Genomic DNA, 72,089 nt, shown 5'->3' on the forward strand with positions numbered 1-72,089 from the left:
AGAAAATTGCAACCAGAAAATTATATGATGTGTATTCGTGATATTAATAATGACGAGGAAATTGACTTAAATCATATCGGTGTACTTTGAGATGAAACACTACATTTAGTAAGGAATTATAAGACGAATAAAATAAAGACATCTGCCCTGAAGATGAGGATAGTGCTGACAGATCAACTTCCAGTTCATTGCGCGCTGCGACGTTCCCCCCCCCCCACACACACACATGCAGAGCAGCGTGAAATTGATAAACAGATTTCCGAATGGTTAGAAAAACAAAGGATATGCCTTTATCCATTTTTTGCAGCAATTCCACTTTTTGTTTAATGGACTTCGAAACATACTTTCGCTTTGTAGATCCTTTACATATTAGTAAATATATATCAGAAATTCTATTTGACATAATCGAAAGTTCAAGCTTACTTTTATAAAATTGCTCTAACAGTCTGTAAAAAATAATAAGCCAGATCCAATTAGAAGATTAAAGAATCAAAGCAATCTACAACATTAACTGAGACAGATAATTAGATAATTTTAACCTAGCTTATACCGTCCGTTATATATTAAACGTGCATGCATAAATGCATAATGTGTTTACACATGTGCAGAAAGTTTGTAGCTTTGAAGTCCGGATTATAGATCATTCCGGATTGTGGACGTCCGGATTAAAGACTTTATACTGTATTATGTTCTTGGCGCTTACGCTATCAAAAATTCGATTTAGCAGTAAAATCAAAAAGTATTTAAAACCTGCATATCTCTACAATTTACAGCAGAGAGTTTCGCAAGATAGATATAAAAATGTTTTATTACGTACAGTTTTGGTTCTGCTCACTTTGAAATCGTTCAGTTTGTTAATAAGAAAAATTCATTAAAGTTATAAAAAATGTGAAATAGATAACAAAACCACTTCCAAAATCAAAGTTCGGGCTTCCACGTACCCACATTTGGGTGGAGGACTACGTTATTCAAAATTTCTTTGGTGTGGGGCCTATTATTTTTTCATATTGCCAGAAACATGCTTACATTTATGCAGATTCTACATTATTTAACTACTTTAAATATAATACAGGGTGATAAAATTTGGTGGCAATGATTTTGAAAGTGATATGCCATTTATTGTGATTCAATGCAATATGCCATTTCGAGACTATCATCCATTTGGGTCTGACTTCCCTTTTTGGCAAATAATTATTAGAAGAAAAAAGTCTGAAGACACTTATGAGGAATATGTCATTGCTGTTTCGCAGCAACATCATATTCCTCATTTAAGTATGTTTCTTTTGATGATGTCAATGATACAGCAAGTCACACATAGCTTTCCAAACGGACGTCATTTAGCATCACTCAGTCGTTGCTTTTAATTATTTTCATTACTGATAGTAATGATATAGTAATATTTCAGACAAAATAATTAGAAAGAAAAGTATTTAATTCATTGCAAAATTGATAGAAAAATATACAAATAAAAAAATATACATCAGATTTTACCACATTAATTTGAGATTACACAAGATGCAATCATATGGGATGATTGCATTACTTTAAAGTACTTTAACTTAGGAAAAAAAAATGGATAATGCCAAAAAATTAAAAAAAAAAAAAAAAAAAAAAACTTTTTTGCTCTTCTTGGATACAAAGTCCTTTCCCATTCAGTATGTGATCGAATAGTTAAATATACCTGATTGTTAAGGCAAAATTAAAGTCAAGAAATTATCCAAATAAGTATAAATATTTTTAATCATTTTTTTAAAATTTGGAACTCCTAGGTATCACAATATATTAGAGTTTGGCGCTGAAATCCTGTGACACTGGATAATTACAATTAAAATGTATTAACCGTTTGACTGCTATGTGGTGCAAAAGCGCTGCATTCATTTGTGTCGAAAACCGCAACGCAGCGCAGGTGCGCTGCGAGTTTCAGTGTGTCTTTGTTGCTCCATGGATGTGAACATAGTCTGACCTCACGCATACTTTGTAACACAAGTGCATTCTAAAATAACTAACTGTGTCGCGGTTTTCAAGACAAATGAAGGCAGCGCTTTTGTGCCGCATAGCAGTCAAACGGTTAAGTTTCACTGCAAAATGTGAAAAATGCAGTTCAAGTACATTTAGTGAAATTACAGAGGAAATGGAATGGAAGTTAAGCTATGGATTTTTAATCAAATTAAAAACAATTAGAATAAGCAAAAGGAATACAAGCCAAATAAGCATATGTAATAAATACTAATGAATATCATTTTAAATATGGCCAGAAATCTATGTAATTAAATGTAAAAATACTTTTTTATTTCTATAAGTACTTAAATTCAAAATGAAATTATATTGGATATCTCAATTCATATATCACATCTTTGTATTGCTTTCATTAAATATATTGCATAAACAACATTCTCTGTATACTTATATAAATATATATATTACATAGCATTAATTATGGCCTAGTAAACTGATATTTTTACATACAACCATCAGTCTAAAAGACAGGCTCAATTTACATAAAACATTTTTTTATCTCTGCAGCAAATTACAAATAACAAGTAAAGGAATATTGCTTTTAGTTTGAGAAATTTTTAGTTTTTTATCATATAAAATAGCATATAAGTACACTTTTGGAACATTTAAAATCTAATGTTGAATTTTGTACCATATTGCACAGCATGCAATGTCAACAAAATACCTCCTGATAACATGCACGACTCTATCTGAACAAATCTTCATATCACAAAGTTTTACATTTTCCATGTTTATATCAGTCCGGCCAAATAAACATTCAAAAGCAGTTGTTCACATTACATTAATGGAGTCATCAAGTTATACATGTTCCAGCTCAGGCTGAGAATCAATTTACCTGTTCAGTTTCAGGTTTTGTCCATTCTCAGACTCAGAATTTTGCCAGTGCAAACAAGTGTTTAAAACTTTAGCGTACGTTAAGTATCACCTTCAGATGAATGCTGAAAGAAAAAAAAAAAAAAAATCATTCTAATGAATTATATGCAGAATTCTTTTGCTATATAAAAATTCTAGGTAATAACTTTTTACAGTATAATGATAAATTATAATGTGCAGTTCAGAAGTATAACTAAGTTTATTATAACTTAAATTATAATAAACTTAACATATTTATGAACAAAGTAAACAAAAAAAAAAAGGTAGGTTTCAAACAGATTTGTATATCAATTTGGCAGATGTGTCTCCATTAATTTTATTAACATAATTACTTACAATAAATATCTAAAAATATTTCTCATAAGTACTTTACCCAAAGTTTCTGAAAATATTTTAAGAAGCCACATAAATTTCAATTTTTTCAAAGTATTCAGAAAGCAAGTGCCTCTGAAGTTTAAATTTAGTTTCTGTACGTAGTGGTTAATTTCTTTCTACTAACTGATTTGCTTGTAAATGGGCACTCATGGGGCAACAATAGAGAAGGGCTTCAGGAAAATGTGGATATCTTAATGGTCTGTACGGTTCTGAAGATAACTGCATGTGGGAAGGCAGACTGAATAGTGATGACCTGCAAGCTGAAGAAGACATCACAGAGGAAAATACCAGCAGTATTATACGTTTTGAGATTTAGAAACAGTATAGAACAACAATGAGAGTCAGGATTCAGATAAAAAATAATGATGAGATTATATTAGATAAAATATAATACCAATATTAGTATTTATTCTAACTCAACTACAGGTTTTTTTTTTTTTTTTTTTTTTTTTCTGAGAGTTATTGATAATGTTTCCATGTATCTGTTTCATTTGTTATGTTCTTACTTCAATGGCATCTTTAAATTATTACAGAGTTTTCAATAGAAGCAGTAAAAAAATACATGAGTAATATGGAAAACCTATCTATCTAGACAAAGCCAATTTAAAATATTTTCGTTTGAATGACCCTGGGAAAATGAAAACTATATTCCATGCATGATTGATTTCAAGTAACGAAAAAAAATTTAAATTCTGGAACCCTATATAAGCACTTGAGACTTTTCATTTACACAGAATTCTGTGTTTACTTACATAATTCTGTTATGAATTTAAGACAAATAATAACTAAACTAATAGTTTTAAGGTTGCTAACAGAATTTTTAAATTTTATTCCAATGTGCTAACATTCGTAGAACATTCTGATTCCACCCAATTGTTGTCCACTATTTTCCCCCAAACTTAAGATGCAAAAGACAATGGCCATTAATTGATATTAATAATTAATATTTATTAATTATTATTTAACTTGTAATTATTGTGGAATTAATTAACAATTTATTAACCATTTATTATTTATTAAAATAATTAAATATTAAAATTATTAAATAATTAAAATTAAATAAAATGTAAAGAGATAAATTAAAATTTAATAAGCGATTTTTTATATAATTTTATTGCTAAAAATAAAATTTTCTAGATCAAATTTGTACTAAAATAACTGTTGCGTTACATAAAAAAGTGCCGGAGCCTTCTCATTTAGCGCTCCGGCGCAATTTAAGCTCTGGAGATAATATAATAACTTAAATGATAATTCCAGAATGGATTAAGCATGATATAATTGGCCATAATAAAAGAAGAAGTTATGTTTGTTGTTGCGAAGCTTAGTGTCTCTAGATCCACTGTTCTGCTAAGTTTGCAAATATAAACAAATATGTCTGCTATAGTAAAAAAGCTAGGCTTAGCTACACTTAAACTTTTAAATTGTTGATAATTTTACAACTATAACATGCAGTTTAACCAAAGGCGTAAAAATCTTAACTGGAAGATAAGAACAACATAATTCAATCATTTTTAAAGCAAAAAATTCACAATTTACCAACATATAAGAATAAAAAACTGAGCACACAAAGCCAAGTAATAGGATGAATATACGAGGGCCATCCAGGAAGTAGATTACGTTTCCGTCTGTGTCCGCTAGGGGCGGGGCTAGCGCGGCCATCTTGGGGTCAGAGCGTTGCGCAGCTCAGTCTGCATCTAGCCGTGCTAGTGAGAGGTTCGTGCTGTGCTCCGTTCAGATACTGTGACGGTTTGAAATGTCTGCGTTAATTGAAAATCCCGCGAGCTGCGAGGTGCGCTCAGTAATAAGGTTTCTGACTGCAAAAAACTGTAAACCGATAGAAATCTATCGGCAGCTTCGTGAAGTGTATGGGGACAACATTATCACTGAAGGTGGAGTGCGTCAGTGGGTCATAAGATTTCAAAATGGCCGAACCAATGTTCACGACGAAGATCGAAGTGGGAGACCCAGCATAGTGACCGCCGAACTTCTCGAAAAAGTCGATGCTAAAGTCCGTGAAAATCGAAATTTCACAATAACGGAACTTTCTTTGAGTTTTCCACAAATTTCGCGAAGTTTGTTGCACGAAATCATCAGCGAAAAGCTTGGTTACCACAAGTTTTGTGCAAGATGGAAGGCAAGAAGAGGTAACGAAGTGGTTGAAGGCGCAGGCGGCCGAATTTTTCGACGAAGGAATTTCCAAGCTCGTACATCGCTACGATAAATGCCTTAATTTGTATGGTGACTATATAGAAAAGTAGTATTTGAGTGTGGCTTTCATCTGTATATAATAAAATTTGTTTCCTATACTTTGTTTATTTTTTTATTCCAAAACGTAATCTACTTTCTGGATAGCCCTCGTATATACAGTACAAAGTCTGTAATCCAGACTCGTCAGGACTTCGGCGATTCCGGATTAGGGTTTTTTCCGGATTATAGATCATCAATTTAAATCTGGTAAGATGGCATCCAGAAATTATACAATTAAAAATATGAAATCATAATTATTGAAATAAAGAGCAATTATGATCTAAAGGGTATCAAAATTTACAAAAAAAAAAAGATTAATATTTGTTTGTTTACTTTATTAAACATTTCTTTCAATGTAAGTTGTTGAAGTTGCTTCGTTTTATGTGATAATACTTTCTCTTTAATTCTATAAACAGACATAATTTCTTGTTCAGTTACAAAGTTCCGTTGTTCAAGTCCTGTAATTGCTGTATTGAAAATACCGACTAACTTGTCAATCGAAATTTTTTCGTTTAACCTCTCTGTCACTTTCGGTTAATCTTTGATTTATGGTAACTTGGCGATTTTTTGGCGACCAATCCTGCTACGGCAACCTGGTAGTTTCTTTTTGGACGCCATTTTGTTTTCACGAAGTAAAGGCTTTTTACTATCCCTCAGCCAATAGCAGAACATCAAAAACAAAACAGGCAAATAACTCCAATGGAGAATCAAATAAGTCGGGACAAGATGAAAAATTTAATTCAGCCGGATTCTTAGAGTTGTTTAAGGTTATTAAGGAATTAGAGTTCATCTTTGGCTTTAGGCAAACATCTAAACTCATAGCAATAATTAGCAAAAACCTCAGTCAGCTACGTGCTGCAGAAACACAAATGGAGACAGTATATATTCTGTTCCTAATAATGGAAGAACTTAATGAATAAACTGCCATTAGCTCATTATCTTAAGAATTTGTATGTGTTTTGCTAGTTCTTATTGTTGTAGTGAATAATTGATAAAATAGAATTAAATTTGCTTCAATGTATGTATGTCACATAATGGACATGTAGAATATACCTCTAAGTTCAGCAGGCTCTGATACCAAATTAACCCCTCCCTTCATTACTATTCTAATATTCATTACTATTCTAAATTTGTAAGGTCTGGAAAGAGTCTCTAGCTTCCCCCCCTTAGCACACAAACTTGAATCTTACCCAATTAGATTCTCTCTTGGCTCTAGCGAAGATTATCATCCAACCCTTGTTCCTGACTATTCACCCAGCTACGGCACCTCATCGCTGACGTCTACGCATCTTTCTTCACAGAGTCACTACAGCGTATAGCTCGCTTCAACACCTTTTACGGATTTATGAAGACGACTTTTAACTTCTATGAACTCTTTTCAGTTCACCTGCTACTACAGATTTGGTACCTCACCTACCAAATCTTCTTCCGACTTCAACTCTGCTATTTAGGACTTCTGTTATGCTATTTAATGTTCGAAAAGTTACCTACATGTTACATTGGGATAGGAAGTCTTCCCAGGTGCCCGAAAAAAAATGAACTTTCTGTTCACGAAGCGATATACTCAAAATGCCTAAGAACATAATTTTAAATGTTCTAATGTACAATACTGTACCTTTTGATATTTCTTGCATCCTAGTGTTTTCCTTTCTTTATGATTTACAACTTGACCACAAATGATCAGCATTCGAAGGAGTATCAACCTAAATGTGACCACATACAGCTTCTCAATGTCAAACGGAAGCATGACTCGACTGCCCAAAAATGGATGAAGACAGTCAAACAGCTTACTTTACGAGATGTTCAGCAAGCAATTACTTTCAACACTTGTAAGTGCTGTAAAATACACTATATAACATAGATGTAAAAGTGTTGCCTTTTCATTTTATTTAATTAAAACCTCTTTTCTTCAAAAATAGTTTTTTTCTCCCATTCTTCACATACAGTACATTCAGTAATTAATTCACGTGTCCATAGACCCTTTCTTAAGAAAAAATTCAATTATCCAAATGGGTTCCATCCCCAGTTGATTCGGATAATTAAAGTTCTACTGTACCTGGAATTTTCAAGTATCTCGAATTTAGCATTTCCTAATATTTTCATACAGTGAAGCTTTTACAGTATATCATTCAGTGACATAAATAAGGATGTGAATGGAATGCAGTCACATAGCGGCCCATGAATGTCCTGCTGAATTACATTTACATATTTAAACTTAAAACACGTATAAAAATCATGTATTCGAGTAGTTTAGTGTACCAAAGAGTTTTCTTAAAAGAAAGGGGGGAAAACTTTACCATACATATTTTCTATAAAAACTATGTTCAAATAGTTTTCTTTATGAAATTTTTGACAAATATGTTTGATATTTAACAAATGTATCATTTACATTATAAAAGTTCTTATTTATGGCTTGTATATTTTGCATGTCATGTTCGTAAGCTCAGTTGATCACAGAGCGCTATATATTAGTGTAATTTCCTTTTTGTACATTTACCTATCATGTTGTCTGTCAGTTTATAACATAACCTGTTATTTACTAGCTTGCTAAATTAAGTGAAAAAACTTGGATTGGTGCAGATTTTATATAGGAATTGGAAACATAGTTGCATGTAAAACCTACAAGATTTTATTTAAAAATATCTGCAAATCTAGACTTTCTTCCCCCCTTTTTTTAAGCACAGTAAATTTATTGGCGAGAGCAGGAAAATTTTTTGCACAGACGCCCAAGAGTTCTAGCTACGCCACTGATATCATAGCAATAAATATCTTGAAATTTCAAAATAACCATGCCAAAATTTAGTTTTAATTATGGTTATTAGAAAGTATTTTAAAAATAACATACTATGTAGTAATAATAAAAACATTTATTCAAGAAAAATATTTGATGGAATTTGGTACTGAGTTACCCTACTAGTGTATTGACAACAACTAAAATAGCTTGCTATTGGCTAAGAACAAATGCAGTTTGATAATTATTAAGGAATAGTTCATTTATGCAAATTTTCTTGAGGAACTGTCCCAGTCCTGTAGGCAAACAGTTAAATATTTTGTTAATTTTTTACTGCGATTTTTTTTGAGCTCATTCACGTACACTCGGGTACAGCAAAATGTCCTTTTTTAGGACACAAGGTGATTCTTCTGATCATGATATGGAGTCCAACCAGTCCATAATTTCCAGTAAATCAATGCAATTCCCACTCCGAAGAGAAGATTTTATTAAATCACCCAGGAGGAAAAGCAAGAAAAAGAAAGTGAATACTACGTCCGAGCCTGATGTTACTCAGAATATTTGATCCTTCTTATGGAAAAAACATTAAAGAACAGGTACTGAAGTTGAAACGTACCCACAGTATTGCAGAACTCATGGATCACATACATGGGAAGAACCCAACTTCAGCAGCAATGGAGACTAACTCAGCTGAAAATAGTCAACAGCGAGATGATGTGCAACCAAAGGAAAACGCATGGAAATCTCCAAAAAAGACTGCGAAGAAGTTACCAGAGCTTTCCCAGATGGAAATTATCCACGAAAACAGATTCGAGAAATTGGAAGAAATTCAGAAAGAACCTGAATGTGACTGCACAGATGAAATACCACCCCCTATCGCCTTCAAACAAGAGCTGATAGACTAGCTGATAGTTGAATGAGACCTAAGATAAATATGCACGGATGAAATCGAAGCAAGCATGAAAGTGAAATTAATTTACGTGAGCACAAAAAAGATGGAGGATTAAAAAATGCAATGAAATTTTTGAAGGCGAACGAAATACCTTTTCATACATATTTAATTGAAAAAGAAAAACAACTTAAAGTTATTCTGAAAAATCTCCCAGATAAAGTTACTGAAGAAGCAATCTATGATGATTTTGTAAGAAGAAAGTTTCCAGTCTTAAAGGTAAAACAGTTCTGCCAGAGTAAAAAGTACAACTCGGAAAAACTGCCAATCCGGCTTATTGAACTTAAGAGAAATGAGGAAGGATATGCAATCCATCAGCTGAACTGCATGTTTAGTGTGAACATCCGAACTGAGAAGTATAGCCTCAGGAAACGCCTGATACAGTGTTTTAGATGACAGGAGTGGGGGCACTCCCAACATTTATGCATAAAAGAAGTCAGATGTTGTAAATGTGGAGACAAGCACCGCAGCAATACCTGCCCCAAGAAGCAAGATGAAACTCCTACCTGTTTATTCAGCGGAAAAAAATATGTCTGCAGTTACCGTGGATGCGAAGAGTATAAGAGAAAATTTGATAGGAAACCAGCCCCACATAAGCCAAAGCAATTCGCTGCTAGAAATGAAGATTTCCCACAACTTACAAAAACTGCTGAAGGAAGCATTCCCCACGTCCGAAGGGCCGGTACAGTGAAAAGTTACCTTACAGGTAATGCAGTAATTCTACATTCTACTTTATTTTTCTTTACTTAATCTCACTTATTCTACTCATCAGTTAACCTGGTTTTTCGAGCAGCATCGCGCGATGTCAGTTTCTAGGAGGGTGACCTCTCACGTGACTGGCTCCAGCGTATGAGCAACTACAGTCTATCGACAGGACTTGTTACCACTATGCACAGGACTTTACTCATCAGCTCGACGGTTCATGCCTAACTTGCAGGCTATTAGCACGTTTACCATCTTTTATGCTAACTATGTGTAGTTCAGCTTCCCAGCACCAAAATTTTTAAGTAACTACTTATGCCATCTTATTATGATTTACGTTTTCTCACCATTTTTGCTCTAGAAACTGGTTACTTCTCTAACATCATTCGAAGCTACCAAATGTTCTACAAGGGGTAGAGCCTTCGACCCAGGTACCCGGGTGTTCCAAAGCACTGCTCTACCAGGAGGCAAATTTTCTTTTCACATCTTGTTTCTGTGACACTTTTTACTGATATTCTTACTTCCAGGATGCCATATTAGAAGGCAAGTGGCAAAAAGTATAACAGCAGTGAATGGAATGGAATGGCAAATTTTCATTCCTGATCACTGTAGCCACAGGACAATTTTAAAATTAAATTTAAAAGAAATTTTTTGTAACCACCAAAAATATCTGCAATGTGCATATATACATATATATTATTTAGCTTTAAAATATGTTGTAATCTGTGCAATTCCGCAAAATAATGATAATGCAAAATATTCAACAAATACATGCCATTTTGTTCAAGATCATAACTTATGATAAAAAATCCAACTCTTCCTTACCAGTTTTTAGGCATTTAATAAATATTAATAAGTTAATGTTTTGATTTTCAACTGCAAACTCTATAATACTGTTACTCAGATAACAATGCAACAATATGACTTAAAACACAGTTTTCATATGCACAATTTTTCCATTATAAAAGTAACAAAATATCTAGTCAAAAACTTCTCCACATTTGATCTTTTCAGTAAACTGGCTTGCAAATAGTAGGCATAAACGCGTGTTATACACACATCAAATGTTACTTCTTATATTCAGCACATATTCCTATCAATTCCTAAATGTAATTGTTAGGCATGATAAATAAATCACTTATATTATTGTCTTGTAAATTATAATAAGAAGATGTTCATATAAATATTTGCATTCATCTCTGTCATTTTATTGTTATTTAAGGACTTTACACAAATATTTTAACATAAGAAATTATTGGAACAGTGTTATAGACTGATAAAACTAACTTTGTGTACTACAGTCAAAAGTCGTTAATTCGGACACACATAATCCGGACCTCAAAGCTACAAACTTTCTGCGCATGTGTCACATTGACGCATGCGCATAGGCATTTACGCATGCGTGTAAGACCTTTACGTCTGCGAATATGTGTATGCGCATGCACGTTTTATGTATAACGGACGGTATAAGCTAAACTAAAGTTATGTAACTCAGTTAATGTTGCAGATTGCGTTGTTCCTTAATCTTCGAATTGGATCTGACTTATTATTTTTTTGCAGACTGTTAGAGCAATTTTATAAAAGTAAGCTTGAACTTTCGATTATCTCAAATAGAATTTCCGATATATATTTACTAATATGTAAAGGATCTACAAAGCGAAAGTGTGTTTCGAAATCCATTAAACAGAAAGTGGAATTGCTGCAAAAAATGGATAAAGCCATATCCTTTGATTATCTAATCATTCCGAAATATGTTTATCAATTTCACACTGCTCTACGGGGGGAGGGAAACGACATGGCGAGCAATGAATTGGAAGTTGATCTGTCAGCACTATCTTTATCTTCAGCGCAGATGTTTTTATTTTATTTGGCTTATAATTCCTCACTAAATGTAGTATTTCATCTCGATGTACTCTGTCTTTGATATAATTTAAATCAAGTTCCTCGTCATTATAATTTGCTTCCAATAGTGAAGAAAGTGACACAGAGGTTGTTGAAAATGAAAAAACTTCGATTGACAAATTAGTCGGTATTCTCGACACAGCAATTATAGGACTTGAACAGCGGAGCTTTGTAACTAAACAAGAAATTATGTCTGTTTAATAAGTATTATCACATGAAATGAAGCAGCTTAAACGACTTACATTGAAAGAAATTTTTAATAAAGTAAACAAATAAATATTAAGCTTTTTCTTTTTGTAAATTTTGATACCCTTTAGATCATAATTGTTCTTTATTTCATAAATTACGGTTTCATATTTTTAATTTTATAATTTCTGCATGCCATCTTACCAGATTTAAACTGATGATCTATAATCCGGAAAAATCGATAATCCAGAATCGCCGAAGTCTCGACGAGTCCGAATTAACGACTTTTGACTGTATATACTGTCACTCTATAAATGTATCTCATTGTTGCAGTTTTATTCCCATTTTCCCTTGTAATATATTCTCACATTCCCAGTGAAAATACTTTACCTGTTTCATTTGAGACACAAATTCAAGGTATTTTTCATCCATTAACATTATATTTGTAAATAAAAACAGGAAAATTCAATTCAAAGACAGGAACATTATCAAAGACAGAAGTTTTCAACAGTTATGATAATAGAGAAAAGGAGAAAATTGTACATTAAAATGCCTAGTTTAAAGAACAAAGTATAGTATAAATGGTATATCATGTATATTCATATACAATAAATTTTATTCTGTAGACAGCAGTACAAAATTAAATGATAATAATAGAATTGTTACATATCCTTTATTACACACATTTGTATTTATATTTAAAATTCGGACTTGTTTATTCATTTATGTTGTATTTTTTACTTTATTGTATTTCAGTAATTATGCTTATTTTATATAAATAGCAATATCTGCACATATTAAGGGATAATAAATTATAAAATCAGTATCAGAATAACCTAAAACCTTTAAATTATTTCCATCTTCTTATTTAAGGTATAAAAATAGACTTTTCCTTCCTTTAAATGACAGCATGACATTAATTTGTATATACAGTCATTTTATTAATCTAAGAAATAATCTGATATTAGTTTCTGTGTGGGTTAAGTACTAATCAAAATAATCAAATGCATAATTAAGCACGAGTTACTTTCTTTGTATGATTAATGTTATCTAAAATTGTTAAATGCTCTTGATAATATAAAAACTTTGCTTAGATGAAAGCAAGTATTGAGCTTGTTTCATTCAGGTAATATATTTATATCTGTGTTTTACTATATATTCAATCATTTCTGACTATACGCACAGGAAAGCCAAGAAAATGTGCTGATGAGGTAATGCAGCATGTCATCAAAAATTATTTATGTGGCAATTTAGATATGCATGTAGCATCAGCCCAAAATGGCTTTCTAACTCTGTGGAAAATTTTGCAACTCAGGCTATAAAAATTTCAGTCTTTTGCTAAACAATGACATCCAATTTTTTTTTTTTTTTTTTTTTTTTTTTTTTTAAACAGATTGCTTTGTACAGTGTACATAGCAAGTGCAATAGTACAAAATACCAAGTAGATAAGTATTACATGGAAAAAAAAAGAATATAATAAAACAGTAAGAGTTAAAGTAGCATTTAAATAGATATAATGATTTCTGAAATGATGTTTGTCTCCAAACTCAACAATGATTTTACGAAATCTCTTCAAATTCACCAACGAGTTCATAACATTTTAGTGGGGATGCAGATAATAAGAAAGTATCACATGAAAGAAATGTTTAATAAAGATATTAAGCTTTTTTAATAGATAAATATTAAGCTTTTTTTTTTTTTTTTTTTTTTTTTTTTTTTGTAAATTTTGATACTCTTTCGATAATAAACACTTCACTGTTTCATAAATCACGATTTAATATTTTTAATTTTATAATTTCTACATGCCATCTTACTAGATTTAAACTGATGATCTAATATAAGGAAAAATCCTAATTCTGAAATCGCCGAAATCCTGACGAGTCTGGATCTCAGACTTTCTACTGTATTTACAGCGGTGCTACTTTGGTAGACAGTTGCATGGATTTTTGGCGATTTACGTTGGCGCAATTGTTGGCGCGATTTTTACAATCATCAGCCATCTTGAAAAACGCTGTTTCTACGCATAGTAAAGTATTCGAAACTTAAAAAACAAAAAAATATCGTTAAAAGTAATGAATTAATTTTTTGTTGAAAATGTTGTTTTTTAAGATGGCAGGCAAGTGTAAATAAACGCATTTACTATGAGTATAAAATACTAAAGTAAGGCTATTATTATTTTCATGTAGCAAAAAAAAGAATAAAAACACCGCTATAAAAACATTGTGCCAACGTTTAATTAGATTAAAATATTACTGAAATTGAATATCGAATTAAAAACCATCCTACCAACATTTAAAAGAATTAGAATATTATTAAATTCAAATACTTTAAAATACGTTATATAAAATATAATTAACATTAAAACATATGTGACAATAATTATCTCAGCAATTTTTGAAAATAGTGTATTAATGTTTTTAACAAAAATTGAAGTATACAATTATAAAATAAAAGAAAAATATGTACTAACATTTTTTGAGTAATTTAACCTCTTGTTTATTGATAAGTACCACAAAAGAAAAAAAAACCGAAATCATAATTGAATTGGCTCTTTTAACCATCTTCATCTGTTATCCACATATCTCGCACTTCATTGAAGAAACAATTAGTGAGGTTTCCTCAAAAAATTTAAAATAAATTTCCTCTGACGCTATTAACAATTTATAAATAAATATTTGATTAGGAAAGACAGGTTGGCCAAAATAAGGTCTCAAAGGGCAATTTTTTTATTCCAATACCAATAATTCTTGGTAATTACCAATAACAACATTCATCTTCAAAACGAAGATATTCATTCCATTTGAAATCTGACGAATTCGAAGAGATGAATAATAAAATTTTAAAATGGCGCGGTAATGCACAAATATTCAGTAACCAATCAGGGAGCTGATTACATCACGCATAGAATTAAAATTATTTAAATAATCATTCATAATAAAATCATTTTTAAAACAAATGCAAAATTAAATTGTATTTTAATATTTAACAGCCATAAATAATGTTTAAAACATTAGATTAAATTTATAGATATTAATAAAACCAATTACTTTTTAAGTTGTTGATGATGTCATTGATAACATCATCAACAACTTAAAATTATATAAAATATTATAAACAAAAAAATTTTTATTTCAAATAAAAATGTAAAATTAAATTGATTTTTAATATTTAGAAGCCATAAATAATATTTAAAACACGGAAGTTATGCATAATAAAACGCATTATTTTTTTAATAAAATGACAACAAAGTATCGGTTACCATAAATAACTTATCCAGCAATGGGTTTACCATAAGTTGTATTACTCGCCAAACAATCGCCAAAATTCATGCAACCGTCTACCAAAGTAGCACCTTTACAGCAAGCATTAATTCCTTGCTGCTTGCTATAAATACAGTACAAAGTACTTTAATAGGATACTTTTGAAAAATGACAAACCAAACCTTCAAATAAATCTTGTCTGTATTTATAACTAAACAGTTGTATCTTAATTTATGCATATAAATTTGCACAAAATGCTGAACTAGTCTGTAGGTATATTACATTCAGTTATAGAGAATATCATGAAAAATATATTAAGTAAGAGCGACAATATACTTACATGGATAAATTTTAAAACTTACTGACTAAATATTAAAATATCTAAGCATGAGGTGTAATATTTAAAATAATCCTGAATTATTTAATTATCATAGTATTTGCAAAACTCCTCCCATACTTCCATTTAACACATATATTTACTAGAATTAAGGGGGTAAAAACATTTAAATTATAAAATTTGAGATATTTATAATCAAAAAATTCTAAAATTTTTAATATAAATATCTCAAATTTTAGAATTTTTTTATTTAATATCTTCATAAATTCTTTTTTATTACCTATTTCACACTTACGACAGTAAATAAATTATAAAAAAGCATTTATGGTTATAATTTAAAAAAAATAAGGTTTATTAAATAAAAGACACAGGTTGAAGTACAGCAAAGTTACTTCAATAAATTCCATGAAATAAAATTTCACCTGGCCAATTTCTATGAGTAAAATTGAATCTGGCAAATTTTTATGAAAATCCTGCAGTACAAACACCTGTTGTGGATTCTAAAAAACTGTGTTCCTTGGATTAAAACCATAAACATTGTGACCTAAGTGCCAAATATTGCTAATATCTTTTCAGTTCCATTATTAAGAAAACCATCTGAGATAATTTTTTTATGCTTCAGATACTTATAACGATAACATATAATGATGTTTGAATATTGTAAAAGTTGCAAGTGAAACTGAGACTTTCGTTTTTCTTTTGTACATAGATGTTCCGGCTTATAAAGTGTGTATTTTTGCAAATTAAAAATTAAATTTCTTTGAATACTGGATAAAACACTAAGAACAGTTTTTAAACAAATATCTACTATATTTCAGTTTTTTACCTGCTTGAAAATGATATTTCCGTAGTGACTCATTCCTTCAAATTTCTTCTTAGGTACTTCACTCTCATCAGTTTGCTTTATTTGGTCCTGGATTGACTGAATATATTTTTCTTTACCAGTATAATATGTTATACCACTATCCTGGCTTTGTGAATGTCACTTGACACATTTCATATTGAAGCTTGATAGTAATACTGAGAATAATATTTGCCAATAATACCTCTACTTAGCTAAAAAGGATGTTAAAAAAAAATGGAACTATGTAATTTAACTGCAGTTCTTTGGTATTTCATCACAATAAAACATATACGGGATTAAATATTTAGCCATGCTTCAGAATTCAGTATCAGAATTATATCAAAGTGGTTACAAGCATATGATTAACAAAATGCATTTTGGTAAGTCACAAATGTAACACTGAACACGAGTTATACAAAAACTGTGAAAATTAGAACCCAGCATCAAGCACTCAAATTTGGGAAAAGGTGAAAGAATTGCAAAACACATCAAGCAGATTCTAAATAAGAGCTGTTCAATCAAGTTTGGTATAAACAACTTTAGGCCCTTTAGGACAGGATAGTAGCAAATGTAGCTTCAAGTTAGTAGTTCTATAAGTAACCATCTACTCATAGAACTGTTACTCATCTGTTACGTAAAAAACACTCGATATATATCCTGCACAAATGAAGTTTTTTTTGTTTTGTTGTTGTTTAGAAAGAAATAAATGGTTTATTTCTTACTTGTATCAAATGACAATTTACAAACAGCACACAGGGTCAGCAGTACCTGTTATATCACATGTTCGAATACCTTTAAATCTAAAGTTCTACTACTGAACGCCTCTCTAAATTCCAAGAATTTTTCTACCACTAAATACTGACATCTGTTGAAACTCACTTGTCGTCAAAAAAAGAACTCTCTTTGCTGCTGGACAAATCATTATTACACTGATAATGAAAGTATGATAATAATTTAACATCTCCTCAAAAGGTAGAATGTTTCTCTTCTTGTGTGCTTTCTTATATGTCTTCAAATTATTCTACTATCCAAATGAATTGTTACATACATAATATGACATATTTCTCTCTTCTGTGGATATGCATATTTTACTCATCCTTTACTAAAAATGAATTTTTACATACTTCATACTTCTCTGCTCTGAGTTTTCTCTGCTCTGTGAGTATGCACATGCCTGTTAAATTTACCTTTCTGACTAAATGATTTCTTACATTCCTCACAAGGACATTTTACAGATGAGGACTTTCTCCTGTGTGAATAAGCATATGAGTATCTAAAAAACTCTTTTGAATAAATGACTTCTTACATACTTGACAAACATGAGGCTTCTCTCCTCTGTGAATACGCATATGACTATATAAATGAGCCTTTTGTCTACATGACTTCTTACATACTTCACATGTATAAGGTTTCTCTCCTGTGTGAATAAGAATGTGTCTATTTAAATAAAGCTTCTGACTAAATGACTTCTTACATACTTCACAGATATAAGGTTTCTCTCCTGTGTGACTAATAATATGTCTCTTTAAATAATGCTTGTGACTAAATGACTTCTTACATACTTCACACACATGAGGTTTCTCTCCTGTGTGAATAAACATATGCGTGGTTAAAGCCTCTTTACGACGAAATGATTTCTTACATACTTCACACACATGAGGTTTCTCAACTGAGTGAATAAGCATATGATCGTTTAAAATGTCCTTAACCCTAAATGACTTCTTACATATTTCACAGATATAAGGTCTCTCTCCTGTGTGAATACGCATATGATTCTTCAAAGCCTGCTTGTGTCTATATGATTTCTTACATACTTCACACATATGAGGTTTTTCTCTTGTGTGAGTTAGCATATGAATCCTTAAAGAACTCCTATGTCTAAATGACCTCTTACATACTTGACATAAATGACATTTTTCTCCTGTGTGAATAAGCATATGGCTGTTTAAAGACCGCTGCAGGCAAAATGACTTCTTACATACTTCACACACATGAGTTTTCTCTCCTGTGTGAATAAGGATATGATACTTCATATAATCCTTGAGGCTAAATGACTTATTACATACTTTACACACATGAGGTTTCTCTCTTGTGTGAACAAACATATGTCTATTTAACTCAAGCTTCAAAGTAAATGACTTCTGACAAACTTCACACACATGAGGCTTCTCTCCTGTGTGAAAAAGCATATGACTTTTCAAATAACCCTTCTTTCTAAAGGACTTCTTACATACGTCACACATATAAGGTTTTTCTCCTGTGTGAATAAGCATATGAGCATCTAAACGAGGCTTATGACTAAATGACTTCTTACATACCTCACAGACATGAGGTTTCTCTCCTGTGTGAATAAGCAAATGAGCATTTAACTTACCTTTGCTAATAAATGACTTCTTGCACACTTCACACACATGAGGTTTCCCTCTTGTGTGAACAAGCATATGTCTACTCAAATAAAGCTTCTGACTAAATGACAACATGCATACTTCACACACATGAGGTTGTCCTTTTGTGTGAATACGCATATGAGCAGATAAATTACCCTTATGACTAAATGACTTCTTACACACTTCACACACATGAGGTTTCTCTCCTGTGTGAGTAAGTATATGACTGGTTAAACTAGACTTAAGACGAAATGACTTCTTACATACTTCACATACATGAGGCTTGTCTCCTGTGTGAATAAGCATATGACTGTTTAATGTAAACTTGTGTTTAAATGACTTCCTACATACTTCACACATGTGAGGTTTCTCTCCTGTGTGAATAAGCATATGAGTGATCAAAGAACCCTTCTGACTAAATGACATCTTGCATACTTCACATGTATGAGGTTTCTTCCCTGAGTGAATAAGTATATGAGTGTCTAAATTACCCTTCTGACTAAATGACTTCTTACATACTTCACACATATGAGACTTCTCTCCGGTGTGAGTAAACATATGCTGCTTTAAATTATACTTTCGAGTATATGACTTCTGACATACTTCACACACATATGAAGGCATGTCTCCTCTGTTAATTAGCATATGCTTGCTTAAATTGGTGGTTTGTCTGTGAAAAAGAAAATGCTAGTCTAACTTAATAATTTAACTAAATGTCTTCTTACGCACTAAACTCACATCAGGCTTCTCTCCAATGCGAATTAGCATATGCTTGTTTAAATTACGTTTTCTGTTAAATAAACTCTTAAATTTCACACACGAGGTTTGTGTTCCGTAAGGATCTGCATGTGCTCTTAAAAATGATTTATACACATCTCCCAGAACATGTAAGTCTGCACTAAATTAGTAACTTTTTTTGAGTCGAAATCCATCTTCGTTTAATATACAATTTATTTCACTTTACGAACACATACAGACAAACGCACAATGATCAGGTGATCCGTACATCTTTAATGACGGAAAAACATTCAGTATTTCAGTAACCTAACTTGACTGCTACTCACTTAAGATGCAAGAAAGAAACTACAGAATGCCATTAATTACATTTCACCCTGGTTTAAAGGATGGAAAATTAAAATTAACCCCGAAAAATCAAAAGTGATTTACTTTAAAAAAGAAATATCCCTCAAGACTTAGAAGAAATTACAATGGACGGACAAATCGTGTCACGTGACCACCAAGTAAAATATCTAGGTGTTTATCTCGACCAGAAATTAACTTTCAAATTTCATGTTAATTATATCAGAGACAAAGCACAACGTGCCTTAATGAGCATATACCCTCTGATGTGCAAATATTCGAAGTTAAATATCAACGCTAAAAGAACACTTTATCTACAGGCAATCCGACCCATAATTCTATATGCCGCTCCGGCGTGGGCAGCTACTGCACGTTCAAACCGAGCAAGGCTTCAAAGTTTTCAGAGTAAAACTCTCAGATTCCTCTCGAACTCTCCGTGGTTCGTTAGGAACACTGTCATCCATAATTCTTTAAAGATTTTACCATTAGATGCTGAATTACTAAAGATTACATTTAAATTCTACGAAAAATGTGATTCTTCCACTCACGAAGTTATTAAAAACATAGGGGAGTACGACTATCTAATCGAACAGCCGCATAAACGGCCCAGAACTATACATCATAATGTTAGATGGTAGTTCTTGTATATATTTTATTATTTTCAACTATTTAATCTAGATTTTGTTTCATGTATCATCCTTTTCATCTTACTAATGTACGATACTGTAAATATACGATAATGTGTAAAAGATATGCCAAAATTTAGTTGCTATTATAGCTTATCCAACGAAGACTTCATCTGTGGCCGATATAAGTCGCCACCCCTGATCAACTTCTTCACTACTGAAGACTTTGCACTTTTATTACAAGTGCACAGGACTTTTCCAGTTTATGGAATTTAACGAACTTTTACAGGTCCTTAGGGGATTGATAAACATATAGTGGTAAATGCCCTCGGGTCGAACACCACTTAACGAATGATGATCTCCGATCTCCGATTGTTCGAGTAGAATCTGTCTGATATCTGAGACCCGACGAAGGAGGCTTACCCGGATATTTACCGGCCTCAAGGCAAATACTCTCGACACACGAGTGGTATTGACGAATGAAGGGTTATTGTAATTGGCTATTTATCGCCGTACTGGTTATTTTTTGTTATCATACTTTTACGTATGTTGTAATTGCTATGTGAATGAGTTTGGGGAAGTTTTTACAAAATATTTACGACTCTTCTCTTTAGTGTTATAGTATAGTAGCAAGAACTTAAGATTATCATTATACATACGCGTGCATTAAAACTAATCAGTCTACTCAAAAAATGCATTAGATATATGATTTTACTCATGCATTATTTCTTCGTACATACACAAATAGAAATATATATTTCTGGCATATATGTATATAATATTTGGAGTGTGCAGTAGTTTTTAAAATGCATGAAATTTATGAAATCAGATTGAAATCTGTGTTATATTTTATTATCTATTTAATGGAGAGATACTTATTACTTATTTATTACTGAATTAATGGAGAGATTCGTTTTATTATATTACGGTTTTATTGTCAAGTGGAGTAATCTTTGAAATATTATAAAAACTGTATAATGGATTGTTTTGCTAAGCAAGTTTTTTCCGAACATTACGCTCTGTTAACTCTTTGTTGAATATGTCCACTGTATTATGAAAAGAAACCTGCATTGTATTAAAAACATATTTCCCTAAAAGATTTAAGGAAGACAATTATTATTCATTTTCTCAAATACTTGTTTTTATATATTATGTAATGAATGTGGAATTTTTATGATTGCAACCTTTGAAATCAATCAAAAATAAATATTTAGGTCAAAAGAATTGTGTATGTAAAAAAACTTGTTCACATATATATTTTCATGTTAACAGAATTTGTTTTTATATATAATGAACAATTATGTCAGAGTTCATCAATGCAGAGATTCCGTGTTGATTTCTACGATATTTGTCCTTACAATCAATCATAAAACTGCATATTTGCAAAAAGTATAGATATATTTTCTTTGAAAATAAAAGTAAGACTGTTAAGTAGTGTCTTAGATATCAATTGTTTTATCTTTATTTACAAATTAGGGCGTAATCGGCAGATTACTGAGAAAATTTAGATGACTAAAAACTAAGGAATTTTGAATGCGAGAATGTTAGATAATTTTAGATACAGATTTTATTGCTTATTACTATATTTAACTACACTTATTATTGCAGCTTATGTAAAATTTACTGTTTCTGTTTAAAAAGTTGTTCTTTTTTACATCTTTTCACTTTTATGAAGAAAGTTGGAAAGCAGAATTATGGTGCAACATTTATTTCATATAATGCCTGCAGAAAAGTAGGACCAATTATGATGTAACAGGAAAAACAAGGAAACCAACAATTTTAAGGAAGTATCTGCAGATATCAATTTTAACAGCTAGGTATATTATCCTAAACATTAGTCAAGGTGTAACAAATTTTTAACTTTTTGACCCATTTGGGCACCTAAATTATAGACATAGTGATCTTATAGATTCAAATAATTAGATATTAATAAGTGGTCTTCAACCTGTCTCCTATATCTTGCACAACCAGATATTTCACAACTCACTTTACATTTTCACTGCCATCTCCTTTACAGTTTCCAATGGACTCATTTTTTTACACTGAATATATATGTACTTCTATCTACATAATCTATGTAGTCATCATATGATTGTTTCTTTTATTTATGTTTTATTTCTTAAGAAATTGATATGATTTTAAAAAAGGACAACATTTATATTATAAGAAAATGATTTAATGAAGGTGACCCTTTTCTTTTTACAATGAAAAAGAGGACAAAAAGCGAACAAAGCAGGACATTTGCGTCTTCACAAAACTTTTTTAAAGCAGTCACACGAACTGTAAAACGACTAAAATACAAATAAATTGTTGTTATTATTACTTCTACATCAATTGGCATGGCAGATGATGCCATGTTTATTGCATTTGACAAAATATGTGTATTACAACGTATGCCTAGTGTTTTCTTTTAGAGTAAATCTGGTAATTTTTCATAGACATTATTTACTCCTTTTGCATCTTTTCCCCCCAAAATTTGTATTTATATTATCTGCTGTTAGTGCAACAACTTTATATTTCAAATTGTTTTCATTTATTACTCTGTATAGATGGTTCACCAAAATTTCTTCGCCCTCAATAGACTTTAAATTAAAAATTTTTATGTGAGTGCTCTTGTTAACATTATAATATCTTACTAGTATTGGATACAATTTTGTTTCATTATGATTCGATGCCTCAGATAAAACTGTTATAAATACTGCATTTTTCAAGTCTTCTGCAAGTATATTGTCACAATTATTATACTCAGAGTATAATAATTATACAGTGAAAGGAAATTTGTATTTGCATCAGATGTAAATGTGAACTATAATATTATAGACACATTAAAATAAACAAAGTAAAGTGCGCAAAAGTGTGAGGATGCATGACAAGTGTGGCTGCGTGATGTTTTGATATGCCCAGAATGTGCTGTCTGTGCATTTTATAATCATGTTTTTTCGAACTGCACTATCACCTGACCATTGACATGTAACATTTCGAAGCAGCATCTTTAACTAATACAGAGATAAACAGATTAGTTGTAAAATATTGAAAAGGAAGACAGTTGGGAGGACACTTCTTGAAGAAGGACAGAGTCTACCAAAGGAGGACAATTGGCCTCCTTGCATGGTGGTTCGCATGTAACATTCTTTTCATTGTTACCTCCTGGGGCATAGCTAGAGGGGAGTGAGGGTAGACATATGTCCCTTGGCTCCCCCCCCCAAGGGGAGCCAAACTGATGTTACTAAATTTTAAAATTAAATATTTTCCGTTCTTAGCAAACAAAAAGGGGTGCGAAAACTTCAGCTGGGCACTGAAAACCTTACCTATGACTTTGGTTACATTATCAGCTTTAAGATTTTCCCCAGGCAGATTATTATAATTCTCATACTGTCTTCGGACTAGTTGTAAGACATTTTAGCTCTGTGTATTCCTAAGCATATTTCGTTTGTGATAAAATTTTCGTGGTGAATCATTTCCATAAGTTTCTTCAGAGTATCAGGTATGAGTCAACATTTCAGACATTAGCATCATATTCTGAAACATAAGCACAGAAGCTAACCATACAGAAATAAATGCCAATGATGATTTAATAGCTGTCCTTTAAAAAAAAAAAAAAGTATTCTATATAATATCCTTTAAAAAAGGTTAGTTTTTCTATATAAATTCACCTTAGCTGCTTCATTACTTTTTACCGTTTTGTCTTATTAAAGATTTTACAGCAGTGCTGTTCTTTTGCAAAGTGGAGATCTGTATTAAATTTCTATTTTTTTAGATATGTACTGTTAAATATAATTTAACAGAAATTCAATTATCCTTCATCCTCTCAACATCAGTTTTTACTATTCACTTATATATTCTGATGGACAGAATGAAACCCCCAAAAGGCGAAAAATAAAAATAAGTAATAATAAAGAAAAGGATTTAAAATAAGCCATATTGTGATAAATATGATTATTTTGTCATTTTATTTATAATAAAGGAATAAAATACTGTTTTAAAAACAAAACAGACTATGGAATGAAATTACATAGAAAAAAATTTCCATAAAAAATGACAAATGGTCAAATCAATAATCATGTTTTTCCTGAATATATAAACCTTCATATCCAGCATATAAAATTTTAATAGAAATTTCTATCCAGCAGTAAGAAGCAATCCAGCATTGACCGAAAATGGCGAGGATGAGTCATGTTAAAGATGTTTGATATTTATTGTATTTTGTGTAACGATTGTAAGTTATATATTTCTTAAATGCAACTTATATCATAAGAGCTTGCTTTTGTTTGCATAAAGGCACAAATCCACATACTATTGGACGTACATCCATTTTGATGTTTTCAATGAAAGCAAAAATACCAATCTGCAGTTTGAAAAATTAATCTGGCTATTTAATTATGATCTGTACATTACTTATAATAAGTATAACATATAACACATATGAAATTTTATTATTGTACAAAATCTTTGGTAAAACAATTTTGGAAACTTCTGAAAGTTAACAGTAATTCTGAGAACATAAAAAAGCTTTATTATTGAGCATTAATAATATGTAGTTATTTTCTTGTTTGAGCAATCTAAAAGCTATTAAAAGAAACAGAAATTGAAAAATCATCAGGAATCATTATATCGTTATCTTAGGGAGATTTCATTACATTTAATATAACTTATGTAATAGTTTACTATTTATATATGTATATGTGCTATTTCATCACTGTGTGCTAACATAAGTTGTCAATAACAATTATTAAATGCAGTGGTTTGTGAAATGGTTAGAAGTTTTGATTTTACTGCTTACTTATTTATAATTATTGATCATTTTTAACAGTTACAGTGAAATCATTGGGGCAACCACTTCCTGAAAATGAGTAATGTTTCTATTATCATAAATCAAACTTCACAGAATTTATTTTTAAATATTAAACTTTAAATATCTCTATAAGATGATGGATTCCATGAAAGATAAAAGCCATGGATGCCCATCTTGTAGAGATTTCACTGTGTAGATATTTAGTTATTGCTATTTCATTACTCATTATTTGCTTCTGCTCTCTCACATAAACTATATGCATGATGCTTAAAAGATTTTCAGAAATATGTTTAATAAAAATTTATAATTTTAATCCAATAGTATATATTATTAATTTTTTTCACATTTCAGAAATGTTTAATATGGAATTTTTATTTACTTTCTCAAGGGGGGGAAAACTTAGCATCATGATGTGTTAATGAAATAAACATCCTGAATTTTTTATTCATACATAATTTGTCAATGCATGATCTCAATGCAAGTTCTCAGATTTAATATTTAAAAATTATGGAAATTTTTAACTTTTTTTAAAATAAAAATTCTTGTTTTTAATGTAATGAATCTCATTGCTAATGTTGGAAATAAAGATAAAATTGTACCTAACAGATGGGAGATTTCACTGATATGAAGTTATGAAATTATTCCTGTTAGCATAGAGCTTCTGATAATAGTATTCAGACTTACTAATACTATTTCTAATATCTAATAGTTTGAAAAGACAATAGAACTTTGTTAATTCAAAATTTGTGATAATTTAAATTTAGATATATCTTTCCCTGATGAGTTGTTTTAAAAATGGATACTAACTTTTCTTCATAAATCAAACATAACTTTGATAATTCAAAATTTGTGATAATTTAATTTCCTCTTTCCCTGATGAGTTTGTAGAGGCATTAAGTTATTTTAAAACAGGAGACATGAAAAATGAGCAATGCCCTCACCGGGAATCGAACCACGGACCTCTCGAATATCCGCCAAGCATGCAGACCACTACACCACGAAGGCACACTAAGAAGCTGGGAGAAATACGTTGTATACTCCACCTTTTAAAGGGCACTGGGGATTAAGGGATTCAATCCCCAAATTCTGATGGTGGAGAATCGTCATCAACCATCATTTTTAGTTCAGGCGGCACTGTAGAGATATTGTTTTTTTTTTTTTTTTATGCAGGACAAGTAAAAAATTAGCGACGCCTTCACAGGGACCTCTGGAATACGTGGCCAGCGTGCTGACCACTACACTACGAAAGCATGCTAGAAAGCTGGGAGAATTACCTTATACACTTCCCCTTTTAAAAGGTGACTGAGGTTTTATAGGACCCACTCGCCAAATCCTGGGTGTGGAGAATCATCATCCACCACTCTTTTAGTTTGAGTGCCACTTTAGAGACATTATGTATTTTTTGGAAGCAGAAAAGATGAAAAATGAGCAATGCTCTCGCCGGGAATCCAACCACGGACGTCTGGAATACGCGCCCAGTGTGTAGACCATTACATCATGAAGGCATGCCAAGAAAGTCGGAGAAATACCTTAAAATTTTTATCAAAAATGGATACTAACTTTTCTTAATAAGTCAAATTTCCTTGGCTGCTGTAATGAAAATTTCAATCAAATTTTCAATTTACTCAAAATTCAGAATTTTGAGTAAGTTTATTTTTCCCCCTACTTTTTCCTATTTATCCTAAATTCATAGAAGTTGTTCTAACTTCTCAGGAGATTCTAATCGATTGAAACCTGGGATGTTAACAAATATGTAGAAGTCTTCGGTAAAAAGTGAACTTCCCCTTTTCGTCCTGACAACCAACTAAAATATTGTAACATGAATACAAGCCAGTATCTCAAAAATCCTCCACAAAAGCATCCCTTCCATTAGCAGATGTCCCTGACACACTTTAAGTTAAATAAAACACTTCGAAAAACTTAAATTACCTTGGTATGTAATTTAAGTTTTTCGAAGGCAGTGTTTCGTAAATATTCAATTTTTTTACACATAACAGTAATATTTGTAATAAATATTTAGAGATATCATGTATCATACAGCATTATTTATTAGGAAAGAACACAATTCTTGGTGTAAGGATGCTAGCATATGAGAACACTGCAGCTTGGTTTCTTGATCAATGCTATATCTTTTGGTACCTCTAAATTTCAATAGTAAATTATTAGTGCTATGTAACTCTTGATCACCTTGGCATTAATTAAATCACACTGTTTCCTTTGCTTGGTCCTAATACTTATGTAATGTGCCGTATATGATTTCAGAAAAAAATCCAAGCTGTTGTCAAACTGAAATGAGAAGCAATGATATAAGAAGCATGATTGCCAGTGCCCAACTTAGCCTAAATGGGGACTTTACCAAAAACTTTTTTGGGACCCTCCTATGCTTTACTGCTTCAGTAATAGACACACGAACTTTTTAGATATATTTAAATTTTTATAGTAATAAACTTTCTAGTCGATTAAGAGCCCTTCTGTGCTGTGGGGGCCTGGGGCAACTGCCCCGTATGCCCTTGCCTTAGTCAGGATCTGATGATTACATAACCTACAAAGTACATATTTGAGGACTATATTTCCCACCTATTTGAGTCCCTACTGTCATACTTTGCTTTCTTCCTTGAAATTGGTATTACACTGCTAGCTGCTCAACTTACTATACCATGACTGTGGCATGCAACAAATGTCAAATTTGCCTAAAGTACTACATGGTGGGATGTGCAAATAGTTAATGATCAGTATTCTAGCGCATGCACACAAAGCAGGTATGAATAACATCTGCATTGTGTATAATTGTAAAGTCACCACGATTTTCGATTAGAAATCGCAACTGAACATCGGTCGTTTGAGTATTACGCCTACGTATTATAAACGAAAAACTCCTACCAGCACCTGTCAGAAATCGACTGCTCCAGGATTGGAGGGTTTATCGGTTCACTAGCGCCTAGAGGACAGCCATATCTTTTCGTCTCGGCTTTTGCGGGATTGTACAATCACTTCACGTGCCCTGAGTCAGGAATTTGGCTCCTCATGTTCAGGACTACAAGTGTCTGCACAGACCGCGCTATGACGTCTGCAGCACCACGAACTGTTAGGACTGCGACCGTTATTGCGGGTTTCAATTGGTGACGCAGCAGAGACAGGCGTACATACCAGTAGATTGACGAACGACGATATTGGACACAAGAGTACCACCACATCCTCTTTGTAGAGGTTCTGCTTCAACATCATGATGAAACTCGGTTCTGCGTCAGCCATCATGATGGACGTATCCATATATGGAAGTGTAGCAATTGTAACGCCCAAAAGCAGAGTACTTTAACCATCAGCTGTGTGCATTTAGAATAATTATATGATCATCATGAAACATGCAAGAGGAATGAGAATACAGAAATGAAAATACGATGGAAGCCTATGAGTCTACTCTTAGTCACCATGCATGATTGGTTTCAAATTGATTGAAGAGCATACTTCGGAACACTCTTTTGCAAAAAATCCAAGCACCATGAAGGAAGTGGTTGTTTTTGATGAAATTGAATATATGTATAACTGATACACAGGTAATAAACTGATTAAAAGGTCAAGGTTATAGTACCTGTTCATGGCTTACAATCACCCATTGAGTGTTCAAGTTAGTAGTTGGTCGAACCTTCTCTGGCGGCAATGCATGTTTGAATTCGTCGAGGCAAGGAATGGTAGAGGTTCCTAATGTCATCCTGCGACACATTCTGCCAAGCATTCATCAGTTGTCGCTCCAGATCTGCGATATTTTGTTCTGCCCGAATCTGGCGGCCTACCATGCCATAAAGATTAAAATAGTTCCGACCCGGCAATAAGCCATACAGTATTGAATGCTGTGACACCAAAGGGTGTCTAAAAACTATTTAGCGATCACTCAGCCCGAGTCAGACCTTGGTAGTATCATTACGAATCCCTACCGCGCCTGAGCGCGCACTGAACAGAACGGTGCTTCTAGTCCTGTGAAGGCCGCTAATTTTCTCCATATTCCACTCCCAACGTATGCGCAGAATAAGTGAGCAGCGTGGGGGAGGTCAGGTCCAATTAACCCGCATAAGTAGAGCAGCCAACTCATGCATTGCCGCCTCTTCCCTACATCGACGAAGGACCCACGGAGAGGGACTGATAAACATGGCCCAAGAGCCCTAAAAGTGAACTCCTGACGATTGAAAAATAGACAACTGTAAAAGAGACAACTATTCACTGACGGCAATGAAATTATGCTCTCGGAAATATCTCTTTGCAGTACAGTGTTTTCATTGATAAGTCTGAAAACAGCTATTAGCACTACAGCTTACCACAATATCGCTGCCGATCACATTCAATCAGGACCAGGATCGGAGCCTGTGCAGCCGTACCGGGCGGTAGCACTTAGGGAAGACAAATTTTTTAGAATTTAGGGCGGCACTGGGTGGCAGAAGTTAAGACAGTAAAGACTGCACCGTGTGGCAAAGAACCTGCCATTGGCCCTGCGTACACTCCTTCATTGATGCTATTCCACCAGATGCTAATGTTAACTTTCAAGAGAACGATAGTCACCGTGCATAATTGATCTCATATTGGCTGAAGAGCATATTTCGGAACATAAATAGTTTCCGTGCCAACTCAATTCTTTGGTTTCAATCCCACAAGCACTTTCAGAAACAAAATTGAAACATAATTTCGAAACTTGCTGACAAGAGTTTTTAATTGTTGATCAGGTTTATGCGCGTTGTCAAATGGTTGTAACTGTCGTCCTAACACGCCTCATGCATACATATCACTTTTGGGAAAAAAAACTGAAGATCTGGCAAGCAAAAGGGAGGTTGTAATATTAAACAGACATTCCTTGGAGGCGTTGGCCGCATGCAGCTGGCTATTATCTTGCTCAAGGATGATCGCTGACGAATGCCATAGTTTTGGCAATACAGAAGTTGGCAGGATCTTGTCCATAAATCATTGGGCTTTTAAAGTGCTGCGAAAGATCAGTAAAAATTTGGTTATTAAGTAAGAATTTGGCTGCCTAGATAATAATGCCAGTATATACAGAGCTATGGTTGTTTTACGTTGACAAAGGGTACACAGCTCACTCGGACTTCTATGCTGAATTAAGGTAAGCCAATCTTCTTTCACGTATGAATCCCAAGCTAACGAAAATCATAATTCATCGCAGAACATGATCCAGTTCTAACCCGATACATTCGAAAATTATCAGCCGCAACACCAGAATAAACGTTACTTTCAATGCCCCCTCTCCGGGGATCTACGTCGGAAAATCGGGAAGCTACTGTCTAAGATCTATACATAGGCAGTTTCTGCCACGTATAATCAGTCTTTACAGGACTAGAACATACGTTCATTCAGAGGATGGTTCAGGACCATATGGCCCCATTCAGGACCTGCAGGGACCATATGGCACTGTCTTGTCTGCCTATTCACTGTAGGTAGCAACATGGTTAGATATGAGGCGTTTTCATTGGGTCGTTGGCTCTTCGGTCCTCTGGTGCACTTAGTAGATGGAACAACACATCAAATATAATCATTTCTACCGGACTGGTACCCAATTGGAACTTTTATTGACTGAGCGTTATCGTTCGTGCAATGTAATATATCTAAAGCCCGTAGGAACCCGCGGGAGTTACGTCCGCCTGAATGGTCTCCTGCAGATCTGAGGATTTTTTCTGAAAGTTAATCCAGGGCAGGAGTTCGTCTCCAGTGTTCTATTCTGCTCTCCATGCCTAGGAGTTATGGATATTGCAACAGACGCCGAAAATTCAAACCACCTTTCCTTACAACACTGTTTTTTAAAACTACACGTCTAGAGTTTGTAGCTAAGTGATGCTGAATGGTAGAAGCTTTCAACTAATTTGCAGTAACTCTTGCTATCCCACAATCCTTCCCAGAAACTGCCATTCTAGCTCTGCGTCTGTCCTTTTGGTGATTCTGAATGCCTTATTGTAATACTTAGTAACAATATAGTTCTAACTGTATTACACTCTTGTCAGAATTCTGGTTCTCAGGTCAGACGATGCATCAGTAAGATCAGTCCGTTCCCATGAAAGTGGTAATGCAGTCGCTGTCGAATTTATTCATTTGGATTATATTGAGTATTCGGATACATTCTCATTAGCTAATGCAAACAAAACTGTGAAATAAGTAGTCAAAGTTATAGAACGTTGGCACGTTAGTCGATATGCTTAACTGAATAAACCTTGCTCAGGCAGTTTTAAGTAAGACAAGAGAAGGCTTATATAAGCACACTGCTTTTTTCGGGAAATGAGCTTGTCTTCACCTACACTGCTGGCCATTAAAATTGCAACACCAGGAAGGAATGATATGACGAACGATAAAAGCACGTGAAAGGAAGAAGAGATTTGGTATGCAAATGGATTAGAATTTAAGCGCATGCAGGAGGGAGAAAAGACATCTGACGCATTGCATAAAAAATGTTGTATAGTGGATTTCTCATTCGAAACGCGCTTTGTACGGCCAGAGTTTTCTCAGAATATAGTGTTATGCCTCAAATATTAAGACGAAATTCCTACCAGCAAGAGTCGGAATTCGGTAGAGGCAGGATTGTTTCCCATAGAGAGTGTGGATTATCGTTCCGCGATATCGCCCGTCGCACTGGTCGACATCCAATCACTGTCATGCGAATATATAATCAATGGGTTGCTGAGGGTCATACTGAACGGCATGCAGGATCTCAACGCCGTCTCCTGACTAACGCTCGAGAGGACAGACATATTGTTAGGTTAGCCTTGAAAAAAACCGCACAAACACATAACGAACCATTAGTTAGGAAATGTGTATGTTTGTAGTACGCCGAGTATCCGCTCGTACGGTGCTTCGACGTTTGCAGCAGAGCAGTGCTTAAATTGCACCGGAGCCCAGCTCTGGTACTTCTCAATTTTTAAGCTAAATTACAATTCTAGCCGGAGTGCACCGGAGCCCTAAATAAGAAGGCTGCGGCAATTCTTTTATATAACTGAATAACAATTTCCATAGAAATTTTAACTCGAAAATTTTATTTTTAGCAATAAAATTATATTAAAAATCGCTTATGACATTTTAATTTGTTGCTTTACATTTATTTTAGTTTTAATTATTTCAATAAATAATAATTAATTATATAATAATTATCAATTAAATTATAATCAATTATATAATAATTGTTAATTGAATAAAATCTATACACTTTAATTAAATAGCTATTAATTAATTTGATTATAATTAACTGTTTAATTTAAAAATTATTAATGAGTTTAATAGTCATTTAATTAATTTATTTACTTTTATTGCTCTTTGCTGGCGGTCTTCCATAAGGCTCCGGCGCTTATAATTTTAAAATTTAAGCCCTGCAGTGGAGTGAACTATCAACACGATGACCGCTACTTTGGCTTCCCTTGAAAATGCAGCATAGAGAGAGACGGTGATTCTGGTGCACCAAACGACAAAGCTGGATAAAAGAATGTCACAATGTTGTCTTTTCAGACATGACCCTGTTCAGCGTGCGATATTCTGATGGCCGTATATGTGTCTGGAGGCAGCGAGGAGACTGCACGTCGTATACCATACAGTTTACGTGCAATAAATATCTTTTTTGTATTTGCTTTTCTTCACGGTGTTGCTATTTTAATGGCCAACAGTGTACTACTGAAGTGTTCCTAACCGAAACATGTTTCGTTGAAAACTGCGTCTCGCCTAGCTAGCGAGATAATTTTATACTTAAATGAAAATGTTTCGTTTGAAGCACTGTTTCTCGTTTGATTTCTCCAAAGAGAAGGTTTTCATATAAGTCAACTGATCAAACAATAATTATATATTCGACGTTGTATGCATAGATGTTCTTTCTGCACCTTCCCACGCATTGACCGTATTCTCAAATTGCACATTAATTCTTCTAACACTACATTTCCTGAATGTTTACGCCAGCCCAGAAATTTTATGAGTCATTCATTTTAAGTAATATAGTCTGCTTCTTATTCGATCTATTATTTTTCTTCCAGTCTTTTTTAAATTGCTAATTCTTCATCAATTTAATACATAGCACTGTTGATTTATGTCATAGTGAATGAACTTCATTGCATTTTTCTGTGATTACATTTCGCTTATTTTGTGACATTGCATCCCCTTTTTTTGCCAGAAGCAATGAACTGTTTGTGTTTTCTGAAATATAAATCCTAGATAATTCATTGCTATGCAGCAACTTGATCAATATGGTTCAGAACCGACTCACTTGTGCCAAGATTCGAATTTCAAATAAGCTATTTTTTACTGTTATGCTTAAGCACATTAAGGACACTTGAAATCTGTCAGTCCAAAAGTGCTCTGATGTGGATGCTAGAAAGGAAACAAAAGGTGTAAACCACAGGAATCTGTCTTTTCGGGTTTTATGTATCGAATCTAAGAAATAATTACCTATACTGCTGCAACATAAACACCACAAGTAACAGGTATAAAGTTGCACTATTATGATTATTCAAGATCTTTCCGCATGTAAAGACTCAGAATAAGTTAACACCACACTTATTGATATGCATAATATAAGCAAATGATAATCTCCTTTTCATCGAGTTAGAATGTCATACAATAAACAGTCCATGTTTAAAAGCATCTAGCTAATTTCCTGGTCTTAATTCCATATCAAGTAGAGTTAAACCTGACTTATGCAACTTGAAGTTACATGTTTTTTTAAATCATTTTTTAAACTCCAATATATGCATACAACCAATGATTGCATAAGAACTCTGATGGACAAGTGGTATAAGCAATGTACTAACTTACATTTCACAAAAATTTAGACCAGATTTTATGACAGCAATATAACTAAGAATGCTTTAGATGTATGGAAAAAATTTAATGTTGTAAAGGGCAAAATTATTTTGTTTCCCAGTTGCTTAATGATTTCACTCCTATAGATACATATGCCAGTATTGGGCTCAAACACTACTCCTGCATATAATGCAGGAGTAATGTCTACATGAGAGTGGAGTAGGTCAAACACTACTCCTGCATGTATATTTAGTTTATTAAATGAAAACTTTAGTTATCTTCCCTTTTTTAAGTGTATTATGTAAATATAAATAAATATATATATATTCAGAAACAGGTTTGAAACATATTCACATAGATATTAGATTTTTTTATATGTACATATACAGTATTCTTTATTAGTTCAAAACTGAACTTCACAATATCATCTTCTAAGACACAGGTTCCCAAACTTTTCCATGTCTAGCAGTTCTAAAAAATTATATTCTTGCAGCCCCTAACAAAGTTTCTAGGGAGGGTGAGGAAAAAGAAAACAGTTATGTAATCAAATTTTAATAATAATAATAATAATAATAATAAAAAGGAACTAAAAAAATATTACAAAATTTAATATTTGCATAAATTTTTCAAAACAATAATTAATAACTATTTCTGTTCCTCTGTATTGGATATTTTTTTCCATATTGTGGCACTTTAATAGCAATTCACATATCTGCTTGTGCATCCAAGTGATTTCTGAATTTTGTTTCGATTGACAAAAGAGCATACTTCACAAAGAATTCCTTCACATGCAGAAAGGCATCATTTCTTTTGTGATTGTTTTCATGTCTTCACAGAACCAAGACATCTTCCATTATAGCAACACTATGCTGTAGCACCCAGACAGGATAGTAGTTAATGACGCTGCCTATCATACCAAAAGGTTCGAGTTCAAATCCCAAAGAAGGCATGGATGTTGTAATGTAAGTGTGTAATGGTTGTTTAGCAAGGAGCATTAAAAGCAGAAGGTGAGGCAAAATCCTTGAGAGGTTGGTGGTAGGAGACTTTCTGACCACATTCAGAGCATTCTTCTTCAAAATTCCATTTTGGTGGAAGCTTAGTACTTAGCAAGGCCCAGCAATACCTAAAGTACCCACTTAGATATACAGGTGCTGGTTTTCCTTCAATCTGTCAGGTACTAAAACAAGCTTATTTTTGTTGCCCATCAGTTATTATGAAGGGACAAACAAACATAAGCTTGATTTAGGTAATTCTGATTATAGATGCTAAAATATACTTTATGAACATAAACTCTTTAGAACAAAACAATTTCAATAAATATCTATTTGATTTGAATGCATTCAAACATCATATATACTAATATTTTCAGATTTTTTACCATACAATGTTTACAAGAGAAGGATTCGGGAGACAATTACAAATTATTATTATTTTACAAATCTCTGAAAGCTTTTTATCAGTTTCAAAATTATTTGAATGACACTATTTTGAATTTACTTAAAAAGTCATATTTTCATCCTTTGACTGAGATGCTCGCATGTATGTATTCTGACTCAACACAAATTCAAACATTAAAATAAAAATAACATCAGAAACATATATTATACAATTTAATTCAATCTAATACATTATTACTAGAAGTAAATTAAAGAGTATAAAATTTTAAAATACATATGCAAAATCTGATGTGCACATCACATTACTTATTAAATTATACAAAAACTGCAGATTTTGAAATTTAAAACACTGCTCAGTCTTTGTCACATGGGAGTCAAACTTCTCATAATTTCATTTTTTATAATGAGTATAAAAATGTCCCAGATATTTTTGCAGACATAAGGAAGCTGAAGCTGGAGATTGCATTAAAATAAATTTCGTTATTTGTCAAAAATAATTTTTTAAAAAAAGTTTTACATCGCCAAAACACAACTATTTTCATCATTTAAAGCATTTCAATGATAATTGGGAGTATAGACTAGGGCCAATGATTGTGAAAATTAAGGCTAGGTAAAGGTGTGTGTGGGTATATTTGGTGTTCTGGCAATTACAATAAAAAGAGAGATGCACAACTATAGCAGTCCCATATACAACAAACATTCTACGGCTAATCTTTTTTAGTTATGTGAGATAAATACATATGTATGTACAGACATCATTGAAAAATTCCTTTTGGAAAAGAAGTCATTTATTCTGTGCGTATATACAGATGTTATGCAAAATTATGCATGACTGTTTGCCAGGAAATGCTCCAACGGTTGAATGTTGATCTGAACCTTCTGGAGAAAAAGGTGACTGGTGATGAGACCTGGGTCTACGAGTACGATCCTGAGTCGAAGTATCAAAGCTCAAAATAACACACTGCTTCCTCTCCGAAGCCCAAGAAAGCTCGCATGAGCAAGTCGCGTGTGAAGTGCATGCTGATTGCTTTTTTAATTGTGAAGGAGTGATTCACAAGGGTTTGTTGCTTGTGGACAGACTGTCACAGGTGACTTTTATGTTGGAGTGCTCCGCCACTTGAGGGATCGAGTCCGCCCGGCGTCTGGATTCTGCACCACGACAATGCACCCGCCGACGTTTGAGTCAAGTTCAATGTGATAACACTGACGCAGCCACCCTACAGTCCCGACTTGGCTCCAAGTGACTTTTTCCTCTTTTCCCGAATCAAGACAGTCCTAAAAGGAAAGCGATTCGACCCCATCCAACAGGCTTCGACGAGAGCCCTTGACAGCATGACACTCGAGGCCTTCCAGAAGGGCTACGAACAGTGGAAGGCACGCTGTGTTGATGCTGAAGTATTATATTTTGAAGAATTTTAGTCCGCTGTATTTAAATGTCCAATAAATTTCTATTTCAAGGTAAGTCTTTAAACTTTTGATTCACACCCTGTATAATGATTGCATTACATTAAGATATATATATATTTCTTACTTTGACCTAAGTGGGTCATCAGCAGAAAACTGAATATTGAACTGAGCTGCCCAATATTCAGCTGGGATCAATCCATTAAAATGGATTCCCATATGCCAGCTCTAACAACATTTTTCAGCCCCTTTTTCTGAAAATGTGTTTGGTTACTTGATAAAAGCTCTAATTTATTGTCCTTGGAAAGTTAGAAACAATATCTCACCTAAACTGACAACACTGTTCTATATTTTGAGTGAAACATTTTCGCCCTACGTGAATCCAACCATTAGGATCTGGAGGAGCAGATTTCCTGAAAGGTGGAGGAAACATATCGTTTACCATTGCACAAAAAGAAATTTACCAATTCTTTAATAATTCATGAAATCTCAAAATTACTAAAAAGAAATAACTGTTATGAAAAATGGATGCCGCATAGGGTACAAATGATTACGATTCACCACTAATGAATTATCATTTACCTCAAGAAAGAAGACAATTCAGAATTTTCCTTTAGGTTCTTTTGAGTAACAGCTACAGATGAACATTGGTGAAATTCTCTTTTAAAAAAATTAATTTCTATGAAATGAAGAATAATAATTTAATGAAATGTACACGACTTGCAAAAATATAAATAGTAATGTTTGATTAAGCATACAAGAATTTATGATTTACCTTGGATCCGTTTAATAGTTCAAAGATGCTACATGCTTTGGTGAAACCAGGCAAGGCTTCCTATGGGAGATAGAAGCATTATGCTTATGAGTAATTTCATATCCACATCCTAAGAAATTAATCTTGATAAAAGCTCTAATTTATTGTCCTTGGAAAGCTAGAAACAATATCTCACCTCAACTGACAACACTGTTCTATATTTTGTGTGAAACGTTTTCGGCCATGAATCCAACCATTAGGATCTGGATGAGCAGATTTCCTGAAAGGTGGAGGAAACATCTTGTTTACCGTTGCACAAAAAGAAATTTACCAATTCTTTAATAATTCATGAAATCTCAAAATTACTAAAAAGGAATAACTGTTATGAAAAATGGATGCCGCATAGGGTACAAATGATTACGATTCACCACTAATGAATTATCATTTACCTCAAGAAAGAAGACAATTCAGAATTTTCCTTTAGGTTCTTTTGAGTAACAGCTACAGATGAACATTGGTGAAATTCTCTGTTCAAAAAATTAATTTATATGAAATGAAGAATAATAATTTAATGAAATGTACACGACTTGCAAAAATATAAATAATAATGTTTGATTAAGCATACAAGAATTTATGATTTACCTTGGATACGTTTTACAGTTCAAAGATGCTACATTCTTTGGTGAAACCAGGCAAGGCTTCCTATGGGAGATAGAAGCATTATGTTTATGAGTAATTTCATATCCACATCCTAAGAAATTAATCTTGATAAAAGCTCTAATTTATTGTCCTTGGAAAGTTAGAAACAATATCTCACCTCAACTGACAACACTGTTCTATATTTTGAGTGAAACATTTTCGCCCTACATGAATCCAACCATTAGGATCTGGATGAGCAGATTTCCTGAAAGGTGGAGGAAACATATCTTGTTTACCATTGCACAAAAAGAAATTTACCAATTCTTTAATAATTCATGAAATCTCAAAATTACTAAAAAGGAATAACTGTTATGAAAAACGGATGCCGCATAGGGTACAAATGATTACGATTCACCACTAATGAATTATCATTTACTCAAGAAAGAAGACAATTCAGAATTTTCCTTTAGGTTCTTTTGAGTAACAGCAGCAAATGAACACTGTTGAAATTCTCTGTTCAAAAAATTAATTTATATGAAATGAAGAATAATAATTTAATGAAATGTACACGACTTGCAAAAATATAAATAATAATGTTTGATTAAGCATACAAGAATTTATGATTTACCTTGGATACGTTTTACAGTTCAAAGATGCTACATTCTTTGGTGAAACCAGGCAAGGCTTCCTATGGGAGATAGAAGCATTATGTTTATGAGTAATTTCACATCCACATCCTAAGAAATTAATCTTGATAAAAGCTCTAATTTATTGTCCTTGGAAAGTTAGAAACAATATCTCACCTCAACTGACAACACTGTTCTATATTTTGAGTAAAACGTTTTCGCCCTACATGAATCCATCCATTAGGATCTGGATGAGCAGATTTCCTGAAAGGTGGAGGAAACATATCTTGTTTACCGTTGCACAAAAAGAAATTTACCAATTCTTTAATAATTCATGAAATCTCAAAATTACTAAAAAGGAATAACTGTTATGAAAAACGGATGCCGCATAGGGTACAAATGATTACGATTCACCACTAATGAATTATCATTTACCTCAAGAAAGAAGACAATTCAGAATTTTCCTTTAGGTTCTTTTGAGTAACAGCAGCAGATGAACACTGTTGAAATTCTCTGTTTAAAAAATTAATTTATATGCAATGAAGTATAATAAATATCAATTTAGAGCAAAGAGTTCATGAACAAAAATTTATAGATTCTGTAGTACTTCATGCATTTGCATAAAAAAGCTACCTTGTTTGAAGTTGCTGTTCAGTTTCTGAAGGAGCTTTCACATTCAACTGTGATGGCAGTTTCCTGTGGAATAAAATAATTATGATTACACTTTTCTGCATTATTTTGTAAAAAAACAATTTTAGAGCATCAAAGCTAAAGTCAAGCTGTAAAATGCACTGCAAACTATCCTGTATGCTGTTTTTTCCCTTTATTCTGTAGCTTATATATGTTACTGTTTAAATACTATTTTTCCATAAGCAATTTATTAAATAGAACAGCCACACAGTTTCTGAGGTAAGTTTGACAGCTATGCAAAAATTAAGGCCATGGGGGGATGCGTTTTCTCCCCTCAGCAGTGATGATTCATTAGAAGATGCTCTCCTCTGCAGTGACTTTAGGCAATATTTTCAGCAATCAGAAGATTAACTGCCTAGTAGGCTGTATTATTTTCTTAACAAATATTAAATGAGCAGCTGGTAAGTTATAACATATATACATAAACACTAACAATAATGCATGTATTTAATAAACTCAGCCATTTATGACGTTCAGATTTTCAGAAACCAGAAGAAATACATACTAATCACTAGCAAAAATGCCATTTATTAAATTAAGACTGGCAAAGGACTGATTCTTTTGTACCAAAATATCCTACATGTACATATAAAAATTCTCTGTACTTCATCATTCACTTTCAAATTTGCCGTTATCTTAATAGATGAGTCATTTGCAGCATGTTAGAATCATAGGACAAGGACTGATTTCAAAGTGATGCACTTTAAAAAGATTTATTATAAACACACACAAATATTTATCTGATTGTAATTCTTTGTGCATGAAAGTGATCTGTAGTCACAAGGTTAATGTCTTTTAAACAGCTACAGTTTGAAACAAATTGATGTTTATCACCTGTGTAATCCCAACAGAACATATAAGACAAATAAAATTTACTTGCCTAATTTTTTATTGTGAATGGAAAAATTACTTATTTTCCAAGAAAATATCTCAAGCTTGCCACAGAAATAAAGAATTTATTTCAGAGTTTGGCAAAGTGAAATTTAAAAGTGTGTTTATTATCAAGTAGATTACATGCAAATGTGATTTCTTGCATTGTAGCCGTCAAATAACATGGGAATGGATAGCAAGTTAAACTTTTTTTGTGTGAAACAGAACTTTGCACTGAGTATCTCTAACCATATTTCTACAAACAGAAATAATTTTGCAGTTGAATATGGATTTTTTTTTCTAGTGTTTGAACTTGCATGAGAATAGTTGTGTCATCAACAAAGAAAATTTGAATTTTACAGTGTTGGGAAGAATAATAAGCACATATATAATAAAATAAGGAACTCAGTCTTGGGCCTCTTGTTCTGTAATCTGCCTCTGCACTGAAATGATCCATAACAGATAAAAATTCCTCATTAAAGAAGCCACTACATAAGCCTTTGAGAACATTAGAAATTTGAATGTTATTGACTGGGTGATTACGTTCTCCAGCTGTCACAACTAAATGCAATAACTGCTTTATCAAGGAAGCATTAAGTTTTTTCAAGAAAACAATATACAATTTGTATTCTTAGGCACTGAATTTTACTTGTCAAATTTCATTACTTTAAAAAGAAAAATGAATAAAGATTTTGATAGTTCAACAGTTGCTTAGTATGATTCAGAAATTCATAGCTTGGCTGACAAACAGATTGCTTAAATATTTAATGCCTTGCTGTAAAAATATTTCTTTGTGTTTGAATTTCGAAGAAGGAAAGAAATTATATATATATATATATATATACATACCTCGACAGAGCTGATTCAGCAACAACTTCAGAATACAGAGGAGAGGCTGAAGATGTTAAAATATCGCTGCCGCCATCACAGAGAGGAGGAAAATCCAATGAACTTCGAAGCTCTATTTTACTGGTACTTTTGGAACTCTCAGTTAAAAGTTGCGTCAAAACTTGAACAAACAGTGTAGCTAACTGCCGTGTTCCTGCTGCATTCAAATGCAGCCCATCCAGAGCCATGCATCCACTCCAGTCACGAGATGACATGCAGAAGGTTACATTATCCAGCTCTTCACAGAGATCAATCATTTTTTCATCAAACTGAGAACTCTTGTTGTTGACAGAGCGCAGTCGAGGTCGCAATTCGTCTCTCTCATTATAAGTTAAATACTTCGAATCCACTCTGGGCAAAATTCCTGATATGACTACCCGCGCATACGGATTCACTCTACTCACTTCCCGAATTAAACTTTTATATTTTAAGACACTGTCATCCACAGTAGAATCCATATTATTGGTCCCTACATGAAAAAGGATACAATCGTATTCATTAAAGGATGAAATTTTTTTGGTCAACCTTTCTATTGTTATGCCCGGAAACGCGAGAGCATGCAGTTTATTATCATACAGCTGAGACGGTAAATATTGGTACATATATTTAATCATGGAATCACCGGTTATCAGAACCTTCATAGTCGATTACAAGTTATAAAAACTTCAAAATTACAAGCCCGTTACAACACGCCGAACAACCTAATATTAACAATACTACTACGAACAACGACAGATTGAACAAAAGCTTGGCTACTTTTGAACAATGCACTTGGCTCTAAAATTTATTCTGGTAACCTTACATTGCATCAGCGATTTCGAAAGGCATCATGGGAAAAAGTACACATTTTTCGGTAAACTTCCGGTATTAGGGACTCAGTTATCTGTAAAATTCGTTCGAGTACGAATGATGCGGTTTCTATGCGAATAAGAATGACAGACAGACAGACAGACAAAGTAGACAGATGTCTTGTTTTGCACCCGCTAAGTCTTTCTGCACCGATGGGCGAAAAATCAAGCATAGGTGCGAAGGAAAGGTATATAGAAAGAGGGGCAATTTCGTATTTGAGGAGAGTAAAAAGGAACTTCGTACATTTTGTACGAGTTCAAAAAGCCAGAAAGAAAAGATGGGACAAAATAAAATTTAAATTAAATGGCCCAAAAATAATAGAGGGGAAAAAAAAGGGCCTATAGAAAGAAAAGGAAAAGAAGTAGAAAATACCCTAAAATACGATTGTGTCCATGAGCGTAATTAAGGAGTTCATCTGCAAAAATGCGTGTCTTTAAGAAGCAAACTTTAGCTAAGTTAAAAAATAAATAAATGAATGAATGAATGAATTCCTACATGGTAATGTGTATGCCGTTATCTTGAGACCTAAAGGCCCGTCTACACGTACCGATTTTATCGGCCGACTTTCTCGCAGAGGAACAATTTTCGGGATGTGCGCATGCGCTAAAAATCTGTCATGTTCTCTGCGACGATTTCAGAGCTAGTGTTCACCGCTCACTAGCCGACGATAAAATCGGCGACTCTAGCCAATTAGATTGCTTCCAGAGATCACGTGCTTTTCTCTCTCATTTTGGAAACATGGCGCTTTTTCGTTGGAGCGAAAATCAAATTTTTCAATTGATTGATTTTTATAGAGACCATGCTGTGTTGTGGGACACAAATAACATAAATTATAAAAATAAAAAGTTAAAGGATTCCCTTATTTTGGTAAGTTATCTTCCCGTTACTTTATAATCAAATATTTTTTTATTCGTGATGAAAATTATTTTATGTTGGTTAAACAAATTACAGCTCAATTTAATACAATATTGCTCAATTTTATTAGCTGATTAACTGATGTATCAATATGATTACAGTTTTCAGAACTGTATTAGTATTTTTTAATTATTCAGTATCATACGCTATTTTAAGATTTTGCATATTTATATTTCTTATTTGAAATTTTTGTATTGAAATTACACTATTCCTTTCTACTATAGTAATCTTTATTCTTCATTTGTTCTTTTTACTCATATTGTTACGGTTTTCATAACATTATTGTCTATTTAATTAATAGTAAAGGTTATCATTTAAAGCACAGTAGTTATTTACTTTTTCTCAAGCATGGTTATTTTAACATTTCAGGACTTAAGTACACAAATATACGTTCCAGAAAATGAAATTAAAAAAAAATGGAGTAATCTGCGTACTCAATTTACAAAGGAGAAACATAAAGAGAAAAAAAATTATACATCTGGTGCAAGCACTGCAATGCAGTACAAATCGGCATGGCAATTTTACACATCGTTACAATTTTTAAGTGATGCCGTGTCCTTAAGGAATACTGTGACTTCTTTGGTAAGCCATTTCTTTTTAAATTTATATAATTTGGCTTTTAAAGTAAATAATTTCCCTTTACTATTTGAAAATTTATAGAATTGTTTTTAATATAGGCAAAATTTTAACAGTTTTTGTGATAAATAAAATAATATTGTTATACATACTTAGCTGTGTAAATTATATTAGCCAAATGTGCTAAAATCTGTCGACCATGAGCATAACAATACTTTAGGCAACCATGCTCATAAACATTCCTTCAGTCAAGCAACATTACCCTCATTCTTTTTCATTTATAAAAATTTGCCAAACTTGAGGTGGTTACGCTAATATGTTAAGTACTAAAAAATAAAACACTTATGAATTTTCAAAATGCTTCTCTAACTTTTAGCGTTATTCTTTTCTCAATGTACACAGTGATCTGTTTTCACTTAAAAAACCAATAAATTGCATAAACTTGTACTGCACATCAACTGTTTACCGAACACATATCATCGCTGTTTGTGTTAACAGTTTTGTGAGAAAATACTATATTCTGCAGAATTTTTACTGCAGTTTCTTCCATTGCTGGCAGATTCCACAAGTGATATTTTAAAAGTAAGTTAAAGGTTCCCAACTCCCCAAAAAAATTACAATGTCTGTCAAAATCATTAGAATTCCAAATACAACAAAAATAACACAACAATTAAAACATTGCTTGACTGAAGGATTTTTATGAACAGGGTTGCCTGTGAAATTTTTATGTGCAGAGTATGGCAATTTTTATTAAGGTGGTTGAGATAATATGCGACTACCTCTAATTTAAAAATATTAATAGAGAAACATGAATTCTTATTGCATTTTAAGTAATTATTACTATCAAAATCTTACTCATATTGTTCAAGTTTTTACAAGTAAATGAAGTCCAACCCCACTTCACATTGAAAAGTTATAAAAATATGGGATGTACGTGCACAGATACTGTTCTTTTAAAAACACTCAAATTATTTCTTTTTACTGTAGTAATTATTAGCTTTGCTTTCTTCTCAGTTTATATATATATATATATATTTGTAAATTATATATATATATATATACCATTTTCAATGATAAACTTATATTCACAGCTAAATCAGACATAAGTTAGTCAATATTTTGTTACTTTTAACATACTTAAACATAAGCATTAACTTCTTATATATTTTCTTTTAAATATATGTATTGCATGTTTTTATTGATACCAAATATGCTACAACTTAGACTACAGAATTACGAGTTTTTTTCGTATTCTTATTCAAGATATTTGATTATTCAACTTTGATATCTCTTGAAAAATCAAGCTTAGGAAATATATTCATGATCCTTATAAATATTTATTTCTGCATGTTTTCCATAGCTTGTTAATTCTGATTTGTTATATATGAATGAATGATAGCTGAAAAATAGTAAAAATTAAAGTGTTATTTTAATTTTCAGGATTTTAATGATACTTCTACACAAGAAAGAAGTGCAGAAGTTACCAGACATTCTGAGATGTTTGGCATCAACGATTTTGAAGACACTGAAGAGACACAGAGAGAGGAAGAGTCACAGAAAGAACTATGTCATTCACAAACACAGCTAAAAAGACACACATCAAACACTACAACTTCAAACAAAAAACAGAAACACAATCACATTTACACAGCAGCCACAACAACACTTGAAGAAATTTCTACAATATTAAAATCAAAAAACACTACTCCAAATACATTTACACAGTTCGGTTCCTTTGTTGGTTCCGAACTAAGTCTAATCTGTGACCCTCAACTCCTCACAGACACAAAATATAAAATATACCAAATTTTCACAGATGCCAGACGGAACAAAATGTATTAGATTCCATGAACAACACAGAATAAATAAGAAACTTAGATATATTTTGTAACATAGAATAAAAATAATTATAAATAATCTTTATTTCTCTATCTTTTATTATAACATATATTGAGAAATCAAGGAACATATATTGAGAAATTAATAATATTTTATATGTTTATCTTGCCACGCAACTTTTCCTTCATTATTTACATAATCACAAATTTTTTCTCGCATCAGCTTTGCTTCAGCAGACCCTGTGTTATAACCATTTTGTTTACACAGGGATTTCATCTTACTTAGCGATTCCTCATATCGCCATGATCCAGGTATAAAATTAAAGCCCTCATCTTCATGATCGATTAGTTCTCTTGGTGTATACAATTGCCTGGATGGTCTTTCTCGTAGAAAGTTATGCAAACAGCAGCATACAGAAACAGTTTTATCAACTGTCGCATTAGGCAGCTGTATTGGTTGCATCAAGATACAAAATCTATTTGATAATATCCCGAATGCATTTTCAACAACACGCCTTGCCCTGGACAGTCGATAATTGAAAATCCTTTGCTGAGGAGAGATTTTTTTACCAGGATATGGCCTCATCAGATAACGTTTCAAAGGAAACGCCTCATCTGCAACCATAAAATAATTCACAGGATCACTACCTGGAATCAAAGGTGTTGGGCTAGGCAGATCGATCAAGTTATTGTCTCACATCGAAAATAAACTTGTTTGAGCAAAAACTCCTCCGTCTGATATTCGTCCATTACATCCAACATCAATAAATGTAAATTTATAATCTGCATCAACTGATGCCATCAGCACAATGCTGTTGAGACTTTTATAATTGTAAAAAGTGCTGCCACCCCCTGCTGATGCTTTTATCATAACGTGTTTTCCATCGATGGCACCAACACAGTGTGGCAGGTTCCACTTTTCAGCAAAAGCTTCTTCTATGGCTTGCCACTCCTGAGCAGTGTTTGGTGTCTACGAAATGAGAAAATAAGTATTAATTATGAAACTGAAAAAAGGATGCGAATACAAAATATAAATGCAGAAAATGCTATTTGAATATTGGCAAATAGTAAAATCAAATATTTTATCAATGAATATTAGCTACTCATTTGTTATAATAAAATTCACATCAGAGAAGTAGATAAAAAAATGTGCTTAAATATTTTGGTTGTGTTCCTATGTTTCACTTATTATCTAATTTTTTCCCATTTTTTCTCTCTTGTTTTTGATTAAGCTACACCATAGATTCTATTTAAAGTTTTTAAAGTAATGAATGTGTCAGATACAATAAATGGAATTAAAGCTAAGTGACTGTGGGTAAATGAATGTTTTTGATCACAATAGCCATACAGACAAAAAAACTGATAATTTTTGGAAAATAAACGATTAAAAAATAAGCTGTTGTTGTACAAACAATAATACAATAAACAAAAAGTGCTTATGCTTGTTTGTACACAAAAACAGAATTTTCATTTAAACAACATGTTTAAACATTTTATAACTGAATATATATGCTTCTTAATTTGAAGAAAACTCAAAACTAAAAGTGTCTATTGAAGAATTTTGGATGAACCCATAGGTGGTCAATTTAGCAGATTCATTATGTGTTTTATACAGGGTTGATACTAGGTTGTCAATTTGCTGACCAATGCAATCTCTGCAGTTCCTACATTCTATTGCTAGATGCCTCCCTAATTATGAAACAATGTTTATTATGTTTATTATGATTTTTCCAAAATCAAATAATCATATCTCTTCTTATAAATTAAAATTTTATTTAAATATACTGAAAAGCATAGACAACATTACGACAGACTAACACTCACATTGAAAATGGTTCATTCTAGAATTTGAGTCAAATTATAATCTAGAGCATGGACCAACAAACTGGTGCCTGCAAAACAATTTTAAAATTTTAAGAAGCTGACGAGATATTTTAATGTTGAGTGTCAAAAACAATTTCATTTATAACTTAAAATTATTTTCTTAAACTGTTGGTCGCGACCCCCATGGAGGTCGCCAAAACATTTTAGCAGTTTTTGATAATCCCTTAACTTATTCTAATAATTTTACAATTACCAAACATTTTTACACAATGTATCTGAAAATAGATAAAGATAAGGCAATACATAAAGTTCTCTTTCTAACTGAACAAAAATCTGATTTTGCGAATTTATTTCATAATAAGTTATGGCTACAAAAGCTGCGTTATTTGAGTGACATATTTGAAAAACTAAATGATCTAAATTTGTCGTTTCAAGAAAAAGGTTGCAACATAGTCATATTCAAATTAAAAATTGATGCTTTTATTAAGAAAATGACCATATGGAAAACAATGATGGAAAAGGGTTTGTTAGAAATGTTTGTTGCAACAACTGAATTTTTAAATGAAAATGATGAAATAGATAAATCAAAAAGATGACTTGTTGAAAAAAATGATAAATGAACATCTTCGATGTCTTGAGAAAAACTTTAAGAAATATTTCCCTTCAAATTTTAGTGTCAAAGAACTAATATATATTGTGAAACTATTTAGAATTAAATAAATATTACTCATTTGCCATTAAAATATTACTCATTTGCTATTAAAATCACAAGAACTTGCTGATTTACCAACTAATTCGGGATTGAAACTTTATCTTTAATACGAAGTCTTCAGAAGATTTTTGGCTAGCAATTGCAAAAGATTTCCTACAATTTCTGAGACTGCCATAAACTTTTACCTTTTTCTGCAACATATTAGTGAGAGACATTTTCATCTCTAACCACCATAAAATCAAGTGTCAATTAAAAAAGTTTAAAAAGTCCTGATTTATTACATGGTAAAATGTGCATGCTTATGCAACTGAAGTGTAATGGTTAGTGTAGAATATAACTTGGAGAGACATTTCATCAGTACGGTGTTTGCATAACATTTTCAAGGGAATGTTACATGAGTAATGAAATTCCAATTGCTATACTAAATTTCTCTCTGCTAGTACTTAAAAAGAAAAAACTCAAAGTTATCCGTTATCCAGATATCCCAATGCAACTATTTTATGACTTTAATTGTAAATAGGTTACTTAAATTTAAATATTGCAAAGCCTCGAGGACTATCTGCGTAAGAGGAGAGAAACCTTCGTAGAGGCCTTTCTAAGGGAAACTGGCTCATATTTATGTTACACATGGAGTAACCACAAAAACCAACCATGCAGCCAACCTGTTCGCCTGGGAAGGAACCCAAGCCAGGTCGAACTACCAGTATACAGTTGTCTTAACCACTCAACCACTGGTGGGGGTTTTAACTCTAAATAGAAAATTATATATTGCACTCCTGTAACACTCTTTTTAAATGAATCACATTTCAAGGAAAACAAGCTCTGAAGTTAATTCAATATTACCAATTTGAGAAAAATTCAACTTAATATTAGTATCCTGATCTTGTAAAAATGAAAATTTTTTTAAAAATTAAAAGGTCATGATGTTGTTGTGAATTATAAGACCTCATATGTAACATTGATATATGAGGTTTTAACTCACCTTTATGTAATCTTGCATGCATTCCCATAAAGCATCCAATACTTCTGGTATCACTCTTGACAATGTTTGTTTAGGTATTCTAAACAAATATTGTAAATTTGAATAGGAACACCCTGTAACATAATAAAAAATTTAAAAAATAAATTTATTAAAAATGATGTAGTGATATAATTATGATATTTATTCATTATAAATTTCTCAAATTTTAAAAAATAGTGATTAAAAGTATTGTTTGAATTTGTATTTCAATTTTTGTGAATTTGATTTATTAATTTTATCAAAATTAATTGATTTTTTTCCAATAAAATAAAAATTAACTTACCACCAGCTAGAAAGCGTAAAGTAACATGCAGCCTCTCAGATGGTGAAATTGCACAACGCATAATCGTATCCTGTTTTTTAATTCTGCTGCTCACTAAGTTTAATAAATAATCAAAATCGCACGGCATCATTCGCAAATACTTTCCAAATTCCACCCTGTCTTCAAAACGCAGCTCTTGGAACAGGGTATTATGGGCTCCATGAATTTCTCTGCGTTTCACCCAATTTCTCGTCCAAATACGCTTTCTTTTTTCTTCTTCTGCAGCAGCAGCAGCGAAGATCAAAATCGCAGATGTTGCTACAGTAGCAATTAACGGGAAATCTTCATCCATTTTTTATTATTGTCGCCTAAATTCACTCCCCCACAGTTTCGTTTTCACAGTTGTTGATAGTGTGACGCTACATAGGGCGGGAATTCTTCCTCGGACAGTGATTGGTTAAGGCATTTCCTGAACCGACGACAAAATCGTTGCGTGTAGACAAACAAGCTCTCGCAGATAAAATCGTACGAGAAAGTCGGCCGATAAAATCGGTACGTGTAGACGGGCCTTTACAAGAAAAGACATATATCATCACAGAGATGTACATAATATTTTAACTAAAGTAACATTAAATATTACCGTTCCCAAAAAATTCATGTATATTTCATAAAAACAGTAATTGACAAAATCATAAATCCATACACAGTGTGAGAGCATTTCAGCAAAAATAAATTACACAGTTTATTTTTCTTAAATATTAGTTAAATATAAAATTAATTTATTAATTAACCATTGTAATTTATTATAGTACAACTTTAACAAATTCCGTCACACTGTATTTTTATTTGCTCATAATTCTAAGTTTGAGACCTGAAAAAAAAAAGTCGGGGATCTTAGTTACAAAAATCACAATCTATACTCATCGTTGGTCAAGAGATCCCCATTTTTTCCCTCTCAATAAATTCCTAAGCACGAAGAGGGGGGCCTCCGAAGGGTGTGAATTGCTGATAAGAACGGACTACTGATAAGGAATGTGGCGTCTCTACGGAATAGTTACGAAGAAAAGAACCACATGACTTGCTACTATTACTAACTATTGTATAATGCTAGAATCTTATGAAAAATAATAAATAAAAAAATTTAATTGCACTCTAGAGATAGAGAAACATATATTGTATAGAGAACAGAATGTTACTTATCTGAATATTCCGTGTCAGGGCCTCTTTTGCATTTCTCGTGTTGATAGTAAACAGCTAACAAAACACCTGAAGTTTCGATGAAGCGAAGTTTCCTTTTTCAATTTGATGAATGAGACATTGCATAGGAAATGTGCATTAAACTTTTTTAGAGAGTTGAAAATATTTACTGAAACAGTTATTTAAAAAATTTCGGAGCTATGTTTAGACACTGCCTCCAGCTTTCGTGATCGCAGCGCCAGTCCAAATAATTTAATTTTGAAAGGCGAATACGAATGATGCGGTTGCTGTTCGAATACGAATGATACGGTTGCGTCACAATGCGCTCATATTTTTCATAGATAATTTTGAATTTTTTTGGGCATCGGGCAAACTCTTGTTTACATTATGTGTTTTAGTTGAAATACTATTTAGTTGTTGATATTTAAGAAAATGAGCACTTTTGATAGCGTGAAGCGTTATTTTGTATTTGCTTTTTACTATTGCTATTTATGTTTGTAATTTGAAAATTTAGATGATTCTTCTTTTCTTTTTTTTTTTTTTCCTTGAGCGTGCCATAGTCAGATTTTATTGATTTGAAATATTTATATACTGCACTTAGGTATTGTTTATATAAGAATATGTAGGTTAATATATGTTCTTTACTTCCTTGTATCAAATAAAATGGTAGTAATTATTGTAATCGAGAAAACTTTTGGGTATCATATTTAACGGAAATATCCATGTAAATTATTTTTTGGGCTGACGCCTGTACGTACGAACACAATAAAGGACTCTCTCTCTCTCTCTTTTTTTTTTTTTTTCAAAAAAACTTATTGTTAAATGTAATCCCATTTACTCTAAGCTGATACTTATGACTAATGATTATGACTCTGAGTTGATACTTGAAAGGGATTTTTTTCGTGATGTGTAAGTACGTATGTATGCATTTTGCATAATTCAAAAACGGTTAGTTATAGAACGTTGAAATTTTGTATATGGGTCCGTTATAACATCTAGATGTGCACCTCCCTTTTTATTGCAATCGGTAATACTACCAAACGTAAAATGTATATATATATCAAATAAATAATAATTAAATGTAAAGTACACACACACACACACACACACACACACACACATATATATATATAATAAATGCCAAGTAAGGCGAAAAAAAAGCTTTGGCTTTTATTTTATTTAATTATCACTAAATAAGTTACTTGACTTTTATTTTCGCAATCATCGGCTGTAATCAGGAATTTAAATAATTTTTAAAATTAGAAGTGCTGGTGCTCTATGGAAGGCCATCAGGAAAGATGATTAAATAAATAAATAAAAACAAAAAATAAATAAAATAACTATTACAATAATAAAATAATTAGCTACTAGAATATTAAATGATTATTATTATAATTCAATAAAAATTTAATTTATTCTTAAATTAATGCTGAATAACTAAGTAATGAGATAAAATACCAGACATCGTCTTGTTTGGGGGCTATGGCTAAAATTGCAATTTAAGAACTAAGCCGAGCATTAGCTAAATTTAGGCTTTTGATGAGCAGATAATGTACAGTTTACCAGATTATAGATAGAAATTTGGTTATGTAGCCCATTCTTCTAAAACGACGTTTCGTAGCTGCCTTCCACCACCAATTCCTTTTTTTTTTTTTAGTTTCGGTTTATTCGGTTTATTAGGTTACAGCAAAGCACACTAGGGCTACTGCCTACGGGGAGGGAGGCCTTCGTGTAGGATTTTTTAAAGGGAACTGACTCTTACGCAAGTTACACACGGGAATAACAATGAAACGCCCGTGCAGCTAGCCGTTAGCCTGGAATTGAACCCCGGACCGAACTATCAGTGCTCAGCGACTTTTACCGCTCCAGCTCTGGTGAGCTCTTTTTTTCTTTTCATTCGCTGTTTGAAAAACGGGTGCTCACTTTACGATAAAGTAAGCACCTGTTTACTTCAATTAAAATGGGTTAGACGATATGACTCTTACTACTTTAATTTCAATTAGCTTTTGATTTCTAATATTGATTCAATATTTTCTGTACACAAAGTATTCTGATTAGAATAATGGATTTCAAACATGTTCAAAAGGTGTGTATCTGAATATAATTAGATTTTTAAAAGATAGGACACATTTTATTAGTATCACATCTAAAGCAATTGAACCACAGCATCGCTGTTTTGAAAGAAAGTAAAAATGTGAGAAATGTATAACGAACATTAATATACAGGCTTTATTAAAAGTAATCAGCCTTTTAAAACGTGACGTCTATGCTTTTAGAGGATTTTTGGAGCTCTGTGCATTTGCTCTGGCATCTTAAAAAATGGCATCTTAAAAATGTTCAATATCAACGTATGTTTGTGTTCTCAAAAATAAAGGTCTCTTTCAAAAAGCGACCACTTAGAAGTCGTCAATAAATGATTCAGTGTAGTTATTTTCTAATAGATAATAGAATAAATTTATTTTAACGTCAATTTAAAAATGGCTGCTTGTACTAAGAGTTAAGAGCAATAAGACTCTAATTTTCCTTTCGCAATTAGCTGTTATGCCAGCTGAATTGTTTTCTACATAATCTTTACTGTGTATAATTAAAATATTTAGCTACGCATTCAACAAATATACAACAAATGTAAGACCAAGCATTTAAAAAAATTAAAATTTCAAACATTATTAAACATTATTTATCGATCATACTCTTAAGTGTAAAAAAGCAAGTTGACATTTATAATATAGCATTCCTTGTATCAATAAATAACACTCTCAACAAGGAGTTTTGGGAAAGGGGATGAATCGAGGAAAATTCACCCTGGGGGGGAAGCAGCGAACGAAATAACGAATAACGGACAAATAACGAAAGCATATTAATGCGATCTCACAGTTTCTGTATTTGTATTTGGGAAAGTTTTATGGTTATTATGAAAAAGTGAAAATTTGATATGGATACCACATGACTTCCTTCTACGACTATTTAAATTACGCTTATTTTTGTTGCACTTCATTTAAACTTATTTCCCCGAATAATTCTAACTTAATTAAGCGATACCCGAAGGCAAGTTACAAATGGCATCAAACATTGCAAATTTTGAAACTAAATTTCCCGGTCAATGTCAATCTTGTCCTACGGGACTCAAACTTCTTGTATTTTTATTTTTACATAACGAGTATAAAACTTTGCCAGCTATAAATATAGGAACCAGAAGACAACATTATAAGTTAGATTTCATAATTTGTCCAAAATTAATTCTTTTTAAAATTTGACATTGACAAAATATGAATATTTTCGTCATTTAAAATACTTCTGTATTTTTGTTGCACCGTATTTAAACTTGCTTCTTCGAGTTATTGACATTAAATTACATTAATTCCGTTATCTATTAGAAAATAATTATAGCAAATCATCTAACTACGACATCGCTAAGAGGTCACTTTCTAAGAGATCTGTATTTTTGAGAACATAAACAAACATTGGTAGTGAACATCACCTTTTTAAGACCACGACATGTAAAATCCTCTAAAAAGCATGAATGGTTGCATTTAAAGAGGACCCATTACTTTTAATAAAGAATGTAACATTAATGTTAATTATGCATGTTTTTAGTGTGCGTGTGCCAAAATAGTGATACCGTGGTTCTGTTGCTTTAGAAATGTGTGAAATTAAAAAAATGGATACTACATAACAAAAATGTTATTATATTCAGATACAGCACCTTCTGAACACGTCGGAAATTCATTCTTCTGCTCAGCATAATTCATCTGCATAAAATAATAAATAGTATTAGAAATCAAAAGCTAAGTTGAAGTAGAAACAGTCATCTCTTCTAAACCATTTTAATTGAAGTAAACAGACGTTCGTCTTATCCTAAAGTAAACACCTATTTTTCAAACAGCGGATAAAACAGGAAAGAGGGAATTGGTGGGGGAAGGCAGCGAACGAAATGACACTTTTTGGAGCTCGGATGAAATGAGAAAGGACGAAAAGATACTAAGTCAATAAGACAAGGTCTGGTATTTTACTTTATAATTTAACTGTTCATCATAAATTTAAGAATTATTTAAATTTTTATTTGTCTGTACATTTTTGTTAAATTTCACTTATAAGTATTTTATATTTCAGTGCTAATTATTATTTTATTTTAATTATTCATTATTTTAATCACTATTTTTTATTATTTCAACTATTAAGTTTTCATAACTAATTTTTTATTATTTTAATTAATAATTAATGTTATTATTGTAATATTTATTTTATTTCTTTCTTTCTTTTTTATTTTATTTTTTCCTATTTTCCTGACGGCCTTCAGTAGGTGCTTCTGACTTTTGTGACACCACAAAAGGAGGTGAATTATTTCTATCCAAAAATACGACGCAAAACTCCCTATCGCATAGGGCCGTATACCGATCCCTAGGGCGGCATTGCTAGGGCCGTATACCGAAAAATAGGTTCAGATTACGAATACCGATCGATTTTACCGAAAGTAACGAGTAACGATACGATAGTAACGAGTACTGGTTCACCGAGTAACGAATACATACGGGTACACAATTTCTCGTTACTTCTACAGCACTTCCCTAAAACATAAAAACGATACAATGTTGCCACACCGTAAAAATTTAACCTTTAAAGAAATTACATTTATACAATCGTTGAGTTGCTCGCGACATCTCCTCCCACCTTTTGATTTATGGTGGGCGGAACGTGTATTTCCAAACCCTAACCACAAGGAAATTTTCCGATGCTATTCGCACCACCGGTGCGATTAGCCGCTTAAGCTATTCGCACCAACATTAGCCACGCATGCGCATTGAGTTGTCAGATCCGTCAATAAAACCCAATCGAAAGGAACGGATTCTACGTTCGCGAACTGTTCTAGTGAACCTTTTTTTAAAAAGCGGCGGGTTTCTACCTTGCCGTAGTTTATCATTTTTTAAACGTTGGCGACTTTCAAAAGTTTACAAAGGAAAATGGGTTCCTTTTTTTTATAAAAAGAAGGAACACATTTCCTTTTATTAAAGTATATATAAAAAAGGGCAGATTTTTATGTTCGCAATGTTTATCCTTTTCCTGAACGGTTTGAATAGTTCTAATGACTGATTTAGGAGGGGAAAAAATCTTGTTTACATTTTTTGTACTTCTTAGAATACATTTAACTTAATATTAAGAATACATTATCTTAGAAAACATTTAACTTAATATGTGTTTTGCGCAATCAAGACTTTAATTTATTCCTCTTTGAAAAATTTCGTCCGATAAAAGATACTAAAAATTAGACAGAGGATTTCTGTGTAGAAAATTTAGACGTAAAATAAGTTAAAGCGATTATATCAATTATTAAATTAATTATTCTGTACGCATGCTTATTTTTTTATAAAAATATTTGGCATTTTCAGAACACAAAAAGTGCTTCAAAGAACTTTGAAATATTAGTACAAACACATTAATCAATTAAATTGAAATAAATAATGGGATGTAATTTAAAAGACAGAAATAATTTAATGTAAGAGATTTTGATTTAAAAATTTGCACGTACAAATCATTTATCATATTTTGTATGGTTTTATTTCATAAATAACTGTGGCGTTCCGACAGATACTTCAACTTCTATTCATGAGATGGCGCCACGTGTAAAATCCAGGTCTTAATCGGAGCAGCAAAGCGACATCTTTACTCACTCAGACTTCTCGTCACACAACTGTACGCGAAGGTAGCACGAACTGTGTTCCGAGCTCTGTGTTGATCTCTGCAATGTAATTTAAATTGTAATTTAGTACTTAATATATTCTTTTGTTATAGGAGATTGTGTACTCTTATTTTCTTTAATTATATCATGCATTAAGCACACACGACCACCAAAAGTGGTGACCTTTTGACTGAGCACGCTACTGAGAATGGATTTTCAACGACCCTAAGCCACGTGCATCAAAGGCATTCTGAAGAACTGACTAAAAATAACAACGAATATGGACATTAAACATATGCTACAACGTACCCCTTCAATTATTTCTAGAAGTATTGATATATATTGCTTGTGTTTTTTCAAAGTCCTGCATATCATCGCAAGGAGCTTCGGCAAATCATCAATGTGATCTGTTCCATTCCGCTGACTTCGCCAGTCGTGCAATAATTCTTCGATCATTCAACTTTTGTGACAAATGTAATACAATAGTGATTTTCGCTAAATGTGCTACATCAGTAATTTTTCTGCAACGTGCTACGGCAAAATTCTTTCTCAGTGTTCGAAAGTAGTGAATTGTTTTCCCATGTGCTACAGGAGTGATTTCCTTTTTCCTTCGAAAGTGCCTTAGCAGTGTGAAGTGGTGATTTTGTGCGTGCGCAATACAAAATTAACGCATCATTTTTTCTTAAATAGGGGTTTCTTTTCAAATGCATTTCGGTAAAATATTATTTGTATGTGTAATTGCTGACCCTGTATTATTTGTGTGTGTATCATTACGTAAATTTTTTCTGCATGGTTAAAATATTTATTGTTATCATGGTAAAATATCAATAGTGTATCTTCATGCTACAATATTTGTGCTGTTAAGTGTTTATTAATTAAAGTGAAAATTATCTATCAGTATGCCCGACGATATTCCACCAGAGCCACAAATCACACGCGTTGCGGTGAAGCCACCGCCTTTCTGGAAAAATAATCCTTCATTGTGGTTCGCTCAGATCGAAGCACAATTTTCTATCGCTCGCATTAGTGAGGATTCTACAAAATTCAACCACGTAGTTGCAGCAATTGAGTCTGATATTCTGAATTCAGTGCATGACTTAATTCTCAAACCACCTGATTGTGATAAATACTCCAAACTGAAACAGCGGCTCATTGAAATCTATTCAGAAAGTGAATCTTCAAAAATACGTACTTTACTACAAGGACTTGAACTTGGAGATCAGCGACCTTCATACTTGCTGTCACGAATGCGTGATCTGGCAGGAAGCCATTTTAGTGACGACTTGTTGAAGTCACTATGGCTTTCGCGTCTCCCTAATAACATACAAATAATTCTTGCTGCTTCCAATGAAGATCTAACCCGTTTAGCAGCAATGGCTGACAAAATTAATGAACTTGTTACTCCAGCTTATGTCAATGCTGCTAATGCTGCACCTTCCAGTTCATCCCTCGAACAAAAAGTGGCTGAATTGACCAAAAAAGTATCTGAACTCTCTACAAGTCTTCATGCTTCACGGAGATACAATCGATGAAATCAGGGCCCACGTAATAAATTTCGTGCCCGAAGCAAGAGTCAATCCCGTCATAATACTCGAACGCAGTACAAAGAACCCACAAGTGGCATATGTTTTTATCATATGAATTTTGGCGCGCAAGCTCGCAAGTGTGTCCCTCCATGCACTTTTGAACAAGCGGGAAACTAAATGGGCGGTCTTCTGCTGGCCAACAGAATGTCCGCCACATCGACAGAATAGTACTGTCTGATCGTTCAACTCAGTTATGTTTTCTAGTAGATACTGGAGCTGACATATCAGTGCTCCCGAGAACTAAAACAAATGCTCACCAACTTAATAAACTTGTACTGTATGCAGCCAATGGTACCCAAATTGCAACCTACGGCACCAAACTATTGACACTTGATTTAAACTTGCGCCGGACTTTCAACTGGCCTTTTATTATTGCGGATGTAACTCAAGCAATTATTGGTGTCGACTTCTTGACACATTTCCACCTTCTAGTGGATGTCAAGAATAATTGCTTAATTGATGCTACAACTCAGCTGACATCACAGGGCCAAGCTTCTCACGTATCAAACGTACCTACCAACATAAGTGTTTTATCGGGCAGCACACGGTTTCATCGGTTATTAGCAGAATTCCCTGACATTTTAAACCCATCCAAATCAGGGCAGCATACTCATCAGCCAGAAGTGTATCATCACATTGAAACACATGGCCCACCTGTATTTTCCAAGCCTCGTCGTCTTTCTCCAGAGATGCTAAAAGCTGCTCGCAAAGAATTTGAATTCATGCTAGCACAGGGAACCATTCGCCCATCTAAAAGTCCATGGGCCAATCCACTTCACATGGTTAAAAGTTCTAATGGTGACTGGCGGCCTTGTGGAGATTATCGTTGACTTAATGCCGTCACAGTCCCTGACAGATATCCAGTCCCACATATCCAAGACTGTACCCATCTTTTTCATGGAACAAACATATTTTCTACCCTCGATCTTGCCAGAGCATATCATCAGATCCCAGTGCATGCTGAAGATGTGCCCAAGACCGCAGTGACTACACCATTTGGTCTCTTTGAGTACTTATATATGCCATTTGGCCTTCGCAATGCTGGCCAAACATTTCAGCGTTTCATACACCAAGTACTGTCTGGACTCGATTTCTGCATCCCATATTTTTATGATATCCTGGTTGCATCTACAGATGCGGAAGAACATTTTCAACATCTGCGTCAGATTTTCACTCGCCTTAAAGATCATGGATTAAAACTAAATCCATCCAAATGTGTACTTGGTCAACCCTCAGTTTCCTTTCTTGGATGTCTTATCACCCAGAACAGAGTTAAACCTTTACCGGAAAGAGTCAAAGCAATTAACGACCTACCCCAGCCCAAAACCATCTCTGAACTGAAGCGTTTTCTAGCAATGCTAAATTTCTACCGACGCTTTCTGCCAAATGCCGCAAAAACACAAGCCTGTCTACATGAGTTTCTGAAGAATAGCAAAAAAAATGATCAACGAGCTGTCCCTTGGACTGAATCTGCATCTGCAGCATTCGTGCAATGCAAACACGATCTGGCAAATGCAGGCACACTTTCTTATCACTCACCTAGTGATCAGCTCTCTATTATGGTAGATGCATCTGACACGGCCATAGGAGCAGTGCTTCAAGCCCATACCACTAAAGGACTTTCCCCAATGGCATTCTTTTCCAGAAAACTCACTACTGCAGAAAGGAAATACAGCACATATGACAGAGAGCTACTTGCTGTGTACTGTGCTGTTAAATACTTCCGGCACAACTTGGAAGGACACGACTTCATGATTTTCACCGATCATCGACCATTAACCTTCGCTTTTAGAAAAAACTCTGACTCATGTTCTCCTCGTCAGCTTCGACATCTGGATTTCATCGCCCAGTTTAGTACAGATATCAGATATGTCTCTGGTACTGATAATTGTGTCGCTGATGCTTTGTCTCGGGTAAACAATATCAACCTCACTACCCCAGATTTCTCTGAAATTGCAAAAGCTCAATTGCATGATGAGGAACTCAAGAACCTAATTTCAAATCCACAAACCTCCCTTCAGTTACAACCGCTGCACATTGATCCAACGCTTAAAATTTACTGTGACATAGAGAACAATAGAATACGTCCCTATATTCCTGTCAATTTTAGACGTGAAGTGTTTAATGCCTTGCACAATTTGGCACATCCTGGAATCCGTGCCACCAAAAAGCTGATCGCAGACAGATTTGTCTGGCCAGCAATGAATCAAGACATCACAGAATGGACTCGTTCATGTATTAGATGTCAACGGTGTAAAGTATCCCGTCACACTCACAGTCCCATTCAACAATTTAACCTTCCAGCAAGACGCTTTGATCATGTACACTTAGACTTGGTTGGCCCATTGCCTCCTTCAAATGGTTACACTTACCTCCTCACTTGTATTGATCGGTACACAAGATGGCCTGAAGCCATTCCCATTGAAAATATATCCGCTGAAACTGTAGCTCAAACATTCATCTCCCAGTGGCTTTCAAGATTTGGCATGCCTACCACATTACTACTGACCAAGGCCGACAATTTCAATGTCACTTGTTCGCATCCCTCACCTCTCTTCTTGGCATTCGCCATATTCGCACAACACCATACCATCCATCTGGAAATGGGATGGTGGAACGCTTTCACCGATCTCTCAAACAAGGTCTGAAGTGCCACAGTAGCACACACTGGACAGAAGCCTTACCCCTAGTCTTGCTTGGTCTTCGCACAGCATTCAAAGAAGACATTGGTAGCACTTGTGCCGAAATGTTATATGGTGCAACCCTCCGTCTGCCAGGTGAATTCTTTCACCCAGAATCTACTCCAGTTATCGACCCTCCAACATTCCTTCAACGTTTACGTGAGACCATGAGCAATATCTCGCCAACCCCAGCATCTTCGCATAACCAGCCAAGCTATTTTGTACATCCTGCGCTTGAGACATCTTCGCACGTATTCGTGCGCAACGATGCAATTAAGCCAACTTTAACACCTTCATATGATGGTCCATTGAAAGTTGTCAAACGAACACCAAAACATTTCACCATCATCTGCAATGGCAAACAATCAGTGATTGGAATCGATCGTCTCAAACCAGCATTTCTAATGCAAGATCCAACAACTTCCTCATCAACATCACTCCCGGAAGAAAGCTTACATCCCGTTAAAGAGCAACCTAAAACTACCAGATCTGGAAGAAAGGTTAAATTTAACCCAAAGTACTTATAACGTACCGATGGTACTTGGGGGGGGAGTACTGTGGCGTTCCGACAGATACTTCAACTTCTATTCATGAGATGGCGCCACGTGTAAAATCCAGTTCTTAATCGGAGCAGCAAAGCGACATCTTTACTCACTCAGACTTCTCGTCACACAACTGTACGCGAAGGTAGCACGAACTGTGTTCCGAGCTCTGTGTTGATCTCTGCAATGCAATTTAAATTGTAATTTAGTACTTAATATATTCTTTTGTTATAGGAGATTGTCTACTCTTATTTTCTTTAATTATATTATGCATTAAGCACACACGACCACCAAATAACTTTGATTTTGAAATATGGCATTTTAATAAGAATATTATCATTTTCAGTAAGTTTTCTTATTGAATAATAAATTCTGATAGTCATATGCTATAAGAATAGGGTGTAAGTTTGCATAAAAATTCCTCTGTTAAATAAAAGAGTTTAAGGGCCCTATTCACGACAAGGAGCGTAAATAACGATCTTCTCTTAACGGACGACCGCTAAATTTCACGGCTCCAGTAACCGTAAGGACTGTTGGTTAAATTGGCATTCGTGACAACGACCGTCGGAGGAATCCTTACGGTAAGCAACCTTCGTTCGAGAGTTGAGAAACTTCGTTAAAATAAGCCAGTCATATTACAGCTACTAGAGACACAGGTTGACTCATCAGCCATTTTCAAGTGTGGGCCTCGTACTGTAGCCACGCTTTAGGGTTGTATTTCAGGTTTGGGGTGCCATTTTTGGCACTTTAGCGGTGTTCGCTAAAACGTTATTAGTTAACATTCTAGGGCAGTGGTGCGCAAACTAGGGGTCGCCAGAAGTTTTTTGGGGGTCGTCAAATTTTTATGAAATGCATTATGCCTGCATGCTGCATACCATACAGTGTATATATAAAGAGTGAAGCGCCGTCACTCACTGTTTAATTTCAATTTCATGCTGTCCGCTCTTTCTTTGACCGTAATGTGTAATGTATGTAAAGTGTGAAGACGCAAGTTTTTCACTCCGGTAGATAGCGCCCTCTTCGCGGTAATTCGCATTTTTACTGAAAAGCGCCTATTTGACTAGACGTTAACCGCAGGGAAAGAGGATCAAGGAAGTTGATTTAGGGAGTGCGCTAGGCTAGGCCTTTAACTCCACATCATCAGAGATAAAATAATTACATCAAAAGAGGGGTTCATCTAATAAGGGAAAATTTTGAAGCCTAATTATAAAAATAAAAGCTTTTCAGATAATACCTTCCGCATGAGAAAAAAGGAAAACTCTTAGAAAGTCTTTAAATTAAATTTCGTGTTTAAAAAGGGCCAGAAATAAATTTTGAGAGAGGAGTCAACATTTAAAAAGTTTTGAAAAGAATAAAAAGGTGCAATACATTTCCTTGATTTTTGATAATAGTAAAATAAAATCCTTAGGACAACGGGAAAGAGGAAAAATTCGCTTCCGTGATCAGCCAATCAGATGGCGAGGTAGGCGGTGTATCTGATAGTCAGAGTGACGACGTGACTATCAGATACACCGCGTACCTCGCTATCTGATTGGCTGATCACGGAAGCGAACACTTCACGTCGTCACTCTGATTATCAGATACACCGCGTACGTCGCCATCTGATTGCTTTTAAAAACCGCATTGAATAGCGGTCAAAAATGAAACTTCTCTCTCCCAACTGATCACTGACAGAACTACTTTTTCGACCTGTAAACAGGTTCCCCCCTCCCTCCCACCTCGAAAAACGCGCATCGGAATTCCCCTGCGTGTTCTTCATCTGACGTATGCAAAGAAAATGATTATCAAGGTTCAAGGAAACTTCACCTTTTATTTTCTAGTCAAAATTTTTCTGGCTGCCCCTATCTAAATTATTCTGGCCCTTTTTCGGCGCAAAATTAAGACCTTCTGAGTTTTTTGCCTTTTTATGACTCAGTGTGAAGGCACTTAATCCAAGTCATTCGGCTTATCAAAATTTTTACCCTATTTGACAATACCCTCTTTCGGATGATTTAATTTCTTTTGAAGATGGGGAGGTAAAGGCGTAATTGCCTATGAACTCCGTAAATTGCACTTCCTTGATCCTTGATCCTTGCCATCTGATTGGCTGATCACGGAAGCGAATTTTTCCTCTTTCCCGTTGTCCTAAGGATTTTATTTTACTGTTGATATCAATGTTCGCATGAAGTTGTAGCATGTAGCATGTAGCAGTTGGCCAGCAATTGTTTTAGTTTATCCTCGAGTTTTATCATGTGACGCTGTGTAATTATGATTTTTAATATTTTTATCGGGCTTTGCTACTCTTTGTTATCAGGTATGTACTATCATTAGAGAAAGACTGTTAATTTTATTGAATTTCTCGAATAAAAAATTATAAAATTTTATATATTATTTGTTTTAGTTTAAATAATTTAACCCCTATCTTCATAAGGGATAAATGGGTAATACGTACACCAGGTACATCTTCAGCTAACAAACGAACAAATACTGATGAGGAGTTGCAAAATACTGAACTAAATGCCCGATCTAAAAAAATAAGAAAATACAATGAGGAACTTATTAAGTATGGTTTTACATTTTGTGTTGTTGATGATGAAGAACTCCCGATATGTGTCATTTGCAACGAAAAATTAGCAAATTAGAGCATGAAACCAGCTAAATTAAAAAGACACCTGGAAACTAAACATAAAGAACTTCAAAATAAACATGCCGATTTTTTTTCAAAGATGAGCTGAAAATCTGAAAATTCAGAGGGCACATTTAAAGAAATTTACAATACCTCAGAAAGCATTAGAGCTTCTTTAGAAGTTTCTTATCTACTAGGAAAAACAATGAAACCCCATACAATTGGAGAATCCCTTATCCTTCCTGCAGCAACTAAGATGACATCAATTATGCATGGCGATAAATATAGAAATGAACTAAAAACAATACCATTATCAAGAGATACCGTGTCTCGGAGGATTTACGAAATGTCACGAAATATCGAGTCAGAAGTCATAAAACGCATACAAAATTCATCTGCATTTGCTTTACAACTGGACGAGACTACCGATATTACTAAAATTTCACAACTAATTATTTACGTTAGGTTTATTTTTAATGAAGATATAACATAAACGTTTTTATGTTGCAAAAGTTTGGAAGGAAAAACAACTGGAGAAAAAATATTCGAAGTAATAAATGAATATTTTGAAACAAAGTCCGTTACCTGGGCAAACTGTGTTGCGGTTTGAACCTGTGCGGCAGCATTAACAGGTTTGAATAAAGGGCTCAGAGGCTTAATTCAGAAGGTGGCGTCTCATATGGTATTTAATCACTGTGTGATTCATCGGCAAGCTCTTGTCGCAAAAGATATGGATGAAGAGTTGCACAACATATTACAAGACGCTGTTAGTTCAATTAACTACATTAAATGCAACAGCCACAACAGCCGTCTCTTTTCAATACTTTGCAATGAGATGGGCTCAACGTATGAGAGATTACTGTTACACACCGAATTCAGATGGCTTTCACGTGCGAAAATACTACGACGAATATTTGATTTGAGAAATGAAGTGTACATGTTTTTAATCGAAAAGAAACATAGATTGGCAAGTTATTATATCAATGAAGTTTGGCTAGGGAAGCTGAGCTATTTAGTTGATATTTTCGAAAAACTTAACGACTTAAATTTGAGCTTGCAGGGTGAAAATTCAACTATCATAACTTCAGCCCGTAAAATTCAAGCTTTTAAGAATAAGCTTAGTCTCTGGCAAACTGAACTGAATAAAAACAACATTGACATGTTCCCTTGCTTTAACGATTTTATCAAGGAAAATAATATAAATATATTTACATTTAAAAACATCATTTCCAATCACATTGAAAAGTTAAAGGAAAATTTTTCGAGGATTTTCCTGAAAACGATTTTGTTGGATTCGTGATCCATTTTCCTTTAACGTACGCAGTTCAACTCTTCAAATTAGTGAGAAAGAGCAATTGATAGATCTAATTAGTGATTATACTCTTCGAAATCAATTTAAGACTCAGCCTTGCCAAAACGTTTGGCTATCCGTGGAAAAACAATATCCCGTTTTATGCAAGAATGCCATCAGAGTGTTAATACAATTTGCATCAACGTATTTATGTGAAACTGGATTTAGCAAACTAGTTTCAATAAAAACTAAATACCGCTCGCGTTTAAACCCTGAAGATAATATGCGAATTGCAATTAGCAACATACATCCAAACATCGATGAGATAATTAGAAACTTGCAGCCACGTACATCTCATTAAAAAGCAATTTACTGATTTTTGTGTTATACTCGTACAAAAAGTATTTTCCTAAAATTATAAATAAAATTAATATGAGTCAGATATGATGATGTTTTTATTCGATGAAACGAAAGAAATGCGCAAAATATACATCGTATTTGTGTACATTTATCTCTAGGGGTCGCCAAAAATTTTCTCTCTACAAAAGGGGTCGCAGTCGAAAAATGTTTGCGCACCACTGTTCTAGGGTATACAAACTTCCGATTTTTTGCATTCATATAAAGATGTGTGGCTTTTGTCCCCTTTCTTTTCTCTGCAGTTCAGCTTCTTTCATGTATTTTTTTTAAACTGCCAAATTTCTCATATGATTTAAGTTATTTTGAAAGTTTCTAAAACATTTTCATATATTATATTTCACATTTGTATATTAGTTAAAAATACTTTTTTTATTGAATTTTCAATTTTTACTTGTAAATACATGCATAATGTTAAGCTTCTCAAAATCTATTTTTTGACAATAAATTCCTCGCAGCTGTATGCTTAAATTTTTATGAGGTTGTACTGGATTTATAATCATACTTTCATAGTTATTTAACTTTTTTCCTTTTAGAATTCAAGGTAATTTCATGTGTCATATAAAAATTAGACGTCTCTCAGTGCTCTATTTGTATGATAATTCTTAATTTCTCAGCTATGACATTTCAGTACTGATGGAGTTAAGCATATTACTTTTATTTACATTACATGTTAAACTATTTAGAGGCCATTAAAGCTGTGGGTACAAATTGGTATGAATACAACTTCAGTAATTTTTAAGTTTCTAAAGCTTTCCTGAATCAACAGATAATTTTCTAAAATTGTCAATAAATTTTTACATGATGAATACGTAAGTGCATGCTGGCGCTTTAATATATCTAGCAAGTTCACAGTTTAAACTTCTGAAAAAAATTAATAGCATGTCTGCATATAAAGCATGTTTTTTATTTTAAATATGCTATTTGAAGTTTGCTTACATGGAATCTAACATCTATTATTGTAGCAAACTGGTTAAAAATGTTATTTTGCATGTGTTTCCAGAAAAGGCTTTTTGATTTTAAATACTGGTTCAAGACATGCACCTTTAAATTATAATGCTCAGATTGAAGTGCAAAATGCTGTAAAAAATACTTCAGTTCTCTGATGGCAAAAAAATACATTTTTGCATCGATTTAGTAGAGTAAAAATTCCACATCAAAAACATTTTTTCACGCTTATTTAGGTAAAACGAAATTAAAAAATAATGCGTACATAAATAAATAAAAATAATACTTCTACATACGGAATTTGCAGACATTATTTACTAATCAATTATTTGCTATTGATAGCTACTTTTTAGAACACATAGAAAAAATACTGATAAATTTGTAAGAATTTACATGCATTAAATGATGAAAAAAGAAACATACATATGCTGTTTATATTACCCTTATCTGAATATTTAATGATAATTCCATAACCTATATAAGATTCAATCTATACCACTGCAAGGGCAATACTTAAATAACAGTTCTTCTTATTAGTTAATTTCCATATGTAAAAACATAAAAATATCATTTAGCTACAGATCTATAGATTATGGCCTCTTGTAACAAGCATATGCAAAACACAGATAGTGAAAATAATGCAAAAACAGAATTTTTTCACTTTTTTCTTAATGTAGTGCAATTCATTCCATTATATTGAAATCCTAAATCTTATTAAAATACAGCAGTAATTTTATATGTTTTTCTATTATAAATCAACAGCTTTATATAGAATGATTTTACTTTACTGGATTCTTATTTAAATGAATGTATATGGAAATATCAAAATAAATGAAAAAAAAAAAGGTCTGAATAAATCTTAGCCAACCCTGTTAAGATATTCTTATTTTCAATAAAATGTTTCAAGGTATATCATTTTAGTTTAGTTCTTTTTCTATTAAAGCAGCTAACCTAAAACATATATCTCATTAATTTGTTAAAAATATAGCTTAAGTAAGTTTTATGTGCATACTGAGTAGGCAGAAAAAAATAGCCTTGATTTAAAACCTGTTTTAAAGCAACAAGTAAATAAAATACACTGGTTCTATTAGCATGTCAAAAAAAAATACTGTTACGTACTCTAAAAAATATCCCAAGTATCACATTTTGATATATTTACACTCTTACAAAAGAAGAAATATCAGATTAGGAATATACTCTTTTATGTATTTGATAACAAAGAAGAGTAAAACGTGTGCAACATCACATTGTGAAAAATCCTGCAAGTCATTACAATAATAAGGTAAAAATCAGTTGATCATTCTTTCACAGTAGCACTAAGTTTTCCAATCAAAATTATGAATAGGCCAAAACAAATTCACTATCGGTGCCCAAATTTAAGGTCACACAAAAGTAAATTTGATTGAGCTGAACATGAGATCTTCCACAACAAATTTATGAACAAATTCATTTTCTTTAAAATGTACTTTCAAATTTAACAAAAGCATGCATGAAATTTAACATTAAAATCTAAAGCTCTAGTATTTAATAACAGTTACATGTATTAAATGAATTTAATCACACTTTTAAGAATGCAATTTTCTGATAAATTTTAAATTTATACGAAAATAGGATTAATTTTTTAAAGCTACTTAGAATATATTTCCTGTAACATTTAAATAAATTTAAAGTAAGTATACTTAAAAATGCAACATGAAGATCTACTACTAGATGCATTATAATGGGCTCAAAACAATTTGTCGAATATTTAAATTAATACTTAACATCTTCAAAATTCCTAAAAAATATATAATATATCTTACTATAAAGAAAAAACAAAATTATTTATAATTTAGATCACACTATCAAGTTTTTAACACTGGCGCCAACTAACAGATTTGGCGACAATATATTAGAATCAAAATAGAATGCTACTTTAAATTATCATTCGTACAGTAAAATTAAATAAAAATAAAGCACATCACATTTTTAACCTTTGTGATAACTCAGCACAAAGTTTACATGAAATGTAGGATACAATTTTACAAACAGCATAAACTATTTGCGATAATAAAAGAAACATCACAAACATTATTGGCAATAATTTTACTGCACAAACACGTGCACATTCCGCAATTCATTTTGTATTTATACAATCAGTTGATCGTCAATAAGTGACAGTGAAATAAAAATACACATTCTGAAGAAATACGAAGAGTAATTTTTCTAACATTCTATGGAAAAATACGAAGCTGAACTTACCTCACCAACGACACTCTCCTGGGCCCGGAATTCATTAATCTTGACAATAATTAATTATACATTGTCTATATTGTATGTAAATCGAACGCAATGCTTCGATCACGGAAAATTCGCTGCCGACGCAGAGAAATTCGACTAATTTCATCCAAATACGCTTCAGCTAAAACTGACACAAAACCTTCCGCCATGTTTATTGCCGGAAATATAACCATCCGTTTATTTAACAGGAAGGGTCAGACCTGTCCTTACTTTAACAGCCGTATCGTCAATTTAACGCTAGCTTTGATGAGAATACCAATACTTGCGATTTAACTACTTGTGACGTCAGAGTACCACGTGATTCCGTAAATCTCACTTAACGCTGTGGTTAAAAATGTCATGAATCGGGCCCTAAGTAATTTCTGTAGCCTTTTTGTCAATACACTAAAGATTTTTTAACTAATTACTCGTCTTCGCTTGCAGTTAGAACCATCATTAAATCCCTATTTTATCTAATCATTTCCTGAACATTATCATGTATATAAATTGACCTCGTCTTTGTAACTGATAATTATTACTTGCAAATTAGTTTCTTGCTGGTGAACTGTTAACAATCCTTTCTAATGCTTAGTTAGGGTTAACAACCTTCGCTCTCACTACCGCCTGCCTTACGGAAATCGACGTAAAACGCGGGTACCTGGGATGATTGTGCGCATGCGCATATGTAGGTGGTGTGAATAGCCTGTTAGCTATTCGCACCGTCGGTGCGATTAGCCACTGCGAAGGAGATTAGAACTCATGGAGATGATCTGCACCAAGGAGGTTAGAATAGAAGGAGGGAAGGTTCAACTCATAAAGTGAAGCTTGGCGGCCATGTTCCTGTTACCGCTGTGACTTGTGCAAGGAAGTCTGTAATTGCAATATTTTTTTTTTCTTTTCTTTTTGAAGCATGTCAGCTTGTGTTGTATATGGATGCACAAACAAATTTTCGAAAGAGATTCTTAGGATTACTTTTCACGTGTAAGTATTGAATTTGTTTTATGCAATTTGATAACTATGGTAAAAAATATCACAATGTCATGTTGTTTTCTTTCCAGATGTGAAAAAAAGGACTTAATAATAATCAAAATATGTTAAATACATTTTAATGTTTCTCTTTATAGCTGCATCTTTGTTCCTTAACATACAATGATGTATGCTAGGATTTAAACTGTATAATTTGAACGTTTTAGGTAATTCGTTTGTTGATTTTCATGAAAAGTAAGACACCAATTGTTACTATTTTTATGAATTGTAAAGGTATTAAATAAAGTAATGCTTTTCTTTATGTATTAATTATTATTCATTTTTAACTTTTGTGAACTGTTAGGAATATAATTTGTACATTTGATCAAGATAAACTATCTTTTCTGTTGTTAAAATTTTTTTTGCACAAATTTACAAATTTGTGCGCAGTATAGCGATAAAAGTAAATAAAATATTTACACAACTGAACATATGGAAAGATGTATCCAAAAATATAGGTATAGGTATATTTCTGTAATTCATCTTAATTCAATGCTGAATTACAGAATTCTTTGAGATTCATAAATATGAAACGCGCATAAACTGAATTCACATAAATCTGTTTTATTTTATTAATATTTATTTTCTTGTTGTTATAAGATTGTTGGTTGTGAAAAGAATCTATTTAAAACTTTCATTTAAAAAAAATGCAACCTGTGACTATTTTTTTAGATCTGCTATTAATTTCAGGTTAAAATATTTTAAATGATTCTTTAATAAATTACAATATTCTGAATAAATCAGAAATATCACTTCTTAAAGGAAAAAATAAATCAGAAATATCACTTCTTAAAGAAACATCCAACAGGTTGCTAATAAAACCTAAAAAAATTCTTGAAATATGCAGAAACATTATTTTTAAAGGCTTTAATGTTATGCACATGCATTTAGATTTCGAACTATTTCTTAACGATCTTCTGTACGTATCATCAAAGGATTTCATCTTTATAACTTTAAAACAAAAAAACTCACAATAGCGAAGTATTTCATTATAAATGTTACATATTTTTAGTGGAAAATACATGCACGGAACAGCTTAAAAACACATATGCTTCATTGCCTTTATACAATGTTTTGAAGTTACAAACATGGACGCCGCTTATTCGGTGGAGTTTCATTCCCCGATAGTGGAGGAAACTGGGAACCCTCCCTCCTTGCCTTGCACGCAATCCAAGTGAAGCCAAAAAAGGGGTAAAGCTTGCCCTTAGTAGTCGTGGCTTAGAAAGATTGACGTACTCTAACCACACCCAATTTTGTTCCTGGTAGTCGTAACGGATCGTAGATTCTTCACGTCCTCTTTCCTTTTCTTTTCTCGCCATTTCATTTTATTTCGACATTATGTAATTATTATAATTTCTACTTTATGTAATCGCAATAATTTCTACATTATGTAATTGCTTTCTGTAATTAATGAATGCTAGCATTAAAAGTATTGTGAACACAGAACAGTAACTATGTACTCAAACTATAATTTGATTATAATTTACTTATTCTAAGTATATATTATTCTCAAATTTTCCTTGTTATAAATATTACCTATGTTTCGAAAAAACTTAATTTGAATAAACAATGATAGAAATATGTAAATTTTACGTTGTTATTTTAAAACTCACACAACAAATGTGACTAAAAATCAAATCCAGTTATTATATATTTACTTAAGCATAAATTAAAATGTAGTAACATAAAAGGTAAGACCTGTAATGTAATTATGATCAGACATTAAAGTAAACTGTTTTCTTTTCCATGGAGAGTTAGCCACTCCCCTCCCCTTGTTTACTTATCGTTTTGCCATCACATATAAATTAATTACGAATATCAGTTTCTTTATTATTATCAAAAGGTTACTCTGAGAACTATATATGTTTCTTCGTGTACTTTACACAAAGAAAATTCTCAAACTCTTTCTTGAAGGTCATTGAAACACATATTTCGATTATTCTACTTGTTTATGCACGTTCTAAAACATTCTTTTACATGAACATGAAATCGTAAGTGTAGACATTATTTCGCTGTAACAATTCTGTTCCTTTTAGGCCTTTCACATCTACGCATACAAAATCAGAAAACACATTGAGAACTTGAAACCAGCTGGCGCTTTACCTCACTTCGCTTAGTGAGGTAATCGTTTTCTTGCCCTTACGGGGCGTGGCTTATTTCCTTCCCCCTGACTTCACTTTCTTCGTACTGCAATAGCAGGGACGCCATCTCCATGCATTCTAACCTCCTTGCCTACACCACTTTTCGAATTTTTGAAGTCAAGATAATATCGACTAGTTTCACCTGGGCAAGACCAACGAGATCGTATACTGGTAGAGAGCGTATTGCAACCTTCAACCGGTTCCAACATTAGTGTCACGTGATTGCTGCGCGAATTCCGAAAGTCCGGAAATACTTTACATTGCTTTCTATGGGACGAAAGACTGCTGCTCTGCTTGGTCACATAAAATTTAAGTAAAAATGGTTATTCCCTGCAGCGCCTACGGATGTAAAGAAATTTTCTTGAAAGGAGGACTTGTAACCTTTCA

At 33.0% G+C, this 72,089-nt stretch overlaps 2 protein-coding genes and 1 long non-coding RNA gene across 3 annotated transcripts; all 3 read right to left on the bottom strand.

The window, feature by feature from the left end:
- Positions 1-1,414: 1,414 nt before the first annotated feature.
- On the bottom strand, positions 1,415-19,970 carry LOC118202600 (uncharacterized). Its single transcript, XM_035374776.2, has 2 exons — positions 16,405-19,970; positions 1,415-2,954 (listed from the first exon to the last, which is right to left on the bottom strand). The coding sequence occupies exon 1, from the start codon at positions 19,452-19,454 to the stop codon at positions 17,652-17,654; it is 1,803 nt and encodes a 600-aa protein (XP_035230667.2). The 5' UTR covers positions 19,455-19,970; the 3' UTR covers positions 1,415-2,954; positions 16,405-17,651.
- Positions 19,971-37,829: 17,859 nt separating this feature from the next.
- LOC146993836 (uncharacterized) lies at positions 37,830-38,555 on the bottom strand. The gene is made up of 3 exons (XR_015043815.1): positions 38,271-38,555; positions 38,078-38,155; positions 37,830-37,908 (listed from the first exon to the last, which is right to left on the bottom strand). It is a non-coding gene; the product is annotated as an uncharacterized LOC146993836 (long non-coding RNA).
- A 659-nt stretch (positions 38,556-39,214) lies between these two features.
- On the bottom strand, positions 39,215-42,024 carry LOC146993837 (platelet-activating factor acetylhydrolase IB subunit alpha2-like). Its single transcript, XM_085826409.1, has 3 exons — positions 41,303-42,024; positions 39,527-39,589; positions 39,215-39,406 (listed from the first exon to the last, which is right to left on the bottom strand). Exons 1-3 carry the CDS (start codon positions 41,980-41,982, stop codon positions 39,325-39,327), a joined length of 825 nt encoding a protein of 274 aa, XP_085682535.1. The 5' UTR covers positions 41,983-42,024; the 3' UTR covers positions 39,215-39,324.
- Between the last annotated feature and the right edge of the window lie 30,065 nt (positions 42,025-72,089).

This window comes from Stegodyphus dumicola, chromosome 11 (genome assembly GCF_044657685.1).
Source record: "Stegodyphus dumicola isolate Sdum_Otavi_A_Nest chromosome 11, ASM4465768v1".
Taxonomy (NCBI): Eukaryota; Metazoa; Arthropoda; class Arachnida; order Araneae; family Eresidae; genus Stegodyphus; species Stegodyphus dumicola.

What these genes read in the sequence shown, in the direction of transcription:
- LOC118202600 (XM_035374776.2), bottom strand. Translation starts at nt 19,454, where the DNA reads ATGCTAATTAACAGAGGAGACATGCCTTCATATGTGTGTGAAGTATGT.
- LOC146993837 (XM_085826409.1), bottom strand. Translation starts at nt 41,982, where the DNA reads ATGAAGGTTCTGATAACCGGTGATTCCATGATTAAATATATGTACCAA. An exon ending in GCTGAATCAGCTCTGTCGAG is followed by an intron (nt 39,590 to 41,302) that starts GTATGTATATAT and finishes TTTATTCCACAG; the next exon opens with GAAACTGCCATCACAGTTGA. An exon ending in GAACAGCAACTTCAAACAAG is followed by an intron (nt 39,407 to 39,526) that starts GTAGCTTTTTTA and finishes TTTTTTAAACAG; the next exon opens with AGAATTTCAACAGTGTTCAT.